The sequence below is a fragment of the Nothoprocta perdicaria genome, unplaced genomic scaffold, assembly GCF_003342845.1.
Source record: "Nothoprocta perdicaria isolate Ctin4 unplaced genomic scaffold, notPer1 scaffold_37, whole genome shotgun sequence".
Lineage (NCBI taxonomy): Eukaryota > Metazoa > Chordata > Aves > Tinamiformes > Tinamidae > Nothoprocta > Nothoprocta perdicaria.
Window position 1 is genome coordinate 2,328,780 of NW_020455610.1, and position 72,089 is coordinate 2,400,868.

At 45.4% G+C, this 72,089-nt stretch overlaps 1 protein-coding gene across 1 annotated transcript; it reads right to left on the minus strand.

The window, feature by feature from the left end:
* Positions 1 to 2,691: 2,691 nt before the first annotated feature.
* TBC1D4 (TBC1 domain family member 4) lies at positions 2,692 to 47,023 on the minus strand. Its single transcript, XM_026044521.1, has 19 exons — positions 46,432 to 47,023; positions 44,917 to 45,006; positions 41,590 to 41,694; positions 39,382 to 39,514; positions 37,405 to 37,496; positions 36,401 to 36,511; positions 35,698 to 35,817; positions 32,509 to 32,583; positions 31,416 to 31,642; positions 29,670 to 29,810; positions 20,479 to 20,643; positions 19,420 to 19,712; positions 16,133 to 16,291; positions 14,262 to 14,420; positions 13,728 to 13,972; positions 10,884 to 11,043; positions 8,330 to 8,499; positions 6,373 to 6,549; positions 2,692 to 4,841 (listed from the first exon to the last, which is right to left on the minus strand). Exons 1-19 carry the CDS (start codon positions 46,684 to 46,686, stop codon positions 4,623 to 4,625), a joined length of 3,096 nt encoding a protein of 1,031 aa, XP_025900306.1. The 5' UTR covers positions 46,687 to 47,023; the 3' UTR covers positions 2,692 to 4,622.
* Positions 47,024 to 72,089: the final 25,066 nt, after the last annotated feature.

Genomic DNA, 72,089 nt, shown 5'->3' on the forward strand with positions numbered 1-72,089 from the left:
GTCTGGGGATGGGCTGGGAAACATTAGGAAAAAACACATAAAGCAATGTGGAAAAGCCTGGACATTTGGGAATAGATCATTGTGTAAAAGAGGAGTGGCAATGTAAAACTGATTATCAAGAAAAAAAAATATATCAAAAAAATAGATGTTCAAGATAAAATGATGGGAGAACAGGCAAAACTGAAAAAAAAAATGTTTAATACTACCATGCACATTTTCTTCTGATGAGTAAGTCACTGGAGATGTGCACAGAGACCAGGCTCTAAAGAGCTAATACCAAGTGCCTGAGCTGGGCTATCACCCACTGCACTACTACATCTCTCTCCACCCAGCGACATAACCAAATCTCACAGGCCTTTCCCCCTAGCAGTGTGGAAGCTGATTGCAGCACTATATCAAGTTTATTCTTACAAAGAAAGAGGAGCTAAAAAAAAAAAAAGTCGGGAGAAAGGAAGGCAGAGAAAAATGCACAAGACAGAGGCTGTTCTGCAACTGTCCTGCTTCACTCCTTATAAAGACAGCGATGTGGTTTTATTTTTTGTCCGTACTCAGGAGTCTTGTCAAGTTCTGCACACACACATTCAAGGTTTTGAACATAGAGTCTCATCAGCATGCAAGTCATCACATTTAGTTTATTTTTTTCAGCCAAAAAGAGAGCAACAAGTGAGAGATTTATTATTATAGATGTGAACATTACCTATTGGTCTCTAATAGAAAAGGGACTTCTTCCAAACAACTTTTTTAGAGATTTTGCTCTTTCCACATGGGCAAGACAGCCCAGGAGGAGGCTAAGAATACCCGCTCAGCCCATCAAAGTCCTCTTAAAAGCTTTTGCAGAGGTGGAGATCCCAAAACATCACAGTCTGTGGTCAGAACGATACATCCAGACAACAGCTGTGATCAGTCATGGAACAGGCAATGGATGGCAGGGAATTGCCTGCTCCCTGGGCTGTGCAACTCCAGCACTCTTTCCAGGACACAGACATCGTGGCACAGACACATCTGGCCACCAAACTTGCTGAGATCCTCTCCCCTTCTCTAAAGCCCGAGGCACTGCATTAAGTTAATGTATTGGACCTAATTGTTTCTTAAATAAACACATGACAACAAAAAAAATCACGCTGCAGATTCTCCCTCATCTATATTGACCCAGACATAATACCAGCTGCCTACACACTTTTTGTCTTGCTAATGCACAGCAATAGTCCCAGATCCACCCCCAGCCCATCTATTTTGGCGGAGTGCAGAAACAGACGTTAAACCTATGAACGCCACATCGTGCCTTCCTTTTAGATACGAGTGTTATTCAGATTAGCACTTGAATGATGTTGCCCCCACGTGAGAGCTTTTCAAGTGATGGTATATGGCACATATCGTGTGCTGGCCCTGCTTTCAGCCCCTTCCACCCATTAGGCCTGCCTGTAATCTGGTGCTTTCAGAAAGGCAAACACACGGCAGGAGCAACGTGGCCTCCCCGCTTGTGCCCCGAGGCCCCAGGGAAAAGCTGCTGCTGTCAGTACCTGGGTATGGTCTGAACACAAGGGCTCTGGTTGGCAGGCAAATAGGAACAAATTCTTGATTTTTTTTTTTTTCTGATCGCTGAAAACATTGTAAAATTAGTTCAAATAGCATGTGAGCAGACAGACAAGTTCTTTGATATTTAAGGGGCACTGAAAGGTCATTGCAAGAAATTATCAAAAAATAAATAAATAAAGGTGGAGAATCATAGTGCAGTTGGATCAGCCCTGTGCTGGTTACAAAGATCAAACCTGGCCAGCAAGACGGGTACAAAAGGAGACAGCCAGCAGCAGACAAATGGGGACAACACGCTCATCGTGGGGTGCAGAAACGGTGCCACCGTCCTCCCGTGTGACACAAGGGCTGAACACTCACTCACGGCGCCCCTTTCCAACAAGGCCATATCTACCACTTATTAGGTGCTCTTATTACAGCAGTTCTTTGACGGTGACCATCGCTCTCTGTTACAAGCAGAACATGGCGCCTCACGAGGCGGGCGAGTCAATCGATGCTCTTCTCCCAGCGGAGCGCCGCGGTGCCCGCTCCCGGGGCTCCGGCGCAACGCGGGCGCGTGGGAGCTGCACACGCAGCAGTGACGCCTCGCGGGCAGCGCGCGCCGGTAGCCACCCAGCGACTCGGTCACAAGGGTCACGCTCAGCAGATGGTGCGGCCGCATCATCACAAAAGAAGGAATTCTATGATAAAATCCTCATTATCGCAAGGCACTTGCTTCATTGCGCTATTACTGTCATGATTTACTTCTCTTTATTGTTACAGTGTCCTCCTCCTCCTTCCAAACTAGTTGTATAGCATCCTTAGTTGCTCATCAAATAGTGATGCTATGTGCTTATATACTGAACAAATAACTACAGAAGACAATTACCTTGCACATGCAAAACTATTTTCATCCATATTTCGATCATGGCTGTGTCCTTTTACAAATCCTTTATTCTTCCCCCTCTCACAACTAAAATATATTTCACTTTTTTTTCCCTCTCATCTTCCAGAAAAGTGTTCTCAATAATAAAGATCAGTACTCAAGGTGTAGGAAAAAAATTAGCCAGCAGCCATGGGAAATGCAACAATGACATTTATTGGAATTTCTCCAGGCATTACATGAAAAATTTGATAGGTGAAACAGAGGATAAAGCACATTCTGTGTATCTTTAAAAAAAAAAAAAAAATCTGGATAACCTTAATTCTTTGTAATACACTCTACTGCAGTTCCCCAGGATTGGTTTAGTATGTACATATCAGATAAAACTTACTTTGAACAAAACTGAAGAGAACTGCCTTTTCACTTGGCATTTTTCCACCTGGTACAATATAACATTATTGAAATATCTAGACAGAGTCCACATAGGGTTTATACACAGTGTTAAGACCTTGCACCCCAACTGTAATAAGAAAGACTGTTAAGTAAATTAATATTTTAATCAAAAAAAAACTCCATGGAAGTAAAAAACAACAACAGAAATCAAGAAGCCCCAAACCCCCTTCGCTTCACAGCAGTGTGCAGCAAATCAGCATGGCTGTTCCTCAGTTTTCCTTATGTCAATGTAACACTTGGAAAGCAAATGCTTCCTAATGGGACAATCTTAGGCATAAAGACACTGCTGGATTTGGCACTTTGCTTAATTGTTTTTCTTGCTGAAAAGAATAAGTGTTTCCTGAAATACAGTATAAACGGTAAGAGATAACATGAGCCACTGTGACACTCCATTTAACAGTTCAGACATGCATCCCAAAATACGGGTCTATCACACAACCACCTAACTTCTTTGAAATTTCTGCTTGAAAACGTTTCCAAATCTATATGCATCTTATCCTGCTCCTATAAACATATTTGCTGTCTTGAAATGACCAGAGCTTACCTTGCCCTCTCCCCAGAACACAAAATTCATGATTTGGTTCTAAAAAGACCATCACAAAGCAGTATTAAAACAGGCTGAAAAGCATGAAACTGCTCCTCTGCTTCAGAATCCTCCTTGAAATGGATATCCACGAGAAAGGTGGAAGCCGAAAGGTCCGTGACCCTCGAGACTTGCTTGGTCCTCGCCGGTGCACGTCTGCAGTCCTTCCTGCAACCTGCCTCGATGCCCTTTGCAGGTGAAATCCCAAGGCAGCCCTGTGGCTCCTGCCACCACATCACAAGGCTTCTTGCAAGGTTTCTTTGGTTAAATGAGAACCTATCTATAATCACAGCAAGCCACCTGGAGAAAATCAACACCAGAATAAACACCACCCCACAGCCTGCTTTCCCTCCACCGACCACCCCTGACAAAGAGAGCAGGGCAGGTGGAGGCAGCGGGGCCAGGAAGGCACCAACAGCCACAGCTCCCTCTTGCATTTAGCAGTTCTGCACATACGTGTGTAGACATGCATTTAAGCCCAAATTAAGTGCTAGGCCGAGCTGTGACTCGATGCTCGCTCTTCGCTTCCAACATGTATGAGGAATTAGGTTGCTGAGCGGGACATCCCGGGCAGCGTATGGCACTGAAGTCCCCAGCACGAGCCAGGAGCGATACCGAACTCTGTGGTTTGCAGGACTGGTGCAGGGACACAACGTCAGGAGAGCTCAACGACAGGCACGCACGAGTCCACCTAGGCTGTCCACAGATGATGTGAAACGTGCTGCTCTTTGGAGGAAAATTACATTCTTGGGTTGTTTTTCTTCTTTTTTTCAAGTATTCAGCGTATATATAAAATGTCTTATCCTCCTTTTGCTACAGGACAAGCACACCCCAAGTGAAATCACAGTTCACCATTATCTTACCTTTGACTACCGGTATGTATTTTTTTCCTCCCCTTTAGGTCAACTCTAAATATACATCTATTCATCATAATTACATGTGAGGATTCTTTACTTCTCCCTTTGTGATTTATTTACACAACCATTAAAAAAAAAAAAGAAAAAAAAAAGCTTGAATTTGCATACTGAGATTTGAAGGCCTGTCTGTAGCTATGAGTGTCCCAGCACGAGTTGTAGATAATATCGTTGCCTATTGCTTTCTAAGTTCACTGAAAGCAGCATGCTCATCTATTCTTTCCCTTAATATTTGAAGCTATGCTGCTTGGAAAAACCTGATTTATGGCTTATTTCCTTATTTTGTTTTATTATTTGGATTATAGTTTACTTCCTTCAGGAGCAGTTCACAGTCAGACAATGCTTCTGTTGGCAAATGCTTCATTATCTGCTCAAGAGTCTTTTGATACGTTATCTTCTCCTGTTCCAGGGACTGAATCACAGTCTTCATTTTGTTCTCTCGAGTCAAAATAGTCTCCAGGCTGGATTCCAGGCTCTGAATTTTAGCATGAGCAACCTATAAACAACAACATTAGCTGTATATTACATTGAGATATTCTGATTTTTATTATTATTTGGTTAGGACACAATATAGCTGCTTCTTGTAAAAGACATCTGTGAAGGCAGATGATGTAACGAGCACCTACTGTGCATCACTCAGATAATCTCCTCACACACAAGGCAACTTGGAACACAGCTGACATCCCCTCTGAGATGGGCTCTCTACTTCTTGGCTTTCCTTTTCGTGTAGTGGCCAGATTAATCTGAAGGATCCTGGAAAGTGTTACAGAGGGAATGGGATGTGCAAGTGGCAGCGAGCAAAAAACAGCACAGGAAGGGGCGATTTGCCCAAGTGTGACAAAGCAAGGGAAAACCTACGGGAAAAGCAAAGCGCAGGATGGAGAGGTGAGAGTGGGAAAACAGGCCTAAATAGCTCAGTCGAGTTCAGAGTTCCCCTCTCTCCAGCAAAAGACCTGCAGCCTCCTCCAGAATAGAGACTGAGCAGTAATCAGAAACCTTGGACCTCAGCAGTGGCAAATCCCTCCCTGAGGGAAGTGGAGAAACTATTACTAGAAATGGGCAAGAAGGCCATACAAACCAAAAGATGAAGTGGCTAAGATACAACTAAGGAAGATACAGCAGCCTGGGAGAACAGAAAAGCTTTCACGGACCCTTTTGAATCATTCAAAATATTTCCATGCCCTTCCCATAGCTTCAGAAGAGCGACAGAAGTCCAGCTAGTAACCCAAGTCATTCCCACTCTCCCTAATGCCACAAAAGCAGAGCTCCTGGAGCCTGCCCATGAACATCAAAATAATGAAGGCATGATATAACTTTTTTTTCCTTCCATTTTCAGGTTTCAGAAGCTGAAGATGCTCTCCAGGATCTTCTCAACAATGGTCAAAATCTCCAAGTAAATATAAAAATGGCCTGGTGACGCTTTTTTTTTTTTCTGGAAAATGCAGTACAATACATACAGGGAAACATGAAACAAGTCCTGGCTATGAGAAAAAGAGTAAAAGGAGAAAGAAAAGCTTCAAAAAAAAACCCCAAAAGTAGCCTGACCAAATCAGACAATGTGATGGGCACCCAGCTGTATTCAAGACTGCTAAGAGAGACCATATTTCAAAACAGAATATGATTACAAGCTTCCACAGAAGGGAGCAAAAATCTTTCTACACAGGTATGTAGGAAGCAAGACTATCATAGCTTATTTCTTAAAAATTTCCAACAGAGAAACAAGGTGATAAGGTGATAAAGGGCCAGAGGACTGACTTGTAAGCCAGATATACAAAACTTAGCCAATCGACTGTTTTGGGAGTTAAGCCTAGAGATATTTTGAGAAAATATACATCTAAAGCAAGAAGAAATAGTACAAGAAATGACAAAAGGGTTAAATATATGCCTAACATAGAAACAAATTATTGTCATAGAGAGAAATGCCCAGCTGCATAAAACGTTGCAGTGAGGACACCTTTCATACCCAGTCCTGCTGGCTGCAGCCTAGACAAAGCCCCTCCACAAGTGAGTGATCTTTAGTCACTTACCTGCAACTTCTCCAGCAAATCCATGTTTTGTCTCTTCAGGTGGCTGTTGGCCCTCTCCAGCTTCTCCAGAGATTCACCTTCATCACAGGGACTCACATTTTCCTGGAGTTCATCCTGCAGGACGTGGTACTCTACTTCATAGGCATGGAGCTGTTTTGATATATCCATCTCAAATACCTGTCAAAATACACACACACACACACACACACAAAAATTACCTGCATAAGAAAAATTTCATATGAAAGCTCAAAGGAAAACTCCACTTGATGAAGATCTTTTTTTTTCTTTCTTGTTTCTGTTAATAAAGCATTTTATGTGCAAGTCTGCAGTAAAAGCATTTTAGCACATAGTATTCTTAATTGTAGCCAAAAATTGTCACAGATTTTACGATAAACTGTACCACCAGTTTTACAACTGCCATATCTCTCTAATGATAATGATAGATAATGATCCCTCTAATAGATGCCATGATAATGATATATCAACAGAAAAGTCTTATCTCATCCAAGAATAATCAGACCAAGTCTTATTATATATAAAGAAGTCTTAAAAAAGAAAAAAAAAAAAAAAGGTTTAAATTAAGTTCTCACCAGCTTCTGATGGGAGCAGTCTCATAGTGAGGACTAATAACTCAGGAATGAGAAACCACCGCCCTCAGATTAGCATCTCTTGACTGCAAGTCCCCATTTATAAGCTTTTTGGAACACTGTACTGGCATAGCTTCTCTATGCTCCCTCTCTGGCATGAAAACATACTACTTTCCTACTGATAAATCCTTAATTATCTTTAATAAAGCCTACAACGTGCTCAGTCCTGCAGTGATGAAGCTGTATCCACACAGAGATCCTGCATTTGTATCTGTAGATCTACATCTGTATATAGAGACCCTTATCTGTGTATAGATCTGCTCTCAGCCTCCAAACAGTTGCCAAAAAGTTTGGACAACTAAGGGAAGGAAGCCGACAGCGATGTTAATTCGACTTCTTACTCTAGAAATCACAAACAAATCAGTAGATGAAGACACAACATAAATTCTGCTTTATTTTCACTGTTCTTCAGGTAACTTGGATTGGACATAGAAATTTAAACCTTATAATGTGTCCAAGCCACCCAGCCACATGCACCTTCACTCAGGTGACCAAACCCACCCTTTAGTCAACCAGGTTCTGTCCCCTTCAGCCCACCACGGTTGATCTGCAGTTCCCACAGACCACAGGACAGGGATTTAACTTAGAATTACCTCATAAAAAGCAAATTACTATCTAGAATTACCTCATAAAAAGCGAATTACTATCTATGTCACTGTGAGAATTGGTGAGTTGTTTGTCACATATCTGAAGTGCCTGTGAAGAGGCACATGTTCATCAGGGCTGTCACAGTTGATGCAGGGAGGAGTTACCAACTTCCACCTCAGGAAGGTGCTTCCAAAAGCTGTCTGAAAGGACTGTTAAATGTCAGCCCTTAAATGTTCAGGGCGTGAACAGCATGAACCAAGGCCCTGCATTCGCTGGACATCTTGTGTTAGCTCTGGCTCTTCCCACCGTGGGGAGTTTTGCTCCCTACCCACTAACCACCACCATGAGCAAGGCCTAGTCTTGTAGGCCATTTTCACCCTGCCGACGATGATGTGAGGCTTACAAGCAAAGTCACGACTTTCCAACAGCTGGGCAGAAAATAAATCTTAGAAATATCTTCTCTATTAACAGTGAACTAAATTCCTGATAGAGCATGCTTTAATTTCAGTGGCTTTTGAACTGAATATTTTTATTGTATATTGTATTGAATTGTATATTTTTTATACAAGTTACTGTGAAGATGACTCCTTCGCATTTCACATCTCAGCAACTGGGAAGGGAACGTACGGGGAGGACCTTTAAAACTCACCATAGGCATAACCCCTTAAAAAGAAACTAAATGAATAAAATACAATACAATAAATCAGCAAAGCCAACCTTACCTGCGTAATAATTTTTTCCATCTGAGGCTGGGTCATGTCTGGAATAGTGCTTTTAAGAAAATCAACAATATTCTCAAAACTCTCACACTCCATTATAGATGTTTCTTGGCTGCTAAGTAGGCTCAGTGCTACTTTAAATATGACTTCTGTTCCTTGAAGAAAAATAATGTCTAAAAAAGAAAAACAATAGAACACCTTGAAAACAAGGCCTAAAGTAATTCAATAAATATATATTTGCTGGGATGCCTTTATTCTTTGTAAGCTAACATATGGCAGATTCATTCAGTTCGTAAGGGCAATAGATCTTTCTTCAGCCCCCCTGCTCTTGGTCACACTGCCACCAAGCCATCCCTGGCCCTAAATATACGCATTTTATGCACACACGCACACAGACACTATAAAGTGTGTATTTTAAGTATATGACTTGATATTGGTGGCCTATTGGCCACTCTCAGATGGCCTCTTTGTAGATGCCAGTGGCCTCTTAGTGGCATGTGAGAAGCCCACAAGGCAACTGGAGAAGCAGGAATACAAAGCACTAGGTTCTGAGACGCTCTTTTAACTTTGCTGTTTTAAAATGAACACATACCTTGCTCTGGTCATTTAGAAAGAAATAAAAACTAACCCTCTCACCCTCAAAACTGAATTCTGCAAGCCAAAGCTCACTGAGGCAAGAAATAAAGCCAAAAAGGTAAGAGAGGTGCTTTAGCCCTCAGGGGAGAGGGGAGGGGAGACACAAAGGGCAAAGCCCCAAACAGGCGCAGAACTCAAGAATCCCACTGAAAAACGGACTCAGAAATCATATGGTCATGCAAAGCAATCAAAAAAATGTTTTATGTAAAAGGAAAAGGAAAAACACTGCAATGGGAAAAAACTCTAGGTGTGAGGGGGAAAAAAAAGCGCCTTCAGTAATAAAACATACAATAAATGTCAGTCTGAATTTCTTACAAAAATGCAAGTGCTTTACACAAACAGACAAGTAAGTGGAAAAAAACCACATTCAGTTTGAGAGAAAGTATACAATATATGCTCACACTTTCCAGATGCATGCCTGAGTGTTGTGGGGTCTGACTACCCTCACAAGCAAGTGCTGCCTTTGTAGTGATTTAAGCTTGCAGTTTTTATTCACAATAAGACACACAAAACTAAGCAATTGTCATCAGGATATGGCAAATACTACAAGGTACAATAGTGCTATTCAAAGTTCTTTACTATGGTTAAGCTTCTGTACTAGATGTTATCTGAAGAGAATAAACAGTAAAGAAAATTATTTGAATAGAATATGAAGCAGGTACCCAAATACGTGAGACAGCCTGCAAGTACAAGTTTACTTGAGCTTCTGTTAGGGAAAAATAATATTCTAATTTCTTGAAAAACAGCACATTCTACTATTCAGAGGGACTTAGACGGATTGCAGAGTCGGGCAGAGAGGAACCTCATGAGGTTCAACAAGGACAAGTGCAGGGTCCTGTACCTGGGCAGGAACAACCCCAGGCATCAGTACAGATTAGGGGCTGACCTGCTGGAAAGCAGGGAGTCCTGGTGGACACCAAGTTAACCATGAGTCAGCAGTGTGCCCTCGTGGCCAAGAAGGCCAATGGGATCCTGGCTGCATCAGGAGGATGTCGCCAGCAGGTCAAGGGAGGGGATCCTGCCCCTCTGCTCAGCTCTGGTGAGGTCACACATGGAGTATTGGAGGCAGTTCTGGACTCTCCAGAACAAAAGAGATGTGGAGAGGGTCCAGCGGAGAGTGACAGAGATGATTAAGGGAGAGGAGCATCTCTCGTATGAGGAGAGACTGAGCAAGCTGGACCTGTTTAGCCTGGAGAAGGTTGAGAGGGGATCAGATCAATATGTCTGTACATGAACGAGAAATGTAGGAAGGGGCCAAGCTCTTCTCATTGGTGGCCAGTGACAGGACAAGGTACAATGGGTGTAAGTTGCAACACAGGCAGTTCCATCTGCATGTGAGGAAGAACTTCTTCACTGTGAGGGTGACAGAGTCCTGGCACAGGCTGCCCAGGGAGTTTGTGGAGTTTCCTTCTCTGGAGGTCTTCCAAACCTGCCTGAATGCTGCCCTGTGCTCTGGGTGTCCTTATTGGAGCAGGGGGGTTGGACTAGATCATCTCTAGAGGTCCCTTCTAACCTCAACCATTCTGTGTGACTCTGTGATTCCCACCTCCTTCTCCCCACGATGTTAGTTTAATTTCCAAGTTCAACAAGATGAAATTGTCTACTGGAATAGACTGAATGTTTGAGGTGTTAAATACATTTGTGACAGCTTCTGCTGTTCACACCCAGAGGTCTAATCTTGGCTAATAGCAGGCACACTTAATTGCTCAAATTCAATGCTTCAAAGCTTCAATACTTCATTGTTTCCCTGCCTTCTTCTCTAAAATGGAGCTGACATCCCGCCCTAAGGGGTGGTTCTATTTGCCACTCACAACAGGCCTCTGAAACAGCACCAGGATGCAGAAAACCAATCCTGCAGAGTTTGAAAAGAGAGTAGACAAGATTGTTCTGCTCATTACTGCTATAAAGTGGTCTTTCTTACCAAACACTCTGGCCACAAATCCTAATGGAAACTGAGATGCAAACAGCGTAAGGAACCACGGTGCAGCATAGAGGCTGGGACTGATTTCATTCTCTTCTAGATGATTATAGAGGTCTCTGTGATAATCATGAAGAAGCCTTGACAGCTGATACATCTGAATCTGCAATGCATTGCGGAGAGGGGAAAGGAGAAAGAAAAGTTCAGCTTGAGTCAATTTTCCAAACCATGCACATTTCACTCCAGGGAAATTAACTTCACTACAGAAGGAAGCTTAATTGCTGGCTCAGGCCTCGGGCGTTATCTACCCCATACAAACATCCCACCTCTAATGAATTAAAACCACCACACTAGAGAATAATAAAAAAACAGTCTGAATCTAATCATTGATTAATGAAGTATTCTTTCTAAAGATTCATAGATTTAAGACAAGAAGGGATTACATTGATTTAACCTGGCCAACAAACCAGAATGTAGTCCTGCAGCAATGAAAGCAAAAGCACCCAAGTAACACAACACCTTCAGGACACCAAAATTCTCAGCTACAGAGCTGAACTACTCTTGGCCAAGTTTACACACTTCAGCTTTCACCTTGTGAGTCTTGACTCTGTTTCTGCTGTGTTTAAGACTCTTCTGTTGTAACCATCTCTTCAGACTAGTGAGCATGCACGTGCTGCATCAGCTGCAGGGGGTTGCCAGGGGGTATAGCACATATATGCACTTCCCAGCACACGTCCCTCATGCCAGCAGGCTGTGGCAATTCAAGATACCGATGCACTAAGTGCTGCTACACAACGTGTCAAAGGTTGCAAAGCAAAGTGGTGACAAGTTGATATTAATTGCTAAAAATACTATTCTATGGCAAGTTATTCCCTTGTAATTTTGACGGTTTACACTTCACAATAAGTCACACAGTGACATTTCCCTCAGAAAACAGAAACTGAGAAGCAAGAATATATTGATTATCTGCCAGGCCCAATTTTGCTGCCAATGCTGTCTTACAAACATGAATTCCTTCCTCAATGATAAAATGACTTCCAGAATCTAGTTACCTTCCTACTTCTAGAAGTCATGATTTTTCCCTACCATGGGTTGATAGTACTGGAAACTATTCATCTATCCACAGCATTTATCTGATGTTGTTATAACCCACATTTGCATGGGAAACCAGAACAAGGCCACAGAGGCATAAACCAATTATTGGATGAGTTTATCAAACCAGTTATTGCACTGGTTCATTACAATCTGCATCATTACTTTTTTCCCCCATACAACTTGGCATTAACAAAGGTTAAAAAGTTTTCTTTATCCTAAATAAATATCCACACTGTTCTTCTGTAGGAGAGAAGTTAATTCGGTGTATGGGATGACTCATGCTTTGATGCCCTAAGTACGAGGACTTTACAAATGCTCTAATCCTGTTACAGAAACAAAACAAAGGATTTTTGCTTTAACCAGATCTACTATCTACATCATAAACAGCCAAGCCTGTCTTCTGCAGGCAAAACTTGTGCTGTTGTCTAGGAGCCAACTATGGGGGAAGGGGGGTCACCTCACTGAAAGGGCAGCCAGTGCAACAAGTGGTAAACCTTCACAAACACCCCAAGTGCCACTTGCCTCCTACGGAATGTTTCTGAATCATTTAAGTCACAGCGGGGAAACGCTGAATATCTGAACGCCCTGGAAGTGCCATCAATTACTGAAAGGGTGTGCAGATGCAGTATAACATGCAAATGCACAGCTTCTTGAGAAAAAACAAACAAACAAAACACATACGCAAATGTACATTTATTATACTTCTATCACCACTGGTTCAGAGGTTTTTTATGGCCTTTCACCTTAAATTCCTCATAACAAAACAGTCATGGCATAGCTAAATAACTAGTCTGTAGTGAAATAGTCCTCTTAACCATTTTGAAAAGCACTACACACAATCTCTTTAACTAAAATTTGTTCTGCTATGCTGGACAATTGCCAAATAAGTACCTAAGTTACTGGTCAAGCAAAGTAGATTGAGTATTCACCATTTTATTTTTTTTCTTTTTACATAATTCCAAGTGTTTGCTTCATAAGGAGCCTAACAAAAATGTGACTTTTGTATCTACTTCTTAGTATTCTCCTTCTGCACTGTGAATTACAAGCCTCAGACCAGCAGTGGTCTGTATATCCCTTTATAACATTAGGGGCATAGAGCATACAGATGCAGCAGTAGACAGCTGCATCTCAAGATACAAAGCCCCTCAAATCTGAAACCCCAAATTTAGGCCAGTTTGAGAGATTTTCTGCTTCTCTCCTAGGAGGCCCCTACTATGCATAGCTACAGCATGTATTCAAGGGCTAATATTGGTCATTTAAAACAGAGGTGCCAAGCAGAAATGCCCTGTGGCATGCACTGGCCGGCCACTGGGTGACACTATGGAGTTGACTTGAAGTTACTGAACAAAAGATTTGAAAAATCTGCCACATCTAAGTGCTTACAGGATGAATAAAAACAAAAACAAACTTATTTTTAAACACTGCCTATCCAGATGCGAGCAGATAGTTTTCTTTGAAATAAGGAAGAGAGAATAGCAAGGAAGAGAAAAGGAAGAGCAAAACAGCAGAGAAAGCAGAGTTTCCAAACTGAAGATCATGGGGACGTGTGACAGGAAAGTCTGCAATTTCTAAACTTCTTTAATTTGCTTGTCAAACCCCTCTGTAGCTCTGAACTTGCAAAAGAGCTTGTGCCTACATCACAAGGTACAAAATAGCACCAGAAACGTCTTAAGCCCCCGAGACATGTGAGCAACCCCCAGGAGCTTAAAATCTCATTTAAAACTGTGGGGTTGCATCAGCAGGCTGACTTACCTGCAGCGACATCATGTCTGGCCTGTACTGCTTGCGGAAGCCCAGGTCATACATGAGGAATTTGAGCATCTCAAAGGCTTGCTCCTCGCTCATGTGCAGCAGCAGCACTCCGGCCACGAAGCTGATGCCTTGGCAATAGCCCACTTCCTTGTCCAGCAGAGAATAGGCTTTCAGGAGGTTGAAGAGCGAGAGCTGTCCCGCTCCCAGCTGGGCAGAGAAGTAAGGATGGGTAGGGAAGGTCCGTCCTTGGGTAAGGAGAGAGCAGTGAATATCTAGACCTCCTCAGAAGAGGCCTAGACAACCTCTAGGTTGTTTCCTTACCTCCCCAGACAACCAGGCTCTCTTTCATACACCTTTCAATACACAGGTTGCCTTTAGTCCAACCACACACCAGTTCAGAGGACAGCAAGTGGCAAAGACAGAACATATCCTCCCTACACCCTCCCTGTATGTTGATACAGCAGTACCTGGCTCCACCTTTCCACTCGGAGACATGGAAAAGGGGCTGGGAAAGGCCCTCAGCCTCAGACCCACCTAGGTCCACGAGGATGGCGTGCTGTTGAGCTGTCAGCTGCTTCAGCAGTTCTTTGTAGGAGACGTCAGGAGGCTGCTGTTTGTTGGGCAGTCTGTGTCTCACCCGATGCTGCACAGCCAGAAACTGCCAGATTTCTCCCCGACGACTTTTGGGTACACCTGCAGGGCAGGCAGAAAACAACAGGTCTAAGTAGGGGTGTATTTTCACAACAACAACACACAAGAACTTGCTTTGTGAAGCCCCTTGCACGCCTGTCACAATTTGGCATAATCAGCCCGGTTATTAGCTACAAACTTAGCATAATTAAACTATGCAATACCCTGCACAGCAGAGATGTCAGCACTATTTGTTTTGCCACCTCTAAACTTCTAGCCTTCAAATGACACATAGAATCATAGAGTCTTTAAGGTTGGAAGGGACCTCTAGAGATCATCTAGTCCAACCCCCTGCTCCAGCAGGGACACCCAGGCCACAGGGCGGCATCCAGGTGGATTGGGAAGATCTCCAGAGAAGGAGATTCCACAGCTTCCCTGGGCAGCATGTTCCAGGGCTCTGGCACCCTCACTCTTAAGAAGTTCTTCCTCAAGTTTCTGTGGAACTTTTGGTGCCTCAATTTGTGGCCATCTCCTCTAATCCTATCAGCGGCCACTTGACTATAGGCAGAGTGCAGAATTCACAGGTGTAAAAATATAGGGAGGGCCCCTTCATTTTCCCCTTCTTGCAAGACTACCGACATGGAGAGCGATATACAGAATAAAAACCACTCAATTCAAAGCTCCGTACCCCACAGGAAGGGCACACAGTCACTCATACTGAAACAAAGCACTTCTTTCTAGTCATCCAAGCACTTGTGAAAGTATCGTCTAGATAAAATACTTTTGTTGAACTTTCATGCACAGTCTCCCCCTTCAATATCCGACTCCCTAAATTGATTTTAGAAACCCAACAGAAGCTGCCGACTCTCCTAATAAATAATAAATTGCAAAGAGACGTAACAAGAGCCCAAGTTGGCAAAAGCATCTCCTTGCTCCCGGTGCCAAATGGCAGCCTGGCAGAAGACAGAGCAGCAAGGTAAGGAGCTTGCTGGCATTCTCCTGCAGCTCCCTAACGGGAACCACCGAACTCTTCCATGTGTTCTTCTGGTAACATTTTAAACTTTCCTACTGTGCCACAGCTGGACTACACTGATATGTTACCATTTTTCAGCACCCGTAGGTACAGGTCAGGAGATTTTCACAAGGAGGGCAAAGAAGGGCAAGCAGAACATACATCCACATCATGCTAACAAGGCCCTTCAGCTGCCCTTCCTATGGCTAGGCCACAGGAAGATCTGCTTCCAGACAAAATGTCCTGGCCTTCCCCTCACAGAAGGAAAGTAGTCAAGAATCAGAGCCTGGACTCAGCAACTTGCAGCACTTTTGATTCTCCAAACCATGTCTGAGACTCCTCCATGCATTCAGATTTAGTCCATGCTGTACACTGTGGCCCTGTCTATTCAGTGAGCAGGTAAGCCAGAGGGCCTTAAATTCACAGTAAAAGGGATCTCCACAGAGCGGGGACCAGAAAGTCATGATTTTAGCTGCAGAACCTCCTAGCTCAGCCCTCAATGCAACAGACAAGGGATAACACGTTACTTGGAGGAGTCAACCACCAGCTACGTTTCTACCTCAGTCACTGCAATTTTTGGACACAGCAAAATCTATTTGCTATTTGGCACTAGGAAACACATTCACGTACAAAGAAAAGGGCAATTTCTTAGTGATTTTGTGCAACTGGAAAAATACATCCTACCAGCTGATTTTCCTCAATATCAACAGACAGCAGAGAACGTTGAGATTTCCATAGTTAAAAAGGCATTCCACATAAATACCATCTTTCAGCGTGGCATGAATATCTTCCATGTCGCATCGGATTTTGGCTCTGCAGTTGAGTAACTTCTTATCCCAAACACCGATGACGTCCTTCTGGCACGTACCAACTTCGTCATAGTCCAGCTTGACTTTCCTTGACTGGAGCTCATCTCTGCTTGCTAGAGCACAGAAAATAAGGGAAGGAAACTAAAACACTGGGGAATTACAAGAGACATCAGGCATGCAAAGAACAATCATGTCAAACATCTCTAGTTGGCTGAGAAGCCAACTCGACTCATGCTACATCAGTGCAGTTACTACAGTTGATAGCTGGGATGGGCTCAGTCTTCTGTCCTAAGATGCTGCAGGCAGCAATTTAACGTGTATTGCTGAGCCATGAGCACTGGGAATTCAAGAAGCACATGAGAACTTTCTTTTTAAAGCTTGGGGCGAGAAGAAAAAATGGCTCTATGAGGTAACTCCACCAAATCTGCTGTTTCTTTCAACTGCAAGAGCACACCTCGGACAATTTTTCCCTCGTTTATCCTGAATTGTAAAGGCTTTAATATGGAAAGTTCCAAACATATACATGCTTGCACTGGATATTTTAGCAAGCAATCTAGGCAAGTTTTGTAAAAATCACAGTCTGTGTGACAAGTGTTCTTTTGGATGTCCCTTAAGAGCAAGGGCTGTTAGCAGAGCTACTTGGCCTCCTCAGGCAGACTAGCAGTACACAAAATAGCAGTAAATGAAATATCCAAAGTGAAATATCCAAAAAGGAACCTCTGTGCTTAGCACGGAGCACATGTTGATGAACACTTCAGAGGTCTGCTGAATAAAACTACCTGAGGCAAGAAATTTATTTCAGAGGACACACAATTTCTGAATGAAGCAGAACTCTAAAATTTCATGGAGGAGCACCTTTCATTCCTATTACTGAGAAAGGAGCTGTGGTAGCTATCTTATTATGCATGATATGCACACAGTAGAACATTTCTCATAATATCAGAAGTATGAAAACTAGAATCAAGAGAGGAATGTGTCTTAATTGACCAACCAGTATTAGGCCTATCTCTGTTAGAATTTTGTGTTTCACAGTACAGTCTTTGCAAGCTGCAACCGAGTTAATCTCCCATTTGCCAGGATCTCCCATTTGCCATGGGAAAACTCCCTGCACTCTTATACTATTTTTAAGTGGCCTGCAGCACTTTACAGCCATTATATTTCTAGGTGATCTACTGTAACAAGGAGCTTTTAGCTGCTCAGAGATGGATTAAGCAAGGTGTATGTAACTCACAAAACTTACCTTCTGTAAAACAAAGAGCTAATAGAATTCAAGTCTCCTCGACAGCAAGAGGAACAGAAAAAAAAAGATTCTATTAATATTTTATAAATAAAACCAACGAAAGACTAACAGAAAACCACTGGAAACCATTCATAGCAATTCTAGTCTTAAATCCATCATGAACAAGCAAACAAATACACACCTAGGAATGAAGTTTCAAGAAAAGCCTTCAGCTGTTTCTGTTTTCACAGGGGCCTTTCCTGAGGGCTGTGCTTAACTGCAGGTTGGGACACCAGCCACTGCCTGAAGCCAAGCACCCAGCAGCACCAGCTCCAAAGATGTGCTGTCCTTACACAGCCCCAGGCTGGCACTTCAACAGCCCGCGGGGAGGAAGCCCAGAGACAGATGCTAAGGTTCACTTCTCATCTTTAGAAAACAGGATGATAAATTCTCACAGAATCACAGAGTCACAGAACGGCTGAGGTTGGAAGGGACCTCTAGAGACCATCTAGTGCAACCCCACCACCCCAGCAGGGACACCCAGAGCACGGGGCACAGGGCGGCATCCAGGCAGGTTTTGAAGACCTCCAGAGGAGGAGACTCCATAACCAAATTCTGCTCAACAAGGGCAGATTAAGACAGCACCCGTTCAACAGCTTAGCTCAAGATCCTGCGTGGGAGAATGCAGATCTTCTTCTGGGAGGGCTGGTAAAGATATGGACTAGTAGATGAAAACCATGACTGGCAACTCTGAGTCTCCACTGCTGACACACTTGCTTTCATTATAAGCAACTAGGCAAGCTAAAAATTTTCTTCAAATCAGTTACAGAGGTAAAAGAGTTTCCAGCTGAGGAACTGGAAAGACTATCTGCTTTCAGTACTGCCAGCTACATGCGGGTGGGAAGTGTAGAAAAGTCTGCCCCTCAACAGCTCATATTCTGACCTGACAGCCTCCCCACCTCGCAGTACAGACGACCATTTGCTAAAACAATAAACCAGAATTTGGGCTGAAGCTAAAGGCATCTAGATGTTCCCAATTAATCTCTGATATTTCCATGGAAGTGTGTCTTAACATGAAGACACGAAAGAAATAACAGAGTAACACGCTAACATGTAGCAAGTACATCCAAGGACATATGCATAAGGGACACCAAAGACACATCATGCTATTTCTCCTTCCTTCCTCTGCCTTCTCAGTAAGGATCAGCAAAGAAAGGGTGAAACAAGCTTTGTAAGGCCGTAACACTTTGTTGAAGAATCAGACTACCATATAATGTGGTTATACACCACAGAGGAGAAGATAGGGGCAGCATTTAGGGAAAAAATGCATTTAAAATTTTAAACTTGCACTGAAAGTCATTCATCTACCATACTCAAAAACTTACACACTGACGGATATTACATCCAGTCTTTCATTTGTATGAGTCATGACTAGCCATACCAAAATGGCTAAATGGCAATGGCTTAGTCCAAAGTTCTGATAGCTGGCAAGCATCTGAGGTTGGCCAGGTATAAATAAATATTTACATTTATTTATATTTTGATGTGATTAATGAGGGACCAAGGAAGAAGCCTAGTTAAAGTCACCATAGGCTTTTTACAACGTCTGATATTTGAGTAATTTCTGACTGGGCTGCAACGACTTGAAAAGAAACACAGAGGGTAGGGTCCTCTTTTCTTAAATGTTCACACAGAGCCCATTCTCCTGACTCCACTTTGCATCAGAATGCCTTGATTTAGTCAGCTAAAATACATACGTCCACTGTAGTGGCTTAGGCCTCCTTTAGCTAAGATTACCTTTAATAAAGGGCAATGCAACAAACCAAGCCAGGGCTATGCAGGAAAGGTTGAGGGGGAGGAGGGAAGAGGAAGGAAAGAACGAGAGTATTTGGTAATATTTGTTAGCAGCATTATCAGCAAAGTTTCACAGCCTGAGTTTGAGGTTCCCAACACCAGCACAGTTTCCAGTGTCTGAGAGCAGAATTCATAAAGGCTTTCATGGGGAATTTGCAAACAGCTAACCTTCCAGCTTCTGGTTCTCTTTCTCCATGCGAAGCAACAGGATTTGTTGATGAATGGCTTTTCTCCAGAGACTCTGCAGTTCCTCCGAGTTCCTCCTCTCTGCAGCATTATCCGGGGCCTCCTCGTTTTGCATTACCAGAAGGAGAGGGTCCTCCTCCAGCGGCGGAGCGAGAGGCGATAACGGCAGCAGCTCCCTTCCCTCGTGACCATCTGCAAAGAACCAAAGAGCTCTTACAGGAAACAGGCTGTTTGACACCTCACAAACCTCTGTGCTACAGCAAAATGGAAACATCCTTCAGCAGCCAGGCACAGAGGGCACAGCTCAACAGGGGAGGTTGTTTTCTTAAAGCATTAGGGTCACTCCGTATTTTAACATTGTCCTCAGCTAACTTCTTAATTACAAAAAAGCACTTATCCATAGTCTCCTGTGCAGTTGCACTTGTTTTCTGAGGAGGTTTATCACAGGATTTATCACAAAAAGCAACTTAGCAACTTTCACCACCTGCTAAGTTGCAGCATAGGGAGAACGTGGCCACTGAAAGGTTGGCCATCAATCCAGGGCTGGCAGCTCTACTAGTTGCATTGCATCCACTATGTCATGATTTCAGATACTTCAGAGGTTTCCTGCTTATTGGGCCTAAAGCTGTAAGAGTTACTAACCCCCTCAAAAACGCACTTCTGCACCAAGGAAAAGGCAGAGAAATGACCCTGACTGCTGCAAACACTGCTATTACATAAGCAGGCCACAGTGAAAAATTGCTATCTGGTAAAGAGGATATTTTTGTTAGCAAAAGGCAATTTTTAGTTTCTTTGCTATCAGCAGAGCCACAGCAGAGTGCAATCCATTTGATTTTGATGACTGAATCATCTGTTTAAAGCAGCAGAGAGCCAAAGCCAACTGATCCGAACACACCTAACAGGAGTCTTTAGCAAGAATATCAAATATATACGTAGACACGACTCCCTTTCTCCTGAATTTTGACATCTGCACTTGCCGCAATCCATTTCAGTAACGACCAGCAGAGTAACGCCTGCTTATTTTCTTTAAGAAGCCCCCACCGACCTGGGTGCTGCATCCTGGCGGGCGACTTGTTCACGGGCGAAGCGACGCGCAGGAATATCCTCTGGCGCCAGGAGACGCGGCGCGGCGCAAGCGCGGCCCCGGCCGCGTTCAGGGCCTCGCTGCCGCACGCCGGCGCCGTCCTCTTCTTGCCCTCCCCATCACTGGCGCAAAGAGAAAGCAAACGGGGTGATCAAAACAAGCCCGCCTCGCGGGCGGGAAAAACACATCCTTATTAAACATGGCTGCTGTGCAATGAGGCCTGCTGGAAAGCTCTGGAAGGCAGCGAGTGCTGTGGCGCAAGGCTCACCTTGAGCACAGGAGTGACCAGCTACCTTCATGTGAGGCAGAGCTGTGAAGTTTGCACTACACACTAGCATTCAAAGCTTTCATACGGTGCTCAGCTGGAAGCTCAGCATAAAAGCTAAGCTTTTGTGAGAAGCTAAAAGACTTGTAAGTGCAGGACAAGAGGAGCTATTGTTTAGCCTCTAAAACAGGCAGCAATGGGCTTTGCTTTGCTGTACGTTAGTTTTACAGGAGTGGTCTTACATGCTACCTCTAGCAGCGCGGGCGTTGCTTGACCAGAGCAACTGCTTAATTTGTGGCATTTCGAAGAGGAGGCGGCAGGAGAACATTTCACTGGAGGCAGCGCTGGGGCCTCCCCACGCAGCCTCCGCAACAGAGGCCCAGGCCCTGACACAGGGAGCTCAAGAACTCATCTCCAGCCGCCACGAAGAGGCAAGTCTGCAGAGGGACTGCAGGAGAAGCTTATGTGGTTGGAAGGCTCAAGGAGAGGTTGGACAAGCTCGGGTAGGAAGCTCTATCTGTGCCCCTCTGCTGCTGGCGTGAGGACAGGCCGCTTGCACAGGCGCTCGAGCCGCTTTCCAAGGCGCTCCTGAGCTCCGCATTTGCAGCAGAGACACGGTTCACACAACAGAGCAATAGCCACCCACCCTGGGGGCCACAGGCCCCTCCCTGCAACACCCACACGGCACCTGGAGCAGTTACAAGCTGGTTTTTATGTTTTTTTCTTCCTCCACCGCAGACAAAAGAAACCCCCAAACTGCCTGTGGCGGCGGCAGCAGCGCGAGGCAGCTGGGGAAGACTCCAACCCAGCAAGCCCCAGGCGAGCTTCCACCACAGTCATGGGATTCCTCAGCTGCCACAGACTTCAGGAAGGAACACAAACATTACGTGCCAATCTACCTCACCACAGGCATGCCCTTTTACTTGGAGGTGCCTCTGCTGCATAGGGAGGAGACACACAAAGGGAGGCCCAAAGTATCACCCCATTTATCGTCCTTCTCTACTCAGCCCTGGTAAGGCCACATCTGGAGCACTGTGTCCAGTGCTGGGCTCCCCAGTACAAGAGGGATGTGGAGCTGCTGGAGAGAGTCCAGCGCAGGGCTACCAGGATGATCAGAGGCCTGGAACATCTGCCCTATGAGCAAAGGCTGAGAGAGCTGGGCCTGTTCAGCCTGGAGAAGAGGAGGCTGAGGGGGGACCTGATCAGAGTGTATAAATACCTCAAGGGAGGCAGTGAGGAGGAGGGGGGCAGCCTCTTTTCAGTGGTGGCCAGCGATAGGACTAGAGGAAATGGCCACAAACTGAAGCACCAAAAGTTCCACAGGAATTTAAGGGTGAATTTCTTGGCAGTGAGGGTGTCAGAGCCCTGGCACAGGCTGCCCAGAGAGGTTGTGGAGTCTCCTTCTTTGAAGATCTTCCAAACCCAGTTGGACACAGGTCTGTGCCCTGTGCTCAGGATGTCCCTGCTGGAGCAAGGGGGTTGGAGCAGATCATCTCTATAGGTCCCTTCCAACCTTAAGGGTTCTGTGATCACAGTGGTTTGCAGTACCCACACTGCGGCCAAGTCTCACAGACTAGATGCTTCATCAAAAGTACTAGAGTAGCGTTGCAGTGAAATCCTAGTCCTCTCCTGAAGGTGTTAAGTCATCCACAACTGTATTTCGGCATTCTTGGGAAGTCGGGGGCTTTCCTGCAATGTTTTCTCCCAGTTTGAGAATGAGTTGAGAATGAAACAGGTGCACTTTCAAATGTGTAAAGCCATCAAAGAAACTATGGCTATTTAGCTAAGGGCTTCCTGGGAGGCCAGCATCAAATATAGGGACCTATGTCCCCAGCTCCATCATGCAGAACTACTGCATCAACACAGCTGTACACAACCCTTCATCCCACGAAGAACCTCCATGCTGCAGTGCAGCATCTCTGCAGAGAGTCAGACAGAAGGAAAGCCCAACACAGCGTTAATCAATCTGATTAATTGGTCTGATAACAGATAATCTGAGCTACTCACTATTCCTGATTTAGTTCCTACAGGACAAGGAACAGTCCCTTGCTGCTCTTAGGAGGTGGCTTGAACAGAGCAGCACGTTTTACCAACCAAAACAGTGACAGAAATCCCAACCTTTTTTTGGCTGACTCTTACATATTTTGTGAGGGAAGAAAAAACAGAAACAGAAATCACTGCTTGTGCAAGATAAATTTAGACTGCAAAAATAATTTTGAATTTAGAGCTGCTGTTTTCTAAAGGTAAGTCAGTGCAACCACAGAGTTTGGATGTATTGATCAATATAACTCGTGTTTCTATAAATAACTGTAATGAAGCTACTACTCAATATGTTAGCACATAAAAGCTAAATCCTTCCACAGCTTACAGCTTGTTACGCAGCTGCATAACAAAGGAACGAAAGCTTCATTTCTGTTGCTTTGTACAAAACCCCACATTCAGCTAGAGCATCCCTAAAACATGCAGACATTCCTGGGATGTGGATTCAATTTACAGTCACACAACTTGCAGGAAAGCCAGAATAAGATGGTTATTTTAGTCTATGGAACTAAGCTGTGTAGGTCATTCAAGTCCCAAAATTGACGGTGGGATGAATTAGTCATAGGTGCTACTTTGTGAACTGTATAAAGCAGGGAGTTCTGCAGGCCTCTATTCCTGCTGTTGCACCTACCAAAATTCCCCAGTATTTTGAGCAACCACCGTTAATTACTGCTTCTTTCCAAGTGCTGGCTGGTGAGCGAATATCCTGTTTCAATGTCTTAGGCACAGAGCTTGCCACACTCAGGCAAGGACAACAGTGAAAACTGATTTAAGAAGGGTAAGATAGAAAGAGAACAAAGAAAAATATTCCCAAATCCAATTTAGGGGGAGAAAAGAGAAAATAAAACAAAACAAAATAAAATAAAATAGGGATTTATATCTGAGCATTACTTTCCAGATGCCCCCAAAAGGATGTAATTTATTAATGTAAGCAGGGGGACTACAAAAGCCTAATGACAACAAAAAGTTACACAGAGTTCAGACATTGTCATTGGAAAGTTCAGCAGAGTTTTCCCTGCCTCCCCAGCTGGGGAAACAGCAGGATCTTCACAGCTTTCCTGTCAGGAAATTGATACGAAACCTCAAATAGCCAGGAGGAAAGAGAGTCCACAAAAGCCCTCTTCTGATCATACATAGGCATACGTTGCATTTCTACATGGGGAAAGTTTTGCAACTAAATGAAACAGTCCAAGCTTTATTTCTAGTTTGCAATTGCATTTTTCAAGATCAAGTTGCCACCTCAAATTCAAGAGATTAAAAAATTGCTCTATTATCTATGGATTATACAACCTAGGCACCAGAGCAAGGCAGAGAATGATTTTTTTGTGTGTGTGTATACAGAGTCATAAGCATCAAAACAAAAAGCAAACAAATGCAACTATATATGACAAGTTACTGTTCTATTGCAACCTGCCAGGAGAGGAACACGATTAAGTGCACCCTAGTGAAAGCAGTAGGAATGAAGAGATGATAATATGTAAAGTCTTCAAGTAATATAGGACAGATGAAAGAACTGAACTGCAAACTAGGGCATGATGGCAAGTATATGAACAGGTATAAACAAGCAGTTCAAGAGAGGAGTTCCTGAAAGCAAAGTATTTCTGTCAAAGTTAAAGACTCTGTTTTGCATACACACTGTCCCTGTTTTAATCACTTAACACATCTGCCATGCAGCTCCAGAAGCCAGTAATGCAGCACTCTCCACATAGACACATGTATTCCAGTTCAGCCCTGAAGAACCATGTTTCTCCATAAGACTACCCAGGCCCTACACTCCTGACCACGTAAAGAAACCGTAAGGCTTCAGTGAGTTCATACACAACATAAAATTAAAAACTCGAAGTATTTTCAACCTTAAGCAGTTATGACCAACAACCCAAATGCTAAGGAGCAGGCAGTACTGATCCTTTCAGCTTTTTATCTCACATAACTGCAACGCAAGTCACCAAAAAAAAAAAAAAAAAAAATCACAGTTCGCTCTTCTAGTGGATAATGCAGACTATGAAGATTAGACAGCTAGTCAAAAAAAAAACTCCACCACTTCTTCATGCTACGAACATGTCTCCTGCTTGGCTTCATTTCTTTCGATTTCTTTCCAAAGCTATCCTTTGGAGTGTTCCCCAAGACTGCCATTCCAAGAAATACAAAGAGATCCCATTGCTACATGGGAACTCATTAGGCAATACTTTTCCGGCTTATTTTGCACCTGAATTCATGCAAGCCAACTGACCCGAGGGCCAGTGCTGCTGCTCACACCAAGCTCTGCACTTCGGGCCAGTTTGCTTCCTTTTCAGCGTCTGCTTTAGGCAGCTCCAAGTGGCAATTTAAACAACTCAGCCTACTTTGTTCAACCAATCTGGAGGCCAAGAGGGCACAAAATCCCATAGACACCAGAACAGAAAGACAGCTGATAATTCAGTTCCCAGGAGCTTGGCTGGCAGAAGCCTAAATACAAAAGCCCAACACGTGAAGTATTTGACCCCTCAGGGAGAAGAAAGCCTAGTTTCCATCAGCCCACCTTTCCCACTGGTTGCATTTATGGTTATTTTAAATTATTACTTTCTGCTGTTTTGCTTAAAGACCTTTCTCAACTATTCTGTTCTCTGCCCGTGGAAGGGAACTGTTTTGAAAGGGCAACCTGTTCAAAAATAAGGACTGGCCACCTAACTCATCTGTGCATGATAGACAATGCAACGAACAGGGACAGCCAGGTCCAGCCAAACCCATCCTGCAGGTAACCCCATTTTTAAAAGGGCTGCAGTTATTTTTATGTAAAATCAGCTTCTTCTAATGGCCTCGCTTTCAAGAGCCACCAAAGCCAGTCAACAGACAACCGCAGAACCAAAACCAGTCATTTCTGAAACTAAAAGGCCCAGGTTAAAAAAGCAGCTTTCCAAGTCCTGATCATTTAATTCAGCATTCATTTCTCTTTCTAGTGCTTCTGCATGCTTATGTTTAGCATTAAAAGCTTCACATGGCACTTACTAAAAAATGTCTGCTCCTTTTCCACTCTGGAATCTTCTTTAGACCTAATTTAGTTCTAATTGCAATAAAACCTTCTGCAGGCAGGTTAGGAAGGCACCTGGTAATAACACTATGTTGATAGCTGGTTTTACTATACTGTTCAATCGTTAGACTGGAGAGCAGATCAACCTTTTCCTTCTCCCATGCAAAGCACCTCCGCAGTAATTACTAGAATTAAAAACAAACTAACCCAGACTCCTCACACACACTAAGGAAAAAGACAGATCTTTTCCCATTGCAAAGTCACTTGGAGAGTAATTTCCTCTCTTGTCTTTAGACATCTGCAGCAGGCCTTAAAATCCAGCCAATCCAACCAGGCTCCCTGTTTAATGAAGGTCAAGAGATCTGGAAGGAGTGATTCATCCTGTCTAAATGGAGACATCCCCACTGCCTGCGAAAGGAGCTATATTAGCATGCCCCAAAAAGGGGGATAAACAGGCACGACCAGCTCTGTAAATAGCAGCGTAATGGAAGAGAATCACCGTGGGTGATGCTGTGGGGAGCAGCTGTACCCTAGACATGGCACTTTTCTGCCTCGGCCGGGTGGGATGAAGAGCTCCGTGACCAGCTAAGAGCCATTGCACCCGAAATCTCCCTAGCAGCCGCTTCCGAGCTTGTGCCCATATGGGAAATCTGATGCAAAGGCAGCTTTGAGTTACCTTTATAGAGAGAGGCTACTGCAGAAAGATATAACGAGTGGAGCTGCGTTTGAATGCGCAGCTCCCCAGCCTGACCCTGTGGGATGCTATATACATAAGCCAACTCAACTGCTAGAAACCAAGCACCTTCCTAACATGAATTCAGGCCCAAACTGGCTCTGCTCCTGCCCAAAGTTCACCAGAACTCCAAGAAAAGTTCCTTTTTTTTTTCTTTTCTAATATGTAGTCTCAAAAATATGGGAAGCCAGACCACCAAGAACCTCAGCACAATGTGGGTGATGTTGCAAGCTAGAAGACACTTCATGGAGGCACAGTTACCATGATTCTCCCCAGAGAGGACAATGCACCGTAGCTTTGCCTAAGTTAACAGCTAACTTGAACTAAGTTTTAATAAAGCGAGCGTGCCCTAACAGTTGCACAACTCACAGTTTGTCATCTGTCAAAGGACTGCCACACTGCAGTCAGCTTCAGCTTAGTTTATGTTTACACAGGAACGTTAAGGACACGTCAAGTCAAACCCATTAGGGTAGAACGGGGTCCTCTCTGGGAAGAGGAACCACGGGAAATAAGGGGGAAAAAAAAGCCCTGAACTTCCTCCTATTCCTAAACCTCATGACAAGTATTTTCATCGATAGATTTGCAAGCTCAAATAAACACTCATGGGACAATATATTTTATTCCTCATTAGCCAGTTCAAATGCCAGCTGGATCACCCGAGTGACACTTTCTAGCGTATCAGAATTACTCTTTTATCACTGCTTTCTGACTACGTTTGCCATATTCACTTCCCTCATTTGAGCCCAACTACTTGCTAACACTTCAACCTTGGCTACTGTGACTTACCTGTCGTGACAGTTTAGGCCCACTTGTTCCCAGTAAAATTCTTAACTAATGAGATCCCATTTTCACAAATACACTCTCAAGATAAAAAGAGAAAGCAATTGGAAAAATATACAAAATAAAGTCACACAAGAGATTCTGCAGAAATCCAAGATCAAATATTATCAGAAACTTGCACACTGTGGAGCCTAAAAGAGTAACACATTTTTCTTCTGGGAATTGTTCCTCATTTGTAGATTTTTTTTCCCACCTAGCAGTTCAAAACCCCATTACAATAAAACCCTTGAGCAGAACACATAACCAAGACGAGTAATTACATCTCAGGCACTTTAGTGATAAAGTAGCTGGTGTTACAGGTCTAGTACAGAGCTTATTCCCAGTTCCAGAAACGTACATTTAACAGAATCCAGTTTCTTGTACAAACCACCCTGGAAGCTGCTTCAACTCCATGCCTTCTAGCTGAAGGGAGCAAAAGTTGTAGTGAAACTGAAATAAGAGGTAGCCTGTAAGAGCCAGGCTGTTTTTCCTCATTTCTCTGCACACCCCCTAAATCCAGGCACCGGTTTCCTACATTTCCACTCTAAAAAGCCACTTACCTGCTGCTTACTGTGGCCTCACTGCAGTCTAGCAGGGGCTGACACACCTCAGCACCTCTGCCCTCACATAGTGCCTGTTCTCGGACAGAAGCTTGAGAGCAGGTGACATAAAAAACTTATTTCCATGCTGGATGAGAGGGCGTCTCTCAGCTTTCAAATGCGTGCACTGCTTATTGCCTGTTCACCTGTGTTTGAGCACACAAGTAGGGCAATGCAGAACATTATTCCATCCTCAAAACTCCAGCTTCCTCAACTTCCTGTAACATCCTCAAAGCTTTCGTTTTTAGGAGTGGTTTTGGAAAGGCTCATCCTAGAAATAAGCAAGCAGTGATTGGGTTACGTTGTCCTCCTACCAGGATGGGCATCCAGGATATCTGCTGCTACAAAGCTGTTGGCTTTGACAGAGTCCTTCCAACCAGCGAGTCTGCATCACAGCTTTTGGGTTGCTCTTTAGAGGCCAGAGACATTTTAAGTGTCAATGAAATCAAGACAGGGTACAGTGTACAGACACAGAAATCAAGACAGGGTACAGAGACAATGCATACTTGTACCTTGTTATACTAATCTATATGTTACAAGATGCGACCAATGTGTATCAACACCAACTTTAGCTCAATTGTCTGTCATGCTAGTCTGACTATAACATGTCAAATGTACAAAAGTATGTCCTAAAATGAGATTACAAACTAATCTGAGTGTATTTAATGAAACTGCGATCCAACAGGTGGAAATGCTTCCTAAGGCCATCTTGGAATAACTTCCACCCCAACTCATACAACAGAAATCTGCAGGTATTCGTTATGACAGGTCCAAAACCCAGATTTCATCTTCACTTTTGTACACTAAGAACTCAATCTATTGCTATTTTTTTTCCAAGGAAGAACAGCAGCAATCACAAAAGCACCTATTTCAACTCCACGAGATTTTCTCGAGTGACCTGGAGATTTTCCCGAATGATCTGGGGAGAGCCACGTTCAAAGCTGAGCAGATCTTGTTCTTGCAATTTAAAGATGAACAGCACTAGATACCAGCAAATAATTCAGGCCATAAAGAGAGAACGAAGATGGGGAAAAAAGGAGTTGTTGAAATGAAGAAATTTAAAAGGGCTGACAAAAATAAACAAATAGATAAATAAATAACAGAAGTATAGCCACATCTTACTACAGCTTTAACTCAGAAAAAACAACATATATTAGAGTGCGTGTGCATATATTTGCATATATATGTGTGTTTCTATAAATATATACAAACTCTGTGAAGCAGGACCTATGTTGATAATAAGAAGTAGTGCAACTTCCACGCACACACCCAGAGCCTTTCGCACCGACGCGATCCCCGCTCCCTCTGAATCCGGCGTTATTGGCGATTCTCTCTGCTCAGCTGTTAGCGGCAGCTGCCTGGCAGCCACGCGGGCTCCCCGCTTCGTGCACGGACACCCCGGGCACGCTGTGCTCCTCTCAGTCCCCACGCGGGTGCTCCCAGCAGCACCGGGGGCTTCGCGGGATGCGGCGCGGGAAGCGTTAAAGTGGCAGCAAGGCTCCTCAAAGCGGCAGGAATAAGGAGCGCGTGGGAAGTGCGAGGCCGATGCAGCAGTTCTGCCGCAGGGCAGCAGCTAGTGAGTGCCGGCGGGCAGGCCCCTGTTTTTAGTGGGCTTTTCCCGGCCCCGAGCGCCGTCGCTCACCGGCGCCGCGCGCGTTGGTTAGAGAGGCGCCGGCCGCTCTCACCTCTCATTCTCCGGGTGCTGCGGCAGCCTTCCCGAGCCCGGGTAAAAGTTTTTCAGGAAAGATGGGGCAGAGAGGGAGGAAGGGAGGCCGGGTGGCGCCGACTCGCCCCCGGTGCGAGCACGCCGGACCCCCAGAACAGGGCTGTGGGGCAACAAGAACATAGAGCACGTGCGTCAGGACGGAGCGGGGCACGGACACAGGCACCCACGCTGAGGATATCTTGGCTTTCCAGAAGCTAAGCTGCACCAAGTGCACTTCTGGGCAGTTTGCCTGATAACAGCGACCCTGCTGTTACACTCGATGCCTTTTTAGAAACATTTTAATGGCCCTGAAGAGCAGGCGGGAGATCTCGTTTCTTCAGCGTTATTTGTTCTCAAAACAATGCAGAAAATGAGGCTCTGAAACGTCAGAAAATACCCTTTCAGACTTGCTCTCCGTAAAATAAATCACATTACCGTTTTCCTTCTCTTGTTCTGGCAATGCACTGATGTTACAAACTTTATGATATAAACATGTTTTATGTTATAACTTGTTATAAACTACAGAATATTTACATGTAATGTACTGGGATAAATTTTTCAAAGTTCAAAAAAAAATGAAACTTCAGTTTTGCAAGCATCAAAAGAGATACTCCTACTGCACAGTTAAACATTACTTAACAACAGTAAAACATGTCAAGAGGGACATGAGAATCAACCCATTTTCTTCTACATAACATTTCTGGCTAATGCTCAATAAGAAAAGGGAGAAAAAGAAGCCCAGCCTGGAATCACGTTGTCACAAAGCTGTTTTGAGTGAAAATTTGCTGATTATGCAACTCAATCAGTGACTTCTTTAAAGCTATTACAAAGAAGTGAAGTCAGCAAGTCCTTCAGTTTGAACTGTCAGGGTTTCCTGTTTGCATACGACCTGGTCAGTGGAAAAAAATAAGCAGTTTATCTGGGTAAAAAACACATTATTTATGTCTTTGCAAGCATAGCAAGGCCATTTGAAGGCTTATTTCTTACTTCACCCCTTTCCTTTCGCTTAAAACAGATTAAGTCTTTCTCTGCAAGCTGCTGTGGCACTCACTCTGCTAACCCAAGTCGGGGTGAGAAAGTGCCATTTAAAGTCCCTTTTGGAGGGGCCCTGCGAGAAGCTCAAGCTGTGACCCACGGGCTCCCTGCTGGGAGGGAGGCCTCCATGGACTGGAGTCCTGGGGAAGTTTTGGAGTTTGCATGGACACCTACTGGAGATGGGGAGGAGGGCTGCGGGAAGGCAGCACCTCCAGGAGGTGCAAGGAGCCCCTCGGAGCAAGCACAGAGGCTGGGCTCCTGCAAGAGCCACGTCCCACGTGAACTAGCTGGAGAGGCTCCAAACGGGAAAGGGGAAGAGGTTGCCAAGGGAAGCTCCCAAGAAAGGCAAACAGGGAAACGGGTACGTCCCGCAGGTCAGAGGAGGTGCTTAATCCTTCCAGCTGCTTGGAGAGATTCCTGCACAGCTTCAACTCTGCACGGGGACTCAGGGAGCTCAGCCGATGCTCTGACAGGCACTTGAAGCTCCCAGAGCTTCTTTCATCCCGGCGCAAACCACCGGGCTGTTACAAGCACCGGGAACCTCCTCTCCCGCACGCGGCAAAGCCGGAAGGCTCAGAGCGCTTTTTCCAGAGGCCGCAAATGAAGAAGTGGAAGCGCCGTGGGGCTGCGGGAAGCGCCGGGGGGCTGCGGGAAGCGCCGGGGGGCTGCGGGAAGCGCCGGGGGGACCCACCTGGCGGGCTCGGGGCAGCCGTGGCGCAGCAGCGGGGCGCGGGCGCTCTGCGAGCGGCCGTTCTGGAAGGTGATGCGGCGGCGGGCGCTGGACGGCGGGTGGCTGAAGGTGTGCGCGCGGCGCCGCAGCCGCGGCGAGCCCGCCTCCTCCTCGGCGAAGGGCGGCCACGCCGGGCCCACGGGCGAAGCCGGCGGCGTGCCCGGCGGAGAATCCCCCGGAGAGGCGTCCTGCAAGGAAGCGCGAGAGCCGTGAGGCCGCCGGGATGGGACGGGACGGCGCGGCGGCACCAGGGCCCCTGCCCTGCTGGTACCAGCTGGGCGGCCAGGGCCTTTGAGAGCTGCCTCTGGAGCCTCAAAGCCAAAAGCAAAGCGGAGGGAGAGGTTTATGTACAGCGCAAACAACGTACTAATTACTCCAAGCATCCTCTCGCCGCGAACAGCATTCCAGCTACCGGGCTCCTGGCTCTCTCCGGGAAAAATAAGGAAGTGAAAAGATTAGGGAAACGGCCTTTCTGTGCGTGTGTGAGCGTGTTGGCTTCTCGGCGTATCGTGAGGCAGGCTTCCTGTGGCGCCGGCGCCGCATCCTGCGAGGGGAGCGCTCCCGCTCGGCCCGCGCGCGAGGAAGCGCCGCAGGAAAGTCACAGCCCAGGGCCCATCCCCAGGGAAAGGGCAGCGGCCAAGCCGGGCGCGACACAGCAGGGGGGAAAATAAAGAAAGGGACATGTTAAAAACGGGAAGCAAAGCGAAAGCGAGCGGAGCGCTGCTGGCGCGAGCCCACCGCAGCGGCATCCCCGGCCGCGCGGTTTGGGGCAAGACGCTTCCCTCCCGCGACCGCTGCCTGCGACAGGAGGATCCGGCACCTCCGGGGAAGCCCGTGTAGTCGGGATGTGGCTCGGTTTGAGCTGCTGCCGGGAAGCGAGGCGGAAGCAGGACAGGGACTGCTGGCTTTTAGAAAAGGAAGGGAAGTATAGAAGGAAAAAAAACCCCAAATCCCCCCAAACACCACCACACCACACACGTGTATAGAGGTGACCAAAGAGCAGACTGAAGCCGAAGCCGCAGGTGGAGGCTCCGGGCGCGCGGCGCCCACGCACCCTGTCCGAGGCCAGGCTGTTGCAGCGCTCGAAGCTGTCCACGCTTCCCAGGCGGCCTCGCATCCTGTTGGCTCCCTGCAAGGAAAAGGCAGGGGGTTAATCCGGGCTTTCCCCTCCCGCCCGAGGGATAAGCAGAGGTGCAGAGGACGGCTCGGACACGTGCCTTGCTAGGCCACGGAGAGCAGGACGCTCCAAGCATTGGCTGAAGCTGTTACTGCTTTTCTGCCCTCCCCCGAGGGTTCTACCCCTACAATCCCCTTTCCTGAAGCCACTGAACGTTCCTTCACTCCTGACGGCTGCCCTCACATACTTCACCCCACATCTAGGCGTTTCAGACCACTCAAACCCAGGCAGGACAAGCACTAAAACTGAGGCCAGGGCTCTCTGGCTGCAGAGCCACCAACAGCAGAGAGGCAAGGCTGGAAATCAGGGTCTTCTGGCCGCACGGGAGCAGCAGGGCCTTTGACCACCCTCTGCCTCTAACTCTCACCATCATGAAACACGAGCGGCAACCTGGGCCTGAGCTAAATTACAGCACTTAAACGGGGGAAAATAAAACCTGGCTTTTAGGAGAACTATAGATAGACTGAGCTCACAGTAGCTCTCCTTGGAACGCTTGCAGCTACAGGGGAAGTTTTGTCAACAGCTGCAGTATTTATTTAGCCTGCTTTTCCTGGTAGGGTTTATTTTGTCTTTCAAGGCTTTGAATGCCCCCTCTGTGCATCACCCCATTTAAGCTTCCGACGCAGGAATACGCTGCCTGAAACATCTCCTCGCTGACCCTCGCAATAAAACCAGAGCAAAGGATGACTTGGAAACCTCTCAGTAGATTTAAAAAACACTCAGTGTTATATTTTTGGCATGCTAAGAAGGGCTTTTTGGTTTGGGAATCAAACAACAACAAAAACGTTAGCATGGCGGAGGCTGGGATAAATCTGTTCCTGAGGTCAGAGGGAGGTTTTATTTATTTTTCTGAAGTACACAGCTAGGAAGCCACAGCCTGTTTTCAGTTCAAACACAGCAAAAATAAGACCAGGACAGCAAAACAAACAAGTGAAAAAGTGACATTCCTTTGTGAACTGCTCTATCTGAAGTCAGCGCACAGACCCCAACAAGTTTCCCTACTGTGAGGGGACAGCTCTAAGTCACTTGGGCAGCTGAAAAGGGGACTGGATGCCATTTGTCAAGCTTAAAGTGTTCCAAGATAAACCAGCTACTGCAAACTTATTTCAGATTGTGGCGAGATTGACGTTACATACGTCTCCCTAAAACACATTTTTTTTTTTACTTTTTTCTCCTCCCTAATTTAAATCTTTGCACCTACAGTACAATTCTGAATGAGTTTCACAAATACGCACGCAAATAAATCTTTTCTTTCCTAGTCTCTTTACTGCTAACTATATCTTAAAACAGAGAGGATAAGCCACGCACCGTTAGCATTCCAGTACATTAACACCAGGTGACCTGCAGCTGGCTTAGGGGCATTGAAGCCTAAATACATTTAAATACATTTACAACTTAACCACGATGCAGGGGGCTGCTGTAACAGCACTATGGTACCAAGTGAGAACTGCTGAACCTTGTGCTAACATGGGCATGCACACAGCACACACAGAGCAGGCACACAGACACTGTCTAGAACTGTATCTATCAACTTTGGGTACAGGAACGTGTGTGCACGTATATATACATATATCTGTACCTCCTTGTACTATAGCACTCAGCACATCCCAGCAGTCCTGTTGAGAAGGAACACGCTCTATCAAACCTAACACCAGATAAGTGATACTCCCTTCTGAGGGGTTTCAATGCAAGTCCTGTATTTTCTGAGGGATGTTCTTCCCTCCACGTGTGTGTGAACGTGTCCATGCAAGGCTGGCTGCTTTCCTGGTGACGTAGGGCTGGGCCAGCCCCACTGCAGGGTTAGTGCCCCACTGGCAGCACTAGATGACTTTCCAGTCACACGTCCTTGAGACGTGGGAAGTAACTGAGCCTCAGCACAGGGCATGACTGTAGCTGTCACCATCTGATGGTATTTCAGACTGCTGAAATTATCCAGGTCTTGGAGCATCACTGCTCCCTTCATGCACACTCTGCACACCCTGACAAAGGTCCCAGCTATAAAGCTTTCTATATAGCATAGGCTGGAGTTGCTCAGGCAAGTTTTAATCCTAGCTTCAGTCCTACGTGTAGCCCAGGGTTAACCTTCAGTGCAGGCACAGATTCTCCCTGGCAATGAATGTTCTGCCTCCTTGGTGAGGCGCACCAGTGGCTCCTCAAGATGACTTTATGGCATTCCCATTTAAGCTGCAGCCAAGGGGACAAACACAGGCAAATGCAGCAAGGTACTTGAGATTACTAGCAGAAGGAACAAGTACCTGCTGCCAGTAATCTTAAAATCCTGCTGCCAGTAATCTTAATTTCACTGCCCCAAGCTGTATTGGCATCATGTCATCTAGCACCGCAGCTCATCTATGCCCTGGATCCCAAGCATTCAGACTCCTTCATTTACTCCTTCATATTCCTCTTCTCCCCTCTCAGGACTCTCCCTATGAGGCAGCAAGAGAAACCTGCACTTAAGACTTACTTTTAAAAGGCTAATAAATAGAGAGAGATGCAGAGCACGCTCCCATGATCATCTGCAATTCCATGTTGTCCCGGGCTAGCAGCAAGAATTAATTTCAAAAATCCATAGAGACAGGTAGATTTCCTGCACAAGGATCATTTTGCTGCTGCTTCCCCAAGACTCTTAGTGGCCAACGAGCTTTTCAGCTGGGAGATGTAAGGTCACTTCTCAGACTAGAACAAGGTTACTTCTCAGAACATAAAGATCTCCAGCATAATTCATGCAGGGACATCTATCCAAGCTTTCAAAACAAGATAACGGATCCTGTTATGAGATCATACAGCCCTTCTGACAGAAGAAAAAAAAAAAAAAAAGGCATTTTAAAGCAAGACATCTGATAACACTCAGCTAATTTGCTTGTCAGGCTTATTTTTCACAGAGTTGCCTTTTTGCTCTGCCTATGAGGCTTATCATAAACTTTCCCTCATAGCCAAGTCACTGTCACCCTCACATTTCACAACAGGCACCTCTCTCCACTAAGTATTTATGAGGAAAAATATCTGATAGGGCTTTGCTGTCAAGGCTATCTGGGAGACGTGCTGGCAGCGGGCTGTTCATCTTACCCTTGAGAAGATATTTTCCAGCGAGCTGGTCAAGGATTTCTTGGCCTTGTTTTTGAGAATGTCCAGTTTGAACCTGCCGCCGGCGGCCGTGCTCTCCGGGATGGCGCTGTTGGGGGCGGCCTGTGGAGGGGAGGCCAGGACACAGGTCAGCTTGGGCAAGTCCTTGGGCAACTGCAGCACTCCAAGCACGAAGCTGCACCAAATTACATAATGAACAGCATAGCCTTGGCCTTCATTTAAAAAAAAAAAATGTTAAAAGAACATTCCACCCTTAAGGACTACCTAAAAAAACCTGAATTGAGCAATACTGTTATCTGTTCCATTTGATAGGTACTTTTGTGATATACGTGGTGCCTTCTTGGCGCCTACTCTCCCTAAAATGGCTGTTATGCAGTGGGGATCCAGGAGCGAAGAGACAGAAGAGGTATTCCTCCCACTAGAAGGAAATCTAGACTTCAAAAAGACCCCTAAAACCACACCAAAACTTAAAAAACAAAATAATTGCTTGGCTTCTTTCCCTCCTTCCTTCCCACCCAAAGCTAAAGAATGGAGCACGCCACAATAAATCAACCCCAATCGCTTCTGCTTCATTCCTGGCTCCCGGCACCACCACCCAGCTCCAGCTCTGGCTCCAGCTTTGCTCCTATTGAAGGCTGCTTCCGAGCAGCGTGGGCAGGAGGAATGACACAGAGTTGAGCTCTACCGAGGGGGCCTCGTCGATGTGAACGTGCGTCTTCTGCTTGGCCTCACACAGCTGCCGGAGATGCAAGATCACAAGCTCGTTCTCCTCCTGGTCGTTTTCAGGCTTCATTTTCTGATAGCAGCAACAAAGAAAAAAGGAGAAAAATAAAAATAAAAGTTGTCTCTTGAGTCATGAGTTGCTTGGCTTCACTTCTGCTTATTCTTTGAAGTTAATGTATCAATGCTGCAGTTGCCAGAGTGTCCTACATTAAATTAAATTACAATATTGCTTGTGTGTCTTCACACTCTAGGGCAAACCAGGCCTGTCCACAGGGAGAGCACTGCAGGCCAAGGAGGGCAACGAACCTCATGACTGCACGTTTTCTTTTCCAAGCTTATCTGCCCTTGTCTAGGCTCACAAGAGTGCACAAAGACACACAGAGACATCTGCTTTCCCAGGCAGCCAGAGAAGAGCACAGCCTTTGGCTTCCTAAGCCAGTTCATGTTTACTTTAAGCTGCCCAGATGATCATGAGCATGGTTTTATACTACACCCTTTACCCACTTAAGTACACTTAAGTGCATTAAGACTCTAGCCTTGGAGCGCTAGTCGGAACAGAGTGAAAACAAGCAAATGCCCAACTACTTCCCAATAGTCTGTGCACCTTGGCTGTTCTCAATTCAGCTTCACAGTATCGCTTTTATACAAGTGTATTTACAAATGAGAAACCAAAGTCAATAAAAAAAAATTAAAAATTAAAAAAAAATTTAAAATACTTTGCACACAGACATAAAAGTTGCCACTTTCCTGACACCAGCATAGCACAGATGACATTTGGCTGGAGCATACTATTTTTGGTAGAAAAAATGACAAATCCTAGACCAACTACAGGGCAACACAGTCAAGTAGGCAAGCAAAGAAATGTTTAGCCCATTTTAAATGGGCTTTTCTCCCTTGCTCTTCCAAATGTCCCCATTTTTTTTTCCTCCTCTCCCAAAGCTGAGGCAACAGCTTCTAACTTATTACCTGAACGCTTTCAAAAATGTCTGCTTGCTCATTATCAGATAGTGACGACAAGTGTCTCTGGATTACGAGTTTGGCTCTTGGTGGATAGAGTCCTGAGAAAAGAAGAGCATATTAAAGCCTCTGGAGTCCCCAGACATCTCCCAATACCCTTTTTTTGCTAAACCATGCAGTTCTGTCTCATTTCATGGGCAGTAAAAATAGAACAAGCCACAGTTAAACTGGAAGCCCAGCACCGATATGGGGAAGGGAAGAGGGGAATGGAGGAGGGAAATATATTCAGGGGAATATGAAAGGATATTCAATGCACAAGGGACTCACAAGTCCCTGAGGGCTTAATTGAAACATGTAGACACATTTTCATACAAAGGAAAGGAGAGGGCACAGGTCATAAAGCGGAACTAAAAGAACCCTCCTCAAAAGTGAGAGGCACAAAGCCAATAGAAACAGAAGAAAGAAATTTTGCTTTTTGCTAACCGTGTTTGCCCATAAATCTAGGGGGAAAAAAAAAAAAGAAAAAACAGGCTAAAAATAATTTTTGTAGCCAACACTGGCATCATCAATAGAACATCCCAAGCAGAACAGATGAAGACTGACAAAAGTCGAAGTCCTGAATTTAGTTACAGGAATCTTGTTGACTATAAGGATCTTGCTAAACAAAGCAGAATGATAAAATCGGAGGCACTGCAGTAAGTATTTCAGTCACTAAGTACAAAGCTTAAACAGCAACTATTTTTGTACTCAACTCATTACTCTGGAAGAGATCTTTCCATACTGGGCTCTGGGGTCTTTTCTAATAGGCTTACAAGTACCCTATCCAAGATATTCACACTGCTGTATAGAGCAACCTCTATGATTCTTCCACTGTGAGAAAAAATTCAAGTTAAGGTTTATGATTTCTGAATCTCTGTTGCTAAACCCAGAAGACACCACTCACCACCTAGCAGAATTTCTCTCCACCAGGCATTTTTGCTTTGCTTCTCTTCCACCAGAGGGAGGTAAATAGCACTATTGACTTCTAATCAGTGGGGAAAGTGGGTGACTTACGGTACAACCAGACCAAAAGAGACCAGAACATGGTAACATATTTGCTTGTTTCCATACAACACTTTGCAAGGACGCAAATCAGAATGACTTTAGAAATGGGATCCTGGTGCAAGGTAGGATTGAAACCAATCCTAAGCCATTTTGTATGTGTTCTGGCATACTGCACTTCCAAGGAAACTAAAAATGGTTGTGCATGCACATATTTCAAAGCCAAGGTGCTGCCTTGACTCTATTAGATATTAATCTCCTAATTCAATCATTTATTTCCTGTAACATAATTGAGTTTTTAAGTACATGCAAAAATGAACACAAAGGAAAAAAAATCCCACATGGGAAAGAAACAACTCATCAGAAAGCAAGATCCTTTCCGATCATTGCTGTCTTGTTAAGAGTCGTTTTGGAATAATGTATTTTCAGAGAAACAAAAGAAGAAATATATGTTTTTCTGTACTTTTTAACACTGGAGAGGCTTGGTGATGAAACAATAAGTATTTACAATATGAGCTATATTTAGAGGACTCTATTTAGTTGTAGTATCTTTACTGCCACCACCTCCATGTGACTGCAATGACTGAAAGGAGACGATGATGCTGATCTCCTGTGGATTCCCCTTTCCCGCTCTCACATCCCCTCAAGGGTTCCATCTCCAGGTGAGGAGGAACTTCTTCACTGTGAGGGTGCCAGAGCCCTGGAATAGGCTGCCCAGGGAGGCTGTGGAGTCTCCTTCTCTGGAGATCTTCCAACTCGCCTGGATGCCGCCCTGTGCCCTGGGTGTGCCTGCTGGAGCGGGAAGGTTGGACTAGATGATCTCTAGAGGTCCCTTCCAACCTTGAATATTCCGTGACTCTGTGACTCAACCCCAGGCCCGAGGAAGGTGCCCACCCTTCCCAGGGCCCACGGGACGCTTCCAGCAGCAGCCCAGGCGCGCGGTACCTTCGATCCTCTCGCAGAGCTTGTGCAGCGCGTGCATGGGGCAGGCCTCGCAGAGCTTCACGTGTGTCTTGGCGCTCTGCAGCGCCGCGGCCGTGCTGAACGCCTGCTTCAGCGTCAGCATCACCTCGTCCACCTGCGGGAGGCCCAAGAAGACACGGCAGTAGTGTAAGCAGAAAGGCACCCGCCACCAACCCAGGCTTACCAAGACCCGCCGCTTTCCCACCCCAAAGCCTGGCACTGTCTGCAAGCAGACACAACCGCGCGGGTAAAGAGGGCTGGGATCTGCTCCTGCCCATTCCCTGGAGGCCAGGTTAATTGGAATTAAGCACTGGGGTTCTCTGAAACAGCCGGCTACGAATGTCCATAGAGGTTCTAGCCATGCACAGGATTTCAAAATGGAAATGGAAAAAAGGGAAATGGAAATATGGAAACAGGAGGAAGATGTTCTCATTCAGAAGGGCCTCGATCTCTTCCTCCTGTGGCATCTGTTGTACCTGGACACCTGGGCACCTAAATGCTTCCAGAAACTTACTTGTCAGGATACTTTAACAAGAACATTATAGTTATATACTGAGTTTCTACTACTAGAAAAAAATAATAAACTGCTCTCCAAAATAGTGATTTATTATTTACGCTTTGTGCCAGAATCTGGGGCTACGCAGCCAAGTCCTCACTATTAAACTGCAAACTCATCTGGGGCCGGAGGGAGGGTTTTCCGAGATGCTGCATTTCCGGAGTCTCCACTGGAATCCGAGTTGTGGATGCTCCCAGCTGGAAGCGCAGCCGGAGAGCGAGCACCCAACAGCAGCTCCCATGCACAGGGCACTGCACTTTCCTCGGGATCAACACCCTCTCAGACCGGCTTTAGGCTCCTCCGAGAGGCACAGCAAGGCCGCATTCCCACCCACCGGCCCTGGAAAAGCTCGGCTTTTGTGCCGGAAAGGTCAGGGGCGAGGGGGGTTCACCTCGCTCATTCACACACACACGCTCCAGCTCCAGGCACAAAGCGCTCGGACTGTCCCAGTGTGTATTTGCAGGGAATACAATGCTTATTAAAAGCCATTTACCCAGGTCTTTGTATTATGCTGGACAGAAGGAAAGTGCTTGAAGGCAGTTTGGGAACAAAGGCGACTATTATACCTCAAAAACAATTTTTATTTTTTGCTTTTTGAAGAAAGGCTGAAGAAACTGAAGTATTTAAGAATAAAAACATGCAGTCTATCATTCAAAACACACAGACTATTCTGAGGGTCTGTCAGTTACAAGAAAAAAAGGCACCTGAATGTGGAAATCTGAATTAGGTTGTTTCTCGATGTTTTACTGCATGTCTATTAAAAAAACTCCACCTTTTTACATGCTACAAGCCAAATTCCTTGGTGCTCTTTTAGCAATAGGACAAGCATTGCACAGCAAATATCCCTGTTGAGAGATATATATATATATATTTATATTTATTCTTTTTTTCTTTTTCTCAAGTAAATGAATGCAAAAGTCTCTCAAAACACAAGATACTCAAAATATTACTAGATATATAGATACTGAGCACTCTGAAATCATGAGAACAGACCGTACCTAGGTTCAGTGCAAATATACCCAGCACGAGTAGGACAGCTTAGCTGGCAGCACAGAACCCAGAAAGTGCTTTACTGCTCTGCCCAGCCCCAATTAACTTGCCATTAGCATCCAAGCAATCGCATGCTAAATTAGCTCAGGAACACTCCAGTCCCTGTTGCAATGTGGAAATTCCCACATATGTCAGTAACTAGAATACATAAACTGATAAATTTTTGATATGCATATCTAGCACATTTTAAGATGTGTATATAGCACATTTTAAGCGGCTTTGAATAACATTATACATGGCCAGATTTATTAGGTCAGTTGCAACATTTTCTCCTAGCACAAAGACTCAGTTGATTTCATAACAAGCTCCTGTTTTCTTCTCGTTTTGATTCTAGCGCAGTGTAGGATACTTAGGGCTATTAACTGCTTCAGGTTTTAGTGACCAAAATCTATTCCTTCTCACAATTTGCTTACTGAATTCACGTTTTTCAGACAGCTAAAGCGATGATTTACAAGTCTAGATTGAAACAGAAAAAAAAAGTTAGCAGCTATTAGTACAGACTAATGCAAATTTTCAGGATTTAGGAGATGCTTTGGTCATCCCCTGGCAAAGAAAGCTAGGGCCATTCATTTGCAGTTCCTTACCAGCGATTCGCTCGCGCACTGGAACACGTAGCAGACGTACTGGCTCAGCCCGGGCTCCACAGACTCCCGACAAATGAAGCCAAAGTGATCGACGTGCTTTATGCCCTGGAAGGGTTTTGAAAGGACATTGAGAGACTGCTTTATAAACACGGAGAGCTTCCAACTTGATCCTAGAAACAGTTCCTAGACTCCCGACATTCGCAAACAGAAAAAAAATTGAGATCCTATAAGCACATGCTGCTAATGATCTCTTCAGCAACTCCAACATTATCTTTTATATACCTTTTATATTAAAACATTACACAGAACTCTTTGCACAATCAAATCAAATAGCTACACAGCAATAATGGGCCTGGATTTCTTCCACTAGAAGAATTGGATTTCCAGGGAAGCCAACAAAACAGTCCCAGGTTGTATCCGGAATTGCCTCTGCAGTCAAAGCACTGATGTGAGGAGCCCACACTAAAACATGCGGCTGGGATGGTATTAAAGTAGTGGCACATCATCTCTTTCCTTAATAGAGGTTTAAAGTACCGATAAATAAGTAAATAAATAGAGCAGGGGGTGCGTGAGAATTGCTACCTGTTACTACTGATCTTTTATTTCAGGATCCTAGTGTAACTGTTGAACAGGGAACCCGGCCTTGCTAAACGTGCAGCGAGAGGATCAAAGAGACCTGCTCCCAAGGCAGCACTGTGCTCCTGGTCTCAGCGCACGGAACATGACTCACTATTGTTACAGCCTTTGCCAATGTTTTTATCATCTAAATATGGCAAGAGTGGATTCTCTCCAAACGAAAAGCCCGAGCCCGCAAGTTCAAATACAACAGAAGGCAGAACTCAGTTGCTTGGATCCATCTCCAAAAACAACACCTATATCATGAAAAGATGGGAGGAGATGAATCAGCTGGCTTGTGCCTTCAGAAAACACTCTGGACAAAACCAGCAGCACGCTACGTGACAGACTGAACATAGCGTCACTATTGCCAGTAGTTTTTAAAACTAAAACCGAACTCCAGAAGTTACATCTGTGCTGCTGGAAGAGCAAAGCTTAACACAAGTGCAGAGCCCACCTAAGGTGGCTCAGAAGCCATCTGATGGTTTATATAGCAGGGAACTGTTGCTCTTTCTTTTGTGATTAAAGTGTAATTTCTCCATGCGGCTCAGTGAGATGCAGGTTGCCTCACTGCAGACCAGGCCTGCAAAGTCTACTACTGTCCAATTTCCCGTTTTTGCATTTTTTTTCCCATTTTGCATAGCCATGGTGGAAATGACACTCACACCACTGTGGTTGTAAAGGGCGCAGTGTGTTTTCCTGGATGCCACCCTGTGCCACATGCTCTGTGGGTCCCTGCTGGAGCAGGGGGGCTGGACCAGATGATCTCTAGAGGTCCCTTCCAACCTCAACCATTCTGTGGTTCTGTGATTCTACCAAGAGCAGATGCACACAGGCTCTGTAGCAGGGTGCCTTGGCCTGCCCCGACAGAAGAACACGCAGCTCGTTCTGTGCTGCCAAAGGCCAGCAAGCCTGCAACGAGCAATCTGCTGCGGCCGCATGCACCTGCATTGCTAGCACTGACATGTGCTGCTTAGCCAGTTAGGTGAAGCTCAGATAACGAGCTGACCTCAGCAGATCAATCACCCTCACGCTATAGAACAGAAACACCTTTATTGGACGGGACTGCAAGAACACAGAACCCGAGTTCGAGAGAACGTCTCTTTTTGCATCATTTTAGAGCTCAGAAGACCGAACATTCCTAAGCTGCAGCCTCACGATATGCAGTAAATCCCTGCTCTCCAAACCCACAAAGCAGCCCCGTGGCCAGCACTGAGGTCTGGTAAAGAAACCCCGATGAGCCTTATGCAACCAAAGCTTTAGTCTTGAACAAATTAAAGTCTCATTCGTATTGAACATAGCGGGTAAAAAAGACTTTTCTAAAGTATCTGTCACATGAGAAGAAAAAAAGAAAAAGCATTTTTCAACTCAGCTAGCATTACTAGTGCCTGTCCCAATCACTGAAACATGCAAAATAACAACTTTTGCCTCAAACAAGACCAAGGAGGTCAAGAACGGGACAAAGCCCAATACGCAGCATTACCTGATAGTATTTACCACATGTAATTATTTTCCTGAAGGAAAGCGAGGCCTCAAAGGACTGCAATGGTCCTGGTTTAAAGGCTTTGGCCTTTACAGTCATCACCAGGAGCAGAACAAAGCTTGTCCCAGCTTAGGGCTCTTGTTTGACTGTTACTTGTATCTTCACAGAACTCATGAGTCACTTTCATCCAACTCAGAAGATCCAGGCCATGTGCAGATTTAGCTTTTCATACCACTTCTTTAAGACCTTTGCCAGCCTCCCACACATGGAAGTGTGCTTGCAACTAACACAATAATAATAAGGTGGTCTGAAATGCTGCATGTGAACAGGGAATGGAAGAGGGAAATGAAACAAGACCTTGGAACAGAAAGTAGCAGAAGGAAGAACAGCTGCAAGATAGAGTAGCCCTCGCCCTAGGTATTTCACTTCATAAAATGTATTTATCTACTGATGGAGCAAGCTAGGCTCATCCCTTGCCACATCCTACAAAAGCTACTATGCTGGTGAAATGCTGCCTGTCTCAAGGGATCATCAGATATTCCAACAGTCCAGAGGTTTTTAGCTCAACTGCCCAGAGATGACACTGCTGATATCCTAAATGGGAATTGCTTCCAATATTAAATCCAATGCCCTCTCGGAGCAGAACAGTTCACACGCTGTTGTCTAATCAATGACCAAAGCTGCCACTACTGCAATTCCAGCTTGTTATTTTGTGCCTGTCTCTTTTCCTGCATTGAAGCTTTGTGGGAATGACATTAAGTTCTTTGTGCAGTAGCTACTTGCAAGCGCTACCAGACAAGTGACATAAAAATGCTTGATCTGCATGACAGCCTCTCAATATTTTAAAAGCAAAACTTCAAGTCTGCTGTAACTGCTCATGAATCAACCACATATATTCAGCATTAGTCCAAAACAGTGATACTTTTTTTTGTGTCAAACTTCACGTTAGATGTATACATCAGCATTTACCACTAACACTCAAAACCACTCTTCTTAAAGTAAGAAGCAAATGGGGTAAAGCAGCAGATTATTTGTATATATCGGAATTTAGCTAGAGAAAATAAAATATTTAAAAACGATCTTGGAAACTGAAAAATAAAAATAATAATAGGAAACAGCATGGAACACTGCAAGAAAACTCTACATTTCTTTTTTTGGCAAGGCAGCCCAACTGAAGAACAAACTGATGCATTTGGGTTTTTTTTTCCCCATGATCTGTGTGTGCTTACCTGAGAACACGAGGAGATATCTTTGAAATTCTTTTCAAGCACAACGGACTTGGTGTCAGGACTGATGAGGTTAACTTCAAACCTTCCAACCTTGAAAAGAAGTGGAAAAAAAAAATAGGAAAATTTAGTTTGTGATTGTCTCAGTGTTAGTGGTAACAAGAAACATCAAAATCCAGTTGTTTTTGGTACACCTAGAAATACCTGTAGCGTAACAGCTTACTTGGTAGGAATAAGGGGCATAATTTAGCTTGCGTTGAGTTAAAAGTATTTCAGTAAGAACATGCAATTCACTGGGAAAGTTTTTAAAAGAAGATGTTTTTTCTCTTCCTTTTTGAGTTATTTTGATTCGAAGAGCCTACGTTTAACAGATGCTACTTAAATCCTTAGTAAAGAAACAGTACAGGTAAATTACAAGCCACAATTGGGGGGAAAAAACAGCAAAAACATCAAAATTACCTAACTTGTAGGTTTTTTTTCTTTTTAAACTATACCACAGATTAATTGAGAGTTGATCTTAAGGCACTATCTTTATTTTCCATAATAATTGTGATTGAAAATGACTATGTCATGCAAGGAGCTACCTTTTCGCTTTTCCAAGCCGCTGCTCAAGTGTGTGAACTGATCCATGGAGCCTGAGGGGTTTTCCAGCTAAATCCTTTTGACTAGTTACTAATGACAGCCCTGGCTTTCCAAAGGAGAATACACCCCCAACACACACACTTCAGTCCAATACTTCCCCAAAGAATAAAAGGCTAGACTGAGCTTTAAAGCCAAAGGCAAGACAAAACCCAGGCATTTATCTCCTGGTTATTTTAAGGTGTCGAAAGATCCTTCCTTTTCTGGGTCACCTCCTTTTCTGGGTCACCTTCCTTCACTTGGGTCACCAAAAGTCTCTTTTGTCTTCTCAATACTGGCTCTGAAGACCTCAAACAGTAGAGGTGAGGAATGGAAGAACTGTGAGGTCTGATGGAAGAGCCCTTCACAACAAGTAGAAGCAGTTGAGATTTTGCAGATCACTTGCTTGGGAAAGGCAGGCTTAAGGTATAAGTTATCACAAAAGGGCTGACTCAAACATAATGCTATGGAGCAGGAATTTGTAGGAGTAAATGTGTAGCAAGGAAGATTTATTCACACCGAAAGCCTCATGGGATCACCAGTTTGAAAAAATACCTACTGTTTTCAGCTCTCTCCTGCGTCTCAATAATAGAGATGGACCAGATTCGCATACAAAATATGCGAGTCTCTCCCCTAGGGCCACTGCTCCTGTTGTCAACGTGTAATTCTTCTCTCTAATGTTTGCCTGCGCTCATGATTTGAGCCGACTTCCTTCAGCAAGTCCAGATACTTGTGCCCCAATCACTACAAATGCATCGATATTCTCGACAGGCCATGAAACCACCCCAAATCCCACCGCTTATCTTCCAAAACTTGTCCCCGCTCCAAAACGCACCAGGGAAGGCAGGGCACAGGCCAAGCTGCGCTCCCATCCGTGACCTTGCCGCTCCTAGCACGCACCTGGAACAGCATGGTCCTGTTCTTCTCCGAATCCGAGGGCTGCACGTGACTGGGCGCGCTGGCGTGCCTGCGGCGCGCCTGCACTTTCAGGCTGCCCTCGTGGACCCTTCTCTGCGTGACGGCCGTGACGCTGCTGCAGCGCGCCCGGAACTCCTGCTGCTCGTCCCAGCCGAAGTCCTCCAGGATCCGCTCCGGGAAGGAGCCGCGCGCGCTGCACAGGCCGGCCAGGTTGCTCTGGCTGCCCACCGTAAACATGCCGGGCTGCGGCGCGGCGCCGGGAGCGCCGTTGGCCTCCTCGAAGGGACTGTCTGGCGGGGAAGCGGGCACTTCTCCTTCTCCCAAGGGCAAATCCAAGCTGGCCTCGGCACTGCGCTGCTCGCTGAGGAGCTTGAGGCGCTGGCGCTCGTGCAGGCTGAACTTCTCGATGCAGTCGTCGATGAGCGTGGAGGGCGCTTTCTTGTGGGCCACCGTCACCTTCCCACAGTACAAGACCTCAAACTTTTGGGAGTTGTAGAAGGCGTCTTCGCTGTCCTTGCTGCTCTTGGCATCTTCCTTCAGCGCTGCCTTGGAGACTTGCCGTATGCTGCTGATGACATCGGGAACCTGAAGGAGAATTTAAAAGTCCCTTTAGCAGCCACAAACAAAACACCGCAGGCAGCGATACGCCAGACCTCTGCAATATAAATGTTTACAGGAGTTACTGCTTCAGCTGAGCCCTACCAGCTTCTCGGCTGACAACATAAACCCAGTAATTTCTAAATTCTGCACAGGCAGTTTCTGAAGGGTAAGCAGAGGAAATTATTCCTAATATTGTTTTAGCAGAACATGCTTCAGAGCGTGAGGTTTTAAACAGCCAGAGCGATCACCTTGAAGTCTACTGACAAATGGCTCTTCTACCAACATGCCTTTCTGCAGCCCTTTTCCCACATCAGTGTTTCTCTCTGGTGTATTGTGTACGTGGCAATAGGGCCACCTTTTCTTTTTTCTTTTTCTTTTATTTTCAGAGCCAAATATTCCACTTTTGGGGCTCTTTCAGAAACAGTCTTCTACAAATGAAGAGACCAATAATCCCCATTTATTTTCACCCAACCAGCTGCAGATGGGAGCGATTCTAGTCCCTTTTCCAGCGCTACCCACCTGTGCTCAGCTCAGCCCTTCCCACCACCAGGAAGCCAGGAAGGGCATCATTCCACGGGCACTTGGGAAGATACCAGCAGCAGTGAGATGAGGGCCTGCTCAGCCTACCTTCACCAATAAAGGACCCAGTTCTCAATGAAAAGCTAACCCAATACAGAGCTGGAGAGCCACACTGTATTCCACGCAGATGTGGCAGGAAGCTGTAATTTACTCCTGATAATTTACTCCATTTTTTCCCTGAAGAACGGAACCCTGAAGTCCCAACACAATCCATGCTCCCTGCAGGATCTTTCCCCGGTCGACGAGTCCCGGGGCCGATCCTTCGGCCAGAGCAGCGGTGCCCGGCGCCGCTGCCGCCCGCCGGCCCTGCCCGTCGCGCTGCTGCCTGCCACGGGAAGCTCCCTTCCCTACAAACCCCCTAACGGCTCCGCCGCGGCCCTCGGAGGCCTCATCCCTTGGGTTCTCCACGAGCACAGTTAACACTCCCTGACAGGCTGCCCCACAGCCCTAGGGCTGCCCCACACAGAGCTGTCTTCCCTCATCACTCACCTTCTCCTCAGGTTGTGCCTCGAGAAGCTCTGGGGCTTCAGGCCCTTAATTCACCAGCTACCTGTCTTGTAGTGGAAATTCCCCTCTCCACATCCAGAGCCTGTTACAGAACAATGGCACATTTTTTCCTATCAACAGTGGCAAATGAAAATTCCCTCCAAAACATTTAAATTCCACAGTGCCATCCCTGGTTTAATCCATACCAGCGGCCGATTAAGCAATATGGATTTTTAATTTTTTTATTTTATACCAAACTGACAATCACTTCTGCAGTGACTGGGTCCTCTCACTTACTAATAATTACCAAGATACAGAAAGATTTTTCAAAGGATTCATAAGTCTCCTAACACATCCTCATTCCCTGCCAGTAAATGTCCAGATACATCAGGTATTAGAAGCGACTTCCAACACTGCCACAAAAGGATTTCCAAACCCATCTGCTCCCAGAGACTTCTCACATGCACACACATGAGCTTTATGCAACTGCAGTTCAGACAAAAGAAAACCAAAATGTTATCCTGACACCCTGCTATCTTTTGCTTTGTTTAGTTTTCATCTTTCTGGGTAGCAGGCATTATTCAGGTACCTGTATCCAAGTCACAATTACTGTTTCATGATGCCTTGGCTTGAGAAAAAAAAACATAATTGGGATGAAGTGGGATCAAATATCACCTGTATTTGACTGAAATGCAAGGTACAGCAGACCTTTCACAACTGTCAAGCAGGGCCACCACCCCAGTGTGGCTTTTTACATGTTTCTTCAACATATATCCCTGTTTTTGACCTTTTGCTCCTATATATCCTTTTGACCTATATATCAAGAAGTCCCATTTCCAAAAGTTTCACCAAAGTTGCACAACTTGTCGTATTGGTTATTAGCTCATTAACTGTTAATGTTGAAATTACAGGGCAAAGTTAGACAAGACAGTAGCCAGAATTAAGGTTTTTTTTTTTTTTTTTTTTAAGTGGTGAATTAACACCATGACGCTTCTTAACTGCTTTTAGAAATCCGGTTACTAACAGTAAGAATTCTCAAAAGACCCAAAATTTTTATTATTAAGTTTCCAAATTCCCATATTTTTTTCTACAGCAGCCTCATAAAATTAAGATCCCAAAGGAAAAAAAAAATGGGATTACTCCTTAATTCCATAGGGCAACTGCTGATCCTCCTCAACATAAATTACTCGCAACAATAGTAAGGTAAATCAAAAAGGTTAACTACATTTTCACACAAATAATTTTTCAGCATTTACTTATATACAATAAATCAATTTTAAATATTCAAATCATCTATCTGATTATAATTTTGATCTCCAAGCCTTGAAGACAGTTATTTCAAACCAGAAGCCTGGGATAGTGGGAACAGGCAGTGCAATGCTCATGGACATATCTCATCCCTATCAAACCAAATGGTGCTAGTACTGGAGCAGAGTAAGAAAGACTAAATTTTCCACGCTTTGCTTCTCACTCATGTCTTTTGGTCTTATTCTCCAACTATTGCTTGGCAAGGGAATATGACTTCCCCGAGGAAGACAGGGGACTTCTCAGGCACAAAAGGAGGAGCCAATGGCCCAGACAGAGCTGCACTGGGATAACAGATCTCAGATCAGATGGGCAAGTCAAAAGTATATTGACTATATGGTATTATTATTGCAGTTATTATTCATGAGGTCTGCCTAAATCATGGAAGAATTGGAGACTGCAATACTAAGGGAAAGAGAGCTGCTCCAAAAAAAGACATACAAAAAGTAGGGCAATACAAGTTTAAGTTAGGAGTATTCTGTATTGATATATGGGCCTGAACTCATAAGCATTTAATGACATTTGAAACAGTATCTATCCAATATTCTGTACTTACTGACCAGAACAAATAAAAAGTCCATTAATTTTTCCATTTAAAATGCCTACTGAAACACAAGCTCTGATGCTACTCACTGGAAGCATGTGCTCCTCAGGGATGGGCACAAAAATTTGGTTCTGCAAAAATAATGCAAAACCTGCAAGGAAATACACAACTATGAAGAGTTGCACATAGACCCCAAAGTGGCCATACTTCACTCAAGGGAACTGTGACAGATCTGGTAAGTCTGATTGCATTCCCAGGTGTGGATTTCTTCTGCTTACACTGGTTCTTATGCTTATTTGAGCAGCTTACGAGCATCTTAACATCCTTCCTCCCCCAGCTAGACCAGATTTAGCACATGCCAATGCACTAAGCACTGGTAACCTCGCTCTATCCAGAACAGATGTCACTGCCCAAGCCCTTCAGCCCCTACTGTAAGACCCAGCTGTAAATACATAAGGTGGGAACTAACATGTGCCACGTGTTAAACCCTCACTAACTCTGTTCGTCAGAGACAGTAGAGTTTTGGTAAGCTGAATCTAATGTCAGCATCAATTTGGGGATGGGCCAAATGGTCCTTCCATCTATTCCCATCTGCACCTTGGTTTTACATCCTATTCTGGCCTTTGTTAAGGACCTGGGGAGCTCTCCAGCACATCATCCATTTGGCCAACCAGTTTAAGGCTGCACTGCCTAAACTTGGGTAGAAAATGAGCTGCTAATCCCAGCTCTGCAGTTCTTGGATTCAGTCCCTTTCTGACCCTTGTAACCAGACTTGCAACAGGCTCAAAGCACAACAGAGAGCAGGGAGCTCTCTTGAGCACAAATATCACCCCATACCCTGCATACATAAATGCTAAACTGCCAAGACCATTATATGGCACATCCCAAAACGTAATTCCTCTCTATGCAGGTGTGTTTTCACGTTGGCAGCAGTGACTAAACCAGCTCCACTCCTGAGCTTTCACCCCACCTGGTTAAAATCAAAGAGAATAAAACAGGATCACAGGAAAAATATTTAACACCAAGTTAAAACTTTCTTAGCAAGTTCTTTCAGATGATGCAATTACCTTTCGTTAAAAAAAAAATAAAAAATCAAGATATTGTTGATAAACCCCTAGCAGGGCTGGTAAAGCTCAAATTAGGCTATCAAGTTTCTCAAGTCACACATAGAGCAGCATCAAGCAGCTCCCTTAGAATCACAGAATGCTTAAGGTTGGAAGGGACCAGAGATCATCTAGTCCAACCCCTCTGCACATGCAGGGTCACCCAGGGCACGGGGCACAGGGCGGCATCCAGGCAGGTTGGAAGATCTCCAGAGAAGGAGACTCCACAGCCTCCCTGGGCAGCCTGTCCCAGGGCTCTGTTACCATCACTGCCAAGAAATCCGCCCTTAAATTCCTGTGGAACTTTTGGTGCCTCAGCTTGTGGCCGTTTCCTCTAGTCCTATCGCTGGTCACCACTGAAAAGAGGCCGCCCCCTCCTCCTCACTCCCTCCCTTGAGGTATTTATACACACTGATCAGGTCCCCCCTCAGCCTTCTCTTCTCCAGGCTGAACAGGCCCAGCTCCCTCAGCCTTTGCTCATAGGGCAGATGTTCCAGGCCCCTGATCATCCTGGTAGCCCTGCGCTGGACTCTCTCCAGCAGCTCCACATCCCTCTTGTACTGGGCAGCCCAGAACTGGACACAGTGCTCCAGATGTGGCCTCACCAGGGCTGAGTAGAAGGGCAGGATCCCCTCCCTCGACCTGCTAGAGACGCTTTTCTTAACGCACCCCAGGGTCCCATTGCCTGCCTTGGCCTCCTGGGCCATTTCTTTGTTACCCCTCTGGAGTGGGCCGACCAGGTGATGCTGCGTGTTTTCATAGAATCACAGAATCATAGAATGCCGAAGGTTGGAAGGGACCTCAGAGGTCATCAAGTCCAACCCCCCTGCTCACACAGGGTCACCTAGAGCACGTGGCACAGGGCTGCATCCAAGCGGGTTTTAAAGAGCTCCAAAGAAGGAGACTCCACAACCTCTCTGGGCAGCCTGTTCCAGTGCTTTGTCACCCTCACAGTGAAGAAATGCTTCCTTAACTTCCTGTGGAACTTCCGATGCTTCAGTTTGAAGCCATTTCCTCTAGTCCTATCCCTGTCCACCACTGAAAAGAGGCCGCCCCCCTCCTCCTCACTGCCTCCCTTGAGGTATTTATACACACTGATCAGGTCCCGCCTCAGCCTCCTCTTCTCCAGGTTGAACAGACCCAGCTCCCTCAGCCTTTGCTCATAGGGCAGATGTTCCAGGCCTCAGATCATCCTGGTAGCCCTGCGCTGGACTCTCTCCAGCAGCTCCACATCCCTCTTGTACTGGGGAGCCCAGAACTGGACGCAGTACTCCAGATGTGGCCTCACCAGGGCTGAGTAGAGGGGGATGATCACTTCCCTCGACCTGCTGGACACGCTTTTCTTAATGCACCCCAGGATCCCGTTGGCCTTCTTGGCCACCAGGGCACACTGCTGCCTCATGGTCAACTTGTCGTCCACCATGACACCCAGGTCCCTCTCTGTGGGGCTGCTCTCCAGCAGGTCCACCCCTAATCTGTACTGGTGTCCAGGGTTATTCCTCCCCAAGTGCAGGACCCTGCACTTGCCCCTGTTGAACCTCATGAGGTTTCTCACCGCCCAGTCCTCCAGTCTGTCCAGGTCCCTCTGGATGGCAGCACAGCCCTCAGGGCTATCAGCTACTCCTCCCAGTTTGGTATCGTCGGCAAACTTGCTGAGGGAGCACTCCAGCCCTTCATCCAGGTCGTTAATGAATAAGTTGAACAGGACCGGATCGAGAACTGACCCCTGGGGGACACCACTAAGTACAGGCCTCCAGCTGGACTCCGCACCATTGACAACCACTCTCTGCACCCTGCCATYGAGCCAATTCCTAATCCACCTCCCCGTCCACACATCTATCCCACACCTTTGGAGCTTGCCCAGGAGGATGCTGTGAGGGACAGTGTCAAAAGCCTTGCTCAAATCCAGATAGACCACATCCACCGCTCTGCCCTCATCTATCCAGCTAGATATTCCTTCGTAGAAGGTGATCAGGTTAGTCAAGCAGGATTTCCCCTTGGTGAATCCATGCTGGCTACTCCTGAGTACCTTCTTCTGCTTTTCTTGTGCAGCAGCAGCAGTCAAAGCATTAACAACATCTACTCCCTTCCCTCACAGCAGCCTTCACTGAGTGAAGGTGGGGCTCCCATTTTTTCCTGGAGCGATTACATCCAAACACACCCGGCAACGCTTTCAATTGTAACCAGACATTACAACTTGAACGTTTTGGATATTGCAGTGAAACACAAGCCTCCCTTGCTGCGTGTGGTCACATCCTCAGCCAGGCAGAATCCCACTGCCTGAGTGGGATTCTCCCAAAATTCTTTGGTTTGTTTCTACACAGCCTATTTGTGCTGGAATCCCATAGCAGAGCAGGAGCCGCTGGCGTCGGGCTCACAACCATCAGCCCAACTGAAGTACCAGTCGGATGAACCCCTTGTAGCTCCGGTTGGCAGCAGCTCTCCCAAGAGGATCATTCCCAAAGCCCCGAGGGAGCTGGGCCCTCGCACCCCATGTCGTGTGGGCCGCAGCGCCCGGCCCTGCCCAGACACCAAGGAAAGGGGGAGCTTCGACACCCCGCGGTACCTGCTCAGGTTGGAAGGACCTCCATGCTCCTCCACGTTGCATGTTCTCAAGCTGGGACAGCCCAGCAGAAGGCATCGTGTGGTGTCGAAACGTGCCCTGTGCTGTGTAGCCCTGTGCTACATAGCAGGCGCTCAACGGCTTGAGGCAATGCCCTTATCTGGTACAAAAACACCTCCAAATGTCAGTTAAGGTCCGTATATCAACAGCTATTCTCAAGTAGAAAGAGAAGTGGGAGGAGGAAAAGAAAAATAAAAGAAAAAAACTACTTTCTGTTAACTGCTAGCAGCACTGATATAAATGTGTTCGCTGCCACGCAGCAGCTACAGCACTGACCATCCAGACACCTTCATCTATAGGGGTCTGCTGCTCCAGGCTGGGGACAGTGCTCCACATCTCAGCTTTCCTCATGAAAAATGCACCCTGCTGATAGAGACCCCTCCTCAGAGCGCCTGTATTTATGCAGTTTGTTGACTTGGTTTGCACTGGGGGTACTGAGACACTGCAACACGAGAAGCTGCTGCCTTGACCGCCCTCAGCTCTGCAGGAGGCAGCAGGGTTTGTAGCCCAGGGAAATGCAAACACCAAGAACAACAACTGAATTACTTAGGGGTTTATTTTTAATCACCCACCTGCACTCATTGTGCTTTTAAAAAATACCCTTTAAAACCTCAAAGACTGGTTCCTTACAGGCAGTGTGTGAGCATCCCTCATCGACTGCAGCTCACAGCACTGCAAGTCTGGACTAGGGCAAAGCCAGCGCGGTGGCAGGCGAGCTGGGGCACAGGTGGCCAAGGCATTCCTGCTGGAAGAGGATTTTTGGGGAGCTTGGAGCCCACAGTCACCCCTGGCAGGCAGCACTTCTGTGTTTCAGCTGATCCTTACAGATTCACGAGCACAGCTGGAGCTTCCAAAACCAGAAAGTTAATGGGGAAAACATCAAAACCACCCCATAAGGGCTGTACATGGCCAGCTTTGCCTTTCAGAAGATAGTCTAGCTCTTATTTGCCCAGCTTATATTCTTTTTTTCCAGGTGACTATTTAGGTCCCCATTGGGTTTGCTTCAGAGGAACTGCTACAGAAGAATGTATGGATTTCACTCTGATACTCAAGCTCAGGCCAGAGTTTAGGGCTATCTTGTATTCTTGCTGGAGGTAAAGCTTAAGACCACCACTAAACCCTAGCCTTTCCCTCGAGGGAAAACAATTTTTAAATAAGCTAAAAAAAACCTTAAAAAATTAAAAATCAACTCTTAAAATAATTCCTCAGGTCAGCCTACGATTTATTTGTGCAGTTCAGCCACAACACCCCAGAAAGGCCTGCAGCAGCCGCACAGCCCATAACTTGAGACCCTAGACTGTTACCTAGTTTCCTCCTGGAAACTTGTGGATCACCTAACGCATGGCACATCCCACGCGGGCACACAGGACAGCCGACTCTGCCAAGCACCCAAATTTAAATAAGCTGCAGAACGACACAAGGCAGATCAAGTTGCTCAACAGGAAAGAATGTGCAAGAGTTACAGGATTGTTTGGATGCCCGAGCAGGCAACAGATGCTCTTTTTTTATACTTGCTTTTTATACTAGCGCTCTATTGTGGCCTATCAAAGAATACAAGGGAGAGGAGAACGTAACAGGGACAGGAAGGTTCTTGCATAAAGGGATTTTGATCCTATGTCTAGGTCAGGCAGACTTACCCCTTTCTAGCATTCAGACACGAGACTCACACACTACTCAAAAACGTTTCTGCCCATGCAAGTGCCCATACAGAAAGGCAGAGCTGCCACGAAGATCCTTATGTTCTTCGAATGCATAGCATGGCATGCTTCAATTCACCTCTGAGTTACATATTTTGAGCAAGTACTTTCAGGTTTGCTTCCAAGCTCAGCACATGGCTCCCACTGAGAGACACAGCGAAGTACAGCTTGCTCATATTGCCAATTCATATTCTCATTCAAGCTATTTTATGCATTTTCTTAAATAACCATGGAAGTAAAAAATCAGATATCAACTAAGAATATACCCTTGAAAATTCGGCAGTTGGAGCTGAGTTTTGTACTTAATTTCTAGCAAGAGATTTATCAAAAAACATTTTAAAAACCTGTTGTTTTTAAATATACATTCTATTTTTGCCTGGAAAGATAAGACTGTCACGTGGACCTCCCCCACAATTAACACATTCTCTGCATTCATTTCCTTTGGGAAAAAAAGCAAGAAAAAGTGACTGCTGGAGAGCTCATTGAAGCATTTTGCCCATTTAGGGCCACTATTCACTCCTCAAACACATGTCGGAAGAGTGAGTTTCCTTCCAGCAGCTTTAAGGTGTAAGCACTCAAACTGAAATCAGCACTCTGTCTTACTAACTCTTAAGAACAAATAGGCTTTTCCAATTCAGGCAAGGACTCTCAAGATTTTCATTTAAAAAGATGAACTAACATGTTGTTTCAATGTGCCATGGGCACATCCTGCTAATTAATTACCTATTTCTTTTCCCTAGTCAGGAGATTAAAGTTTCAGGCCTTTAGCACAGCAGACCACAACTCCTCTAGTAACTGTAGCCAACTGTAAGCCTACATTAGGCTTAAGGAGACCCGGGTCTGATTTCCATGGATGCCAACATCTTTACAGGTTATTTGCTGCAGTCACTTTGCTGTCACTGAGGGAGAAGGTCAAGACCAACTCTAGAAGATGGCCAAGTTATTAAAGACTAATAAACCTTTAATTAAAGGCTAATCAGCCTAAGGGATCTTGCAGTGCTCTGCATGTTTTGTCCAGGTCACAGTCAGATAACTGCAAAGGAGGTAACTAAAACCATCAATCCCTCAAACCCTAGAAATTCCTTAGCAATGCAGAACCAAGGAATTGAGTCTTTTTCCACTTTGCGTATTCCCAGAAAGTCTGAACTGAAAAGGCCAATGGAGAGGTTCCGGATGCCAAGCTGTGCTCTGGAAGGGCTCTGCTTATAGAGAGATGGACACCTAAAACAGAGTCCAGCAGACACTGTGATGGGGACAAGAAGAGATGTTACTGTGTTCACAAAGCCTTTAGGGAAAAGGGCACCCCGCAAGCAAGTCAACGCAGGGACATGCCATTTATCAGCCACCCAGGTTTACGGAGCAGTAAAAGGGGATTGAAATGTCATAACTCAACAGTTTCTCTGTCAACTTCAGGGATCAACACCTGGGTAAACTCCAGCTCACTGCTCACACAAGCAACTGCATCATCTCACACCAATATCAAATCCCCAAGCAAGGGCTACTACAACTAACTTTTCCCAAATAATAGCCAACCTGCAGCCCTAGTATAAACACAGCAAGAGATGGAGGAAACCTAGTGAAGAAGCCTAGTGGATCCAGGTACCCAAACCCCAAAAGCTGAGAGATCTGGTTGGCAAAGCCGGCAGTTTTCAGCCTAATCCAACCTCGCCCAGCACGAGGGTCCGGAATGACCCTGGCAGCAGCAGAACGGCAGCGAGTGCAGGGCCTGGAGGAGCAGCCCGCAGAGCTGTGAGCACCGCTCTCCTTGGAAGGTGGGACAGCCTCATCGTGTCAGTCATTAACTGTTAAAATATTAACATTTCATCAGCTGCTCAAGTGAACTGTGAAATAATAAATATTAAGTAGTTCAGGTGTTCAAAATTAAGGCTGCAGAGGTAGTGTTAAATCGGTGAATATTTAAAATTTAATAGTTGAAAGCCATTAAGGGCATGGTTGTTTTGCTTCTCATGCTGAGAAATTCCAAAATAGCTACAGAGTTACTGTTAACAAGGGAAAAAAAGAAAGCCAACCCACAAGACCCAGGGCTAGGAGGAAAGGAAACACTTCCCTCGAGAGCCTTGACACGAAACAAGTCAATGAAGCAAAGGAAAGATTTGTTTCTAAAGATACATGGAGGCTCTTTTTGCTTGTTTGTTTTGTAGTGCTTCACTAACAGGTACGCAGAGTTACTGCCTGCTTCAATGCTTCCAGCTAATCAATATTTTCCCCATTTACCACGTGTGATAAGTGATAGCTGCAACCGAGTCGGCAGCTGCACAGTGCTGCGGGACTGGCCACACCAACACAGCCAACCTGGTTGCTCCAGGGTAAATGAAAAGGGAATTCCCTTTGGAATTGGTTTGCACCCACACAAAATGAGGTAAGTTGTGCTACCATTGCTAACAACACTAGTAGTAAGACAAGTGGCACAGGCTTTGTCACCCACCTGGCTATTCCTCAAGCTCAGCAGTAATCAAAGCATGAGATTGCTTCAAGTAACTACATTTTAGAAATAGGCAAATTACTCTCTCATAAAACAATACAACACAGCTTTCTCTGCAGTTTGCCCAAGGTTTCATCATTCCACAGCTGCAACTAATTTTTTACTTAGTTAAAGTAGCTGAGATTATGAAATAATTCTTTCTGCAACCAAAAGTCATTTTGCTGCAATAGCTGCAGAAAACGTGGATCTACAAGCTCCTTAGGAGGGAGCTTAACATACACACCCAAAGAAAAGTCTATGTTAGACTTTTATTCTTGGTCACGTCTGGATGTCCTGTTCTCACGGACATCAAGGCCGAGCCTTGTTTTGTAAAGCCAGCGAGGACACGAGTTGGTTGAGTCAGTGACAGAGAACAAATTTCATAATATACGTTGAGGGCTTCCCAGAGACATGTCTAGGAAGCAAACATACATCTTCCAAGAACATCCTTCACGTGGTGGCATTTCCAGTTCCAGCAGCAACACTTGCAAAACAAGGGCTTTCCAAACAGCTACTTTCTATAACAACCTTTCTATACCTTCGCTAGGGATACCCTTTAGAGAGCTACAACAGAAAGGACATACTGAAATAAGAGCTTATGAAAAAAGTTAACTTCAAAGGAAGACAGACCAGAGACTTGTTATAAATTGCTGGGTTGACAGGACTGAAACTTTCAGGTACAGCAGCAGATAAGGAATGACAGTCTTTGAGTAATAAAATAAAATTTAAAAACACCTATCAAAGCTTCGGAGTTGAATACTCAGCACCTGAAACAAGTGGATAAATAGCATGTATAAAGAGCACATCCAAGAGCTGCATTAAGTAATGACAGATAAATATATATATGACACTTAATAACAGCCCGGTATTAAAATGAGAGTTCTCATACACTGACATGAAGGTGAAGGAAGGGGTGCAAAAGACCTGCTTCCAGGAGCAAGATCCCGCTCCCGGCAAAGACCAGCAGGCAAGGGCAGCACGTCACTGGGCTTGCTCTGCCTAGCAGCAGGGTGGGAAACGGAGACCAAACCAAGGCCAGGCAATTGTCATATCAACCACACAACGACAGGTTGACTGTGATAAATATTTTAGTGGAAACAGGCAAAACAGAGTCCTCCTGCCAGCCACTTTTTTTTTTCCTCCCCAAAAATCCTCTTTATATATAGGCAGAGCAATTACTTGCCAGAAGATTCTTTAATAGCAATTCTCAATCGCTCGTAATGCACAATCTCCCCAAACAGCCTCACCTCCAAAAACACCAAGGAGAACAAAACCTCATACAGATGTTTGGAACAGTAGTTAATGCACTAGGCAATGATCCTGAAAGATCCCCTTTATTTATTTATTTTATCTGTACGTGTCAACTTCAGAACTCACAGGATTTCTTACATGGAGGGAAAAAAAAAAAAAAAAAAAAGAAGAAGAGATTCCCCACTGGGTTTTTTTTACATCTTGAGTTTTGGGGATTTCTTTAATCAGGGTTTTAACCTACCCTGCCTGCTTTTGCAAGGTGAGGGAAAGGAGGGCATCTCCAGGAGGTATCAAATCCTGAGACCTGATATTTTGATAAGAACACTATACGGGCTAACTTGAACTTGTCCAAATCACCTATGTTAACACGTAGCCAAAATACCCCATTTAGGACCCTGGGACACCCGCCTAGGAGCTAAACTTGTGGTGCACACAGCTAACCCTGGCAGTACCACAGATTCACAGAATATTTAAGGTTGGAAGGGACCTCTACAGATCATCTAGTCCAACCTTCCTGCTCAAGCAGGCACACCTAGAGCATGTGGCACAGGGTGGCATCCAGGCGGGTTTTGAAGACCTCCAGAGTAGGAGACTCCACAACCTCCCTGGGCAGCCTGTTCCACTGCTCTGTCACCCTAACAGTAAAGAAGTTGCTCCTCACCTGGAGACGGAACTTCTTATGCTTCAGCTTGTGGCCATTACCCCTCGTCCTATCGCTGGCCACCAGTGAGAACAGCCTGTCCCCTTCCTCCCTGCATTCTCCCTTCCTGAACTTATACATATTAATCATATCCCCTCTGAGCCTTCTCTTCTCCAGAGAAAACAGGCCCAGCTCACTCAGCCTCTCCTCATACGAGAGATGTTCCATTCCCTTAATCATCCTGGTTGCTCTTCTCTGGACCCTCTTGAGAAGCTCCACGTCCCTCCTATACTGGGGTGCCCAGAACTGCACACAGTACTCCAGGTGCAGCCTCACCAGAGCTGAGGAGAGGGGCAGGATCACCTCCCTTGACCTGCTGGCAACACTCCTCCTGATGCAGGCCAGGATCCCATTGGCCTTCTTGGCCACGAGGGCACACTGCTCACTCATGGTTAACTTGGTGTCAACCAGGACTCCCAGGTCCCTCTCCGTGGAGGTGCTTTCCAGCAGGTCGACCCCTAATCTGTACTGATGCCTGGGGTTATTCCTCCCCAGACGCAGGACCCTGCGCTTGTCCTTATTGAACCTCATGAGGTTCCCCTCTGCCCAACTCTCCAGCCTGTCCAGGTCCCTCTGGATGGCAGCACAGCCCTCCGGAGTGTCGGCCACTCCACCCAGCTTGGTGTCATCTGCAACCAGTACCAACATAAGCAGGCAAAGCATGGAATAGCCGACAGGGTAGAGCCCTTCCAACCCAAATCAAGCACTTCCTTCTTCGAAGTGAGAGGCAGTACCAGGGTAGCTGCAGCTGAAAGCCCCCCCAGTACCTGGTGCCAAGCCTGAGGCTGCCAGGCCCCTGGGGGAGGCACAGAGACGAGGCAGCGAAAGCGGTTTGTGCCACAAGCACGTGCAGCAGGACCGAAAGCCTCACGGGTCTCAGAACTGCTCGGGTTCTTGCAAGAGGAGAGGAAAAAGCCCTGCCAGAAGCGCATCACCCTGAAGGACCTCGTCCTTAGAATGGTGCTGGGAAAGGAAGGGATCCATCTGGAAGCTGAGATGGAGAAGATCTTCCTTCTCCACACCCCTAATATCAATTCCTCGTTATATTCCACCAGAAATGTTTATCCATAAGCTTATCTTAATAGCTGTAAAAAGGATGTGACTGGAGCCATTGCCATGTTTTTATGAAGTTGAATTAGATATCATGCCCATAGAAGGCAAGGAGTTGAAGTCAAGGAAGGGACCACAAGAATCCAAAGTTTTGCAATGTCAGCTTCACCCGGGACACTTAGAGGCTTCAGGCCCTCCCTGAGGCTTCCCACGAATACAACCCAGCAACTGCAGACACGGGACTCTGCAAAACAGCCGCTGCGCCAGGCCTGGCTTCAACGGAGTTTTGTAGGTCTCAACTTCCCAACTAATTTAACAAACTGAATGAGGGCAGGCGCTGCTCTTTATAATGCGGGAGGTCCTTTCACCACTAAGAACAAAGCCATATTTATAGAACTCAGCATCTTATCTGAATCCCACCCTACGTTATCTAGCAAAGCACACACTGCTCTTTTGTGATAAAACACCTTGCAGTAACAGAGTCTTGCATTTCTAGCAGGGCTTGAACACGTGCATGGAACCCTAGCACAGGCACCGCAGCTTGAGCTTTAAACAGCTGAGATTTAAAGGTTTAGGTACTCRGCTTGGAATTAACGTACGAGGCAGTGAAAGTTTTTGCACATCTGCAAATGTGATGGAGGAACCAGAGGAACCTTCACCTGAAGAGACAGAATATTTTAAATTGATATTGCTGTGTTTAAAACATGCAGTTACCTGGAGAGACTAAGAAAACCTGGGAGGACAAAACAGATGTGAAGATGACAAAGGCAGCCCTGAAGAAAATGAGGGGAAAAAAAACCCTTGTTTACTACTGCATTTATTATATTCAGAAGTGTTAAGCTCACTTCTTTGGCAGTTCTCTCAAGGAGGTTTGCCAATAAAAGGCTAAGGTTACAATATTGAACGCATTAGAGCCTATCTGTTCAAGGGAAAGGAAGAACTTGCTGTTCTGGGACCCCAAAGAAGGAGCTGGGAAAGGGAAACCTCTGCCCTTTCTGGCAGCAGCCTCCCTCCAGCCCTTAGCAGCGTTGCTGCCTCACTGTAAAGACGCAGGCCTTAAGTCACCCTGATCGAGGGCCAGACTCGGGCCCAGAGGGACTAATCCAGTCATTCCCAATCATCAGGTCTCTATGAAGGAACAGAAGGTCATCCTGGCAAATTCAACTGCAACTGCCTACATGAACTCATGTGAACTGATGTGAGGAGATACGCACCAAGATTTCTATACAGTAACTGCAAAGGATGCAGTAGGAAACAGAGGCCCTCAGCTCCAGTTAGTACTACTGGTGTTAAAACTCCACCTGCAGCAGAATTATTTCTTCCTTTACTTTACATATTTCTTATCTAGATAATTCTTATCTACATATTTCTTATATAGATAYGGGTTTAGTTTAGATATTTCTAACATGAATTTTCCTAGATCATAGCGTTAATTCCATAGGGCACAAGGAAGAGCCACAAGATTGAAGAATGTTTTTCTAGAGAATAAAGGACGTTAAATTGTAGTCCAAGATCATATTTAAACCAAAAGCAGTTTAACTACTGGGATTTACTAAAAAAAAAAAAAAAAAAAAATCCACCTCTCACCTTCTCACTTCTAGCAGCAGCAGGACTTGGCTTGTTTTCTGAAAGGTATTTTTCTCTGTCCTTCTGTCATACCTGTTTGACTATAAAACTGAGAGGAAATGCATTTTACATGGCAGAAGCTGAAGGCAGAAGCAAGCAGAAAGCAGTTTGCCCAAATCTGAACCTCCTTTCCAATGGAACTTATTGTTTAAACAAAAATTCTCTGCTACAGTTTGACAGACAAATGAGATGCAAGTATTGAGTTATTGAGTTTGCTATCTCCAAAACTGTAGTTTTCTATCCAAATCCATCTCTTTTTGTCCTGTTTAAAGCAACCTAAGTCTTGATTCAGTCTGTGTTATGTCTTGTAGCCTACAGTGACTAAGTTAAGTCCGCACATTTTCCCTTCTGTTCCTCCACTCTCCTAGGAACTTGAGCCAAAGAACAAAGTCTGTTTTTCCCAAGAGGAAAWTTAAGCTTTCCTCCATTTCACTTCTTTCACGTGCACGTTCAACTGGACAGTGACATTTCCCACAGCAGCCAGCTTCTGGCCAACCTATAGTAACTCGGGCGAGATGGGCCAGGACTTCCCACGTGCTACCACTTTTAACCCTTAAGTCTAGATAGGGGTTATGATATGGGTTACCAGACTCCTTGTATTTCAGCAAKATGGAAAGAACACCAGGAAACACTTTTTAAGCAGGTGATCAAGCCTTTTTAAGCCAAGCAACTGAGAACATTGCAACRATGCACCTTCAAGATGAGCTTGGAAACAGAATCACAGACTGGCTGAGGTTGGAAGGTGCCTCTAGAGATCTTCCAGTCCAACCTCCTGCTCCAGCAGGGACACCCAGAGCACGGGGCACAGGGCGGCATCCAGGCRGGTTGGGAAGAYCTCCAGAGAAGGAGACTCCACAGCCTCCCTGGGTGTTTAAGACATTAAAACGTGTCGCTGCTTCCCAGGGAATTCTGCCTGGAAACACCTGAAAGGCCCAGCAAGCGCTTGCCAGGATTTGGGGAATCCTTGAATACATTTGTATAAAAATTATTTAAAGGTGCCAGCTTTCTGAAGTCAAACTCCACTCACACCCAGGCTTATTTTTAGGCCTCAACTTCTGTTCCTTTGTACTCCAAACAGTGAAGTTGCAGATAAGTATTTCCTACTAAAGCTGATTTATAACACAGGGCAAGTAGGCAGYGTGCAGAGCGCAGCCGGACCCGCAGTGGGCAGCGGGTTTTTAYAGGCTGCTACTTAATGGGGCAGCCTCTCGTAATACAGAGCAGGGCGCCAGGAGAGTCTGCTCATCTCGTCTCACTCAAAGTCAAAACAAGGCCTCCCTCCAATGCTCTAACAGAGCCAAAAACAATTCTACAGAGCTTCTGTTTAGGAAAGCAAAAGAAAAGAAAAAAGTCCTCGTCTGTTCAGGGGAAAAAAAAAGTTATTTGCCTAGTTATGATTCAGTCCAACAGAAAGATGAAATTCAATAACCCCAGGAAGAGATTCAATAGTTCTCCTCAAAACCTTGTTTTAAGGATTATTTTGGAAATAGGCAGCACCAGCCCATCAACTCTTGATAAACATGCTGCACGTATTCCAGGAAATAAGTGCTCACAGCGTTAGCCAGGACTTCATGCATTTATTCTTCATATACCCTTAGGCTCCTATTAAATTATAAGGTAGAGCAAGGCTCAATTGTGTTTCTACAACCTTCCCACTTTTCATTTCCCATTTCACAGAATGGATCTATTCAAATCAAGGCGCAGCCTAACAGAAGGCCACAATACCCATTTTTCCTCATGGTTGGAAATGGAGCAGAGACTTACCCAAGCCAGGACTTGAATTCAATATTGCCTGCTTTTGGATAACCCCTGCCCCTCGGCACTACATTTGCAGAGGTCTTTATCTCAGTCACTGCTAGGAGGCAGGGTCTGAAGTAATTTACTTGGAGGACTTAAGGACTGCAGGAATTTACAGAAGGCTCCTTGCACAAAGGYAGTTCTGGCCCATCCCCAACAGCATGAGGGGCTGAGGGATGATATCGAGAATGGGCATCCTCAAACATAGAAAAAAACACGTTCAGTGGCCCCTTTTGTTAGGAAGTACGGAGATGTGGAGCTTAAACTTCCTTCCTCTTCTCACATATCTAGGAACACATATCAAAGGAACACAGAACTCCTCAGATGCCATACTGCAAGAGGACAGAGTTTCTGGAAGAAAATGCCTGTTTATCTGCAAGAGAGCTAAGACTTTACCAGGAGCTTCCACCCTACCTTTGCGACATCCACGTGCTTTAGTGTTGGCTGGTTCCTCAGGCTGACAAGTTACAAACCTCAMCCACAGGACCTGTGACTATTCCATCTGGTTCCAAGCAAAACTTGCCATTTGCAGGCAGWTTTTAAACCTCACTGCCTAGATTAGCAAGATTTATGAACTGCATTATCATATCTTCTCCGTAAGCATGCGAGACCCAAATCTCCCACCAACTTTGGCAGTGAGGCAGTGTCTGAAGAGTGCCATTAAATTTTAAATTCTTCCTCAGAGTGGGGAAGAGGAGAAAGTCACTGGATAAGGCAGAGACTCCTACACCAAGGAGAGCTGTTGAGCATTTACTCATAGCATAAATAAAGTATTTACCCAAGGCATCTGTCTTCTTTAGCAGGCCAATCCACCTACAAAACTGAGTGCAAAACAAGCATCAGCTCCAGCTGAAACACACTGTTTCTTGCCCAGCAAAGTAATTGAGGACGCAGAAGACTTAAGAGATTAAAATACTTAAAACCAGCAATAACAAAAACACTGTTTCACAAGCTTTATATGAAAGAGTTTATACAAAGCTTACGSTATGTTTCACTCATGTCTTCCTCCCTCCCTCTTATTTAATCTCACTAGATGATTTTACCTTCCCTTAGAGGAAAGGCTGAAGGTCCTGCTGAGCTCAGACGCTGCTCAGCTATCCATCAAAAGAGAAAYCTCTTCCCATTATTCAATGAGAAACTGTTTTTACTACAATTTCATGTGAACAGTACCACATTATTAGCCATTTTAAGCATGATGMGGAACACTTAGCTTCACAAGTTCAATACCTCTTTCCTGCTCCCTCTCAGACCCACATAATGTTTGACTGATAATAAATTCATAGCTCTCTATAGTGCAACCCAAATAATTCAGCTAGAGACCACCACACAAATATTACAACTAAACTCTTCTATTGGGATCCAATAAAAACAACAAACACACAAATATGCACAAACACACAAACCTTGTCTGCAAGAACCCATCTGTTGGCTTATGATTCCCTCAGTTTTGCACGAGTGACATCTATTACAGTTGGTTAAGCAAGGCCCTGCAAAGCCAACTGAGTGGTGACAGAAATAGCAGCACTCTTATTCTAAGTGTTCTCTTTCCCTCTCTCTCATACACTATTTACCAGACAGATTTCATGGTAAACTGCAAGTTGCTTCCAGTTAAAAGGCCAAAATTAATCAAGACTTCTCCCAAATCTAGTATTTAAGAGACGTTAGTAACTGCCATATAGAGAAWTACGATCTCTCCGGACAGACTAGCTAGACCTGGAAGGACTAAGGCTTGAGCTAGAGTCAGTCCTCATGCCAGTGAGGAGGATGCCTGTTGAACTCGGACCACGAAGCCTGAGTAAAGCCACCTTGCAGGCTTGCACTCCTCACAGCTACCAACTGGCCACCTAGTAACTAGGAAATATCCGTCCTCACTAACCCCATACTAGCTTAGAGTATTTAGTACAACCTGTTTCTACACGTGTCATTCAACACTACTACTTAAGAACACTGAAGTCATCTCACAGTGGATGGATCTCCAGCTTGGATACTGCCTCTGAAGGCAGATCAACGGGAACAGCTCCAGTTTGTCCTTCCAATAAAGGCTTACTCTGAGGAGCAACCAGCTGGAGGCACCCCCACATCCTTCCTCCATGGGAAGCCATTCCCAGATGGAGGCATCCCTATGGAAAGGCATCAGGTTGCTCAACACACCTCTACCAGCATGGCTTGCACTGAGGGGGCAGGCTGCTGAGCTTCGAAAGTTCACATTTTCAGAAACTACAAGAACTACCCTCACATTCTTCCTAACAGTATTTTCAAGGATAAGCTGCATTTCACTAGTAAGATAGAATATCTACTGAATACCCAAAAAAAAAAAAAAAAAAAAAAAAAAAAAAAAAAAAAAAAAAAAAAAAAAAAAAAACCCCAAACACTGATGTGTTCCTGAATTTGAGTTCAAAGAATGCTACATAATGCCCATGCATCCAAACAATCCTTAACCTTTGGCAGAGATCACAAGTATCTTGCAAGAAAAATTTAGCATCACAGGTACTTGAGATAAAGTCCAGTATTAAAAGAGAGGAGGGGCTTACTGAGGTATTTGTTTTTCCCTAAAAAGATGGTTCTACTCCAAACAGCACGTAAGGCATTGATGCACTCCATCATGGCTGTTTAGTTAGTGGTCTTCCAATTCCAGATAGTTCTGCTATTTAAAAAAGTTAGGCAAGGTCTGATTATTTTTGCTGAAACACTTTTGATGAGCAGTTCACGCACACATGCAATGTTGCTGGGACTCTCAAAGTGAGATGTCTCATGTCTACAGTGGGACTACCATAGGTAAAAAGACTGGATTAATAATTCAGCGTATAGTAAACAAAAGATGGAGAGGAGTTTTATTACAACACATGAACTGGGTATCCATCAGGAATCATCTGATATGGGACACAAAGAATATTAATTCTATTATTTCAGTATTTCTGCTTTCTTCTTTTAGACACAGCAAAGTGTACCAGAGACATAAAGAAACACCCTATAAGTCTGAGTCTAATGCTCAGACTCAAGATTTCTGCAGAAGATAAGCCTTGCCAAAGATAGGTACCTATCTCTCTCTCGCTCTCTCATTCTCTCTATTGATTCAGCTTTTTTTGTTTCTTTGTTTTCTAAATTCTTGGGATAAAGCAGGCTCTTGATCTCAAGGACAAAAAACATCCCACAGGTTCAACTTTTCAGAGTGACTTAGTTTTTCTTACTCAAAGAAGAGATTGCATTGGTAATTTCATTACAACAAAACAAGTTATGGAGGTAGAGGGGGGAAAATACAAATGAGGTCAGCAAGGGACAGCTACTCTGATGGCAATACAGTCATCTGTAGGACAGAGCAGAGCCTGTTTACTGGAAGTGGTTTGACATGACACAGTCAACCTGAACATCTTCTAATACAACCACCTGGAAAACAACACAGCTRAAGTCCCTGCTAAGAGAGTTAAATACATCAGTTCACTCTCTCAAAGTGCCATTATTAAAGTATGTTAGTACGTGTAACACCACCTGTAGTAACTTCAAAAGGGTTTTATTGATCCTTTCTCCCCCTGCCTCCCATCAACATGGGTAGAAGATACTCTCCTATAACAGCTTCATTGCAAAGAACCACTATGGCCTAACAATGAGCAAGTACTCGGGTTTTCTTCTGCAAAAACATTCTTTACGCCCATTATACAGGCTTAGACCTTTCCTAAGAGAGTCTTTAAGCAAATCTTAAGGCAGGAAGCAAAAGATGCTGTTACAAAGTACTGCAAAGTTTTCAGTGGAGGAAGAGCAGGCAAGGAGACCAGCTCTCCCAGGGCGCCTGTTCTGATACAAAGCGGGCAGAAGTTGCTCTTCACAGCTCTTATTTGAAGGCCCAATAAAATRCTCAGACTAAGAATATACCCAGTCACCCAGACCACCTACTGCAAGCAGGAGACAAAAAACCTGTATTAGAGGCACAGTAGCCAGCTATCACTGAAGGCCTCCCAGGAGGAGTCAGGACCTGCAGCAAGCCAACTGTCCGGGTAAGTGAACGGTGCTGCTACATCTAAAACAGCCGCACCTATGGCACAGAATTACCTACCTGGACTTTGTTCTTGAAAACAAGAAAGAGTCCAGGGGAAAACATTCTTGTTATAAAATATTATTACGACAACAGTGATTCAGACAGGCAGCCTTTCCAAAACCATCAGCATAAACCAAAGAGGCCTGGTGCACCAGGGAGCAAGGCTGATACAGGTACTAAACCCCACGGCTCCAACTACAGTATGCGAACTAGATTAAAGAACCCCAAACAAAAGTGTTTTTGACACTTTTTGACAGAAGTCTTTGACAAAAAGAAGCAAGGCAAGTTAATTATTGCTGAAGGAACACTTATTCTGATGAGTACGAAACATTTTCAAACAGTTTGCTTAAATTGTAGTACTCAGAACAAGAAGGTCAGAGCTGCATGACACCCAGCCAGAGGAGCCTTTTAGAATCCTTTTATGAGACCCACATGTGTATCTAAGTACCTGAAAGGAAATATGCAGCCTCTCTAGAGGATGGGAAATGTTTTTGGCATAAGTGACTAACTCAAAGCAAATGCCTGAACCAACCAGGAGGTCCCCTCAGAAAGCCTGAGGGTGCCAGAGCCCTGGAACAGGCTGCCCAGGGAGGCTGTGGAGTCTCCTTCTCTGGAGATCTTCCCAACYCACCTGGATGCCGCCCTGTGCCCTGTGCTCTGGGTGTCCCTGCCGGAGCAGGGGGTTGGACTGGATCATCTCTAGAGGTCCCTTCCAACCTCAACCATCCTGTGATATTGGGCAAGAAGGTTTGCTACACATCAGTTCCTAATGAAAAAGGAGTCATTCTCTTGTCCTTTCTCCTGCCCCTTTGAGTCAATGTATATTACCAGAGAGGCTCAAAATCTCCACAGAAGCAGGACTCAACAGCTTTAAGCAGCTCAGATATCGAGGAGAGGGCACAYCCCCGTTGCACTGCTATCAGGCAGCACTGGTCTTCCCGGCTGTTTCTGCACCACATGCGTGACCGTGGCTGCCCATGCTGACACGGGTACCCCGTGCTAGCCGAGGGGGTGCCTTCTGCATTGCTGTATGGAGTAAAAACCTGCTCTGGTGAAGTCTCTGTAGAGCTGCCAGCACTTCTGCTGCAAAGCAGACAGCTCTGAGCACCATCGGGAAGGAGCCATGTTCCAGCCTGCACCCAGCAGAGACCCCGGGTGGGCTTCAGGGCTTCCCAAGCTGCCACCAGCATCCAAGGGAGGAGAGGGCAGGTTTGAGACACCCACTCAAACGACTCATTCACTAGCTCCGAGGATCCCAGGCRCCCACCATTCACACCAGGATCACGGCTGCCACTTGTCCAAGCTTCTTCTGTGGGAAGTCAGGCAGCAGAAGGGGAAAGAGGCAAAGGAGGTGTCTTCCCACCTGCACTCTAGAGAGCTTCAATCTACTTTCCCCAGTGTAAGGAAATGGACTCCTCTAGCTGGGAGGGGAACAGACTTGTCCTGCTCTTTCCCTAGAAATATCACAGTTTTCCAACTTACCTTCTTCCTCTTACAAAGCCAAAGGGATCTACGTTTGGAGTTCAGTTAACTTTTTAAGAAGAATGGTTTCATTGTGCTGTTTCACAGCATGGTGGGTATTAAAACAATGGGGAGAGGGAAGAAAACAGGAGAGAAGAAAATATTTTGGGCTTTAGTTACCAGAAAGGAACTGAATGGAAATATCCTGAATGGAAAATATTCTTTTCCCTTAGAAAYCTGTACGTGCTGCAAACCAGAGACTAGTTCCCCTGAACGCCGAAGAGGTTCCATCCAATAGAGTGCAAATACATCATGCAAGTTCACGGGGTCCGTTATTCAATGGGAAAATCCACATCCGTAGTGCCATTAGTCGCATGGTGCCCCTCAACTTCTTCATTTTGGGGAGGGCTGGTGAGGATCACCGCATCACACTCCCCTTTGATGATGACTGTGCAAGGAACGACACACACCAGACGGGTACCACTGCTAACGTTCACAGCAAAAACTCCCCTCGAGCGCCCAAACGCTGCCAACGTTTCTCTTGTTTTTGGTTACACAACTGCAAGGAGCGGTTCAGCTCCTGCTGTTGGTGCATTTTCTCTGCTGACAATTGCTAGAGACTGTTTTTCCTACTGCATTGTGCAACAATGGGAATGATAAATKCCCCCAAGAGCAATATCTGAAACTGAGATTTGTCATGTCGAGTGCTGGAGCTCGGCATGAGATGAACGAAGCCCTGCTACACTATAGACAGCTGCTCTCTGCCAAAACCCCAACCTCATTTTCCAGGAAACAAACAAACAAACAAACAACAGTCCAAGTAAAGAACTGGTGAAGGTTTTCCATTTGAAAGATATAGCCAGTCCCCATTACTTGTTAGGCATTGACAACTGAACCTTGGCATCAGTATAAAGCTTAGAAAAAACCAGCAGCACAAAGACTCCAGCTTTGCACAGGAACGTTCCTCTGCTGGCATGGGGCAGTAATGGTCACTAGTGTGCTCTGCTCCACTTGCTTTTTAAAGGGAGGCTGTTTGTTTATGCAGCCCTAGGAGCTGGGTGAAGGTCCAGCTCTGCTCAGGCAAACGCCGGTCCCCACCAGCCCTCCCCTGGGAATCATTGTTCGCAACTGCAAAATTTGCTTATCTTAATATTCCAGTGTATTCTCCCATTTGTACTGAACATCCTTGATATCAAAAGGCACACGCAGCAGCGTGCTATTTGAAGCACTTCAAAGCATTGCTGTCTAAAAGCAGCTACACAGGCAGACACCCAGTTGGAAGCAGCAGCCCTGGGCTCTTCTGATCCAGCGTGGGAAGCAGCTCGGCACCCTGTCCGGGCAGGACGGCAGCGCTGGCAGAGGACACAGGAGGCACCCACGGCCCTGTCGGGACAAGGATGATCCACAGCAAGGTGGGAGAGAAGTGACACACAGGCTGTGCAAGTACCTGCAGGTCACATTAACACAGTTAGTCAGCAGTCGTATAGGTTTATGTCACYTGAGCAGCAAAATACTATGGCTCAAAAGCAGATACAGAGGATGAGATACACAAGAACAGGATATGTTTCAACTAAGGTAGCTAAAAGTTTCATTTCTGATCAATCATTCATCATTTTCATCATTTCTGATGAATGAGATACTAATTGTTCTAGCATATCCGCAGGTTGAAACCCTTCAGCTTCAGTCATTTCAAATGAAACATCAGTTYAGGCTACAGGTAACTGACTGATGTGCCTAGCTCTCTTGCTTCCCAACTTGATCTGGAGCCCTGCCCAAGCACCTAGAAACTTTGCTGTGATTAATTCACTTGTTTGCTCCTCACACATCTCATACGTGGCTGCAAATGCCTCCAAGTTCCACTCACAAAATTCACTCACTCTGAAACAGCCAGCTGGGCTCTTCAGCAGAGGACAACCTACAACACAGGGACGAACCCACCAGGAGGGCCTGGCGAGCAAGGACATCTAGATGCTCTTGCAGCAGAGCAGACTCCATGCTGCACTAACTCTGCTTGAACCCACGGGGTTTTCATTTATTCARATAGAACATAGAACAGGCTATGCATTCAGTAATAGTTTTTTTAGCCTTCTTTCTCCAAAAGAGACTMTTAATTTCTACAAAATTTAGCTTTAGAGAAGATATTTTACATTACTACAGTTTCACTCCAAGGAAAAGCTACCACTGGATACTGTCCTAACCCAAAACCTAAAAACAGAGTTGATAAAACCCCCTAGAAATAGAGTTAATATTTTTCTGGAAAGCATTCATTATTTTTCTCTAATCTTTTCCCCCATGTATAATGGAGA

Excerpts from the sequence above, each read along its gene's own strand:
- TBC1D4 (XM_026044521.1), bottom strand. The coding sequence starts at position 46,686 with ATGTTTACGGTGGGCAGCCAGAGCAACCTGGCCGGCCTGTGCAGCGCG. Across the intron at positions 41,695-44,916 it reads ATATCTCCTCGTGTTCTCAG|GGCATAAAGCACGTCGATCA; the intron begins GTAAGCACACAC and ends AAACCCTTCCAG. Across the intron at positions 4,842-6,372 it reads ATTTGCTGGAGAAGTTGCAG|GTTGCTCATGCTAAAATTCA; the intron begins GTAAGTGACTAA and ends TGTTGTTTATAG.